The sequence below is a fragment of the Nicotiana sylvestris genome, chromosome 9 (assembly GCF_000393655.2).
Source record: "Nicotiana sylvestris chromosome 9, ASM39365v2, whole genome shotgun sequence".
Lineage (NCBI taxonomy): Eukaryota > Viridiplantae > Streptophyta > Magnoliopsida > Solanales > Solanaceae > Nicotiana > Nicotiana sylvestris.
Genome location: NC_091065.1, coordinates 142,223,043 through 142,294,425, shown reverse-complemented (window position 1 = coordinate 142,294,425; position 71,383 = coordinate 142,223,043). Strand labels below are relative to the sequence as shown.

At 38.8% G+C, this 71,383-nt stretch overlaps 3 protein-coding genes and 3 long non-coding RNA genes across 13 annotated transcripts; 2 read left to right on the top strand and 4 right to left on the bottom strand.

The window, feature by feature from the left end:
• The first annotated feature begins 16,696 nt into the window (after nt 1-16,696).
• On the top strand, nt 16,697-25,112 carry LOC104219642 (ATP-dependent RNA helicase-like protein DB10). 2 transcript variants are annotated; one of them, XM_009770346.2, is made up of 9 exons: nt 16,697-16,867; nt 18,234-18,540; nt 19,432-19,557; nt 21,136-21,204; nt 21,726-21,995; nt 22,545-22,895; nt 23,110-23,387; nt 24,158-24,490; nt 24,576-25,112. In XM_009770346.2, exons 2-9 carry the CDS (start codon nt 18,259-18,261, stop codon nt 24,682-24,684), a joined length of 1,818 nt encoding a protein of 605 aa, XP_009768648.1. In that variant the 5' UTR covers nt 16,697-16,867; nt 18,234-18,258; the 3' UTR covers nt 24,685-25,112.
• A 2,057-nt stretch (nt 25,113-27,169) lies between these two features.
• Nucleotides 27,170-32,895, bottom strand: LOC104219643 (uncharacterized). Of its 2 annotated transcripts, XR_011402256.1 has the most exons (4): nt 32,308-32,895; nt 28,835-29,056; nt 27,627-28,734; nt 27,170-27,542 (listed from the first exon to the last, which is right to left on the bottom strand). It is a non-coding gene; the product is annotated as an uncharacterized lncRNA (long non-coding RNA). The 2 variants fall into 2 exon arrangements; XR_709333.2 differs by lacking the exon at nt 32,308-32,895 and having other exon boundaries at nt 28,835-29,267.
• On the top strand, nt 32,854-42,572 carry LOC104219645 (anthranilate phosphoribosyltransferase, chloroplastic-like). Of its 3 annotated transcripts, XM_070156205.1 has the most exons (11): nt 32,937-33,212; nt 33,400-33,543; nt 33,614-33,775; nt 33,860-33,943; nt 34,356-34,544; nt 34,764-34,854; nt 34,929-34,988; nt 35,977-36,095; nt 37,262-37,396; nt 41,195-41,262; nt 42,290-42,357. In XM_070156205.1, the coding sequence occupies exons 1-10, from the start codon at nt 33,027-33,029 to the stop codon at nt 41,258-41,260; spliced, it is 1,236 nt and encodes a 411-aa protein (XP_070012306.1). In that variant the 5' UTR covers nt 32,937-33,026; the 3' UTR covers nt 41,261-41,262; nt 42,290-42,357. The 3 variants fall into 3 exon arrangements, with proteins under 3 accessions (XP_009768649.1, XP_070012306.1, XP_009768650.1); XM_009770347.2 differs by lacking the exon at nt 41,195-41,262 and having other exon boundaries at nt 32,854-33,212; nt 42,290-42,572; XM_009770348.2 differs by lacking the exons at nt 41,195-41,262; nt 42,290-42,357 and adding an exon at nt 37,512-37,752.
• On the bottom strand, nt 35,387-50,562 carry LOC138876939 (uncharacterized). The gene is made up of 2 exons (XR_011402255.1): nt 50,352-50,562; nt 35,387-35,897 (listed from the first exon to the last, which is right to left on the bottom strand). It is a non-coding gene; the product is annotated as an uncharacterized lncRNA (long non-coding RNA).
• On the bottom strand, nt 36,858-37,571 carry LOC104219644 (uncharacterized). Its single transcript, XR_709334.2, has 2 exons — nt 37,238-37,571; nt 36,858-37,152 (listed from the first exon to the last, which is right to left on the bottom strand). It is a non-coding gene; the product is annotated as an uncharacterized lncRNA (long non-coding RNA).
• Nucleotides 50,563-51,051: 489 nt separating the features above from the next.
• Nucleotides 51,052-56,050, bottom strand: LOC104219646 (uncharacterized). 4 transcript variants are annotated; one of them, XM_009770349.2, is made up of 7 exons: nt 55,770-56,050; nt 54,952-55,086; nt 53,976-54,065; nt 53,597-53,826; nt 53,304-53,351; nt 52,626-52,809; nt 51,052-51,635 (listed from the first exon to the last, which is right to left on the bottom strand). In XM_009770349.2, exons 1-6 carry the CDS (start codon nt 55,849-55,851, stop codon nt 52,627-52,629), a joined length of 768 nt encoding a protein of 255 aa, XP_009768651.1. In that variant the 5' UTR covers nt 55,852-56,050; the 3' UTR covers nt 51,052-51,635; nt 52,626. The 4 variants fall into 4 exon arrangements, with proteins under 4 accessions (XP_009768651.1, XP_009768653.1, XP_070012781.1 ...); XM_009770351.2 differs by having other exon boundaries at nt 54,952-55,135; nt 55,770-56,047; XM_070156680.1 differs by having other exon boundaries at nt 55,765-55,849.
• Nucleotides 56,051-71,383: the final 15,333 nt, after the last annotated feature.

Below are 71,383 nucleotides of genomic sequence, written 5' to 3'. Positions count from 1 at the left end.
CCTGGTCCATGTCTGAGTTTTGTTGTCAATCTTCAAAACTTCACCTGTTCTTGGGCCAAAAACTTCCCCCTTTTTGATGATGACAAACTCTGTGCTTTGTACTTATATGGATCCTGTAAGAACTCAGCTTAACCATCAATACAAAGTTTAGTAAATTCACTTATCATCAAGGACAGGTTAATTAGGTTATAAATATCACTTTTTCAGAATATGTAAAGCACAATAATTCTTCCCTTTTTTGGCATCATCGAAAAGTTGCATACAAAGTGTGAGTTCCAGATTTTAATAAGTACTTATGGCCACTGGGGCAATGGCAAGTGCAATCATGGTTTAATCATCAGTAATCAGGCAAACATATTTAAACTATCAAGGAAAGATTAACATTGAACAAGAGCAAAATAGTAGTTATCATTGATAGAGATATGTTGCCACCACAATCCACAACCAAAAACAAAAAAAAACATTTAAACCATGAGCAAAAGATAGAAAAATCCCTAATCTGGGTCACTGAGGTACTAGACAAGTTCAGAATACAAGAGCTAGGATTCCTAAGGCTTGGAGGAGCTAGAGGGTTGCTTTTGGGCTTGGAGAAGATTCAGCATATTATGAAGAATTCCATCATTCTTCTCCTTTTCTTTGGTAAGTTCAGTTCTGAGAGCATCCCTCTCAGATTCCACCTCTGCCACACGAGCCTTTAGTCTAGCTATCTCAGTATCTTTGGCTTCACATTCCTGGACTAGAGCCCTGACTTGTTGTTGATAGGAGTTTTCTTGGATGAACCAGGTTCATTTGGGATGGCACTGACTAAGTAGTCACAATGAATCAGAGTGATGATGCCAAAATGTTCCTTGCTTGAGGCCATTTCCCATTTCTTCAGAGGCACATTGAACCTATCCAAAACTGTGGTCAGAATAAAGCCGTAAGGAGTAGCATGAGCCTTGGAGCCATTAATAACCCTGTCTAGCAGCTTGATAATGAAGGCAGGCCAATTGATTTGCCTTCCACTTTCCAGACACTCCATAAGAATCAGGTCCATATAATTGGCAATGTGCCGTCTCTCCTGCCTGGTCAGTAAGCATTTGTTGACAAATTCAAACAAGACCTTGTGCTGAGGCCTCATTTCACTTTTCTGTACAGCCATGGCTTCATTCACATTCTTTGCATCACAAAACCTCCTAGTAATCTCAATGGTAGTTGGGAGGGAGTCCAAACAAGGCCACCTTTGCCTTGTATAATCATCAAACCCTTCAGAGGGTATATCAAGGATTTCTCCAAGTTTTTCTGCATCAAAGGACACTTGGACCCCTTTCACCAAGCTGCTAACCTTGCCATCCTGAACCTCTGCATTTGCCATGAACTCAATTATCTTATTCCTGCCTAGCCTACCATCCATCTGAAGGGCCATGTCCTTCCACCCTTGAGCAGCTACGGCATCCACCAATCTCATTATTCCTGGCTCAACCAGGTCCTTCAACAGTCTACCCTTCAAAATCTTTCTTTTGCCAAACATGGCAAGCTTGTCCTTTTCACCGTCAGAATCTTCTACTTCTTCTCCACTCCATTCCTCATCTTCAAAAATTTTCACTTGTTTCCCTTTTACAACAGACCTTGTCCTCTTGACTAATGAAGGTACAATAGCTTCAGACACAGAGGAAGACTTCTTGGAAGCAATCTTGGGCTTTTTGGGCTTGGGGGTCTGAACCTCCACTAGTTGAACTTCCTCCTGATGGACCTTTTCCATCTCCTCAACCTCTATTTCCTCTGAGGACGTTGTAATCTTTCCCTTTCCTTTAGCCAGCCTTTTCTTCTTACTCTTATCTAGTGCTTTCTGGAGATCACTCTCACTCTGCCTCACCCTGCTTCTTGTAGCTCTAACCTTTGGTAATGGAAATTCAGTGGTTAATGGGGGTGAAGCCTTTCTTTTCTTGGAAGGCTTAGGAACAGTGGGGGTTTTTGTTGTGGGAGTTCTACGTTTCTTTGGGTCATAGCTTGCCCCAACCTTTTTCAGCAGGTCTGCTAGGGTCTCTTCAGTAGATGAACTAGGTTCATCTCTCTGTGTGCTCAGATTAACCAACCCCTCAGCAGCTTCCCCAGAACCACTTTCCCCTAACTTCTTTCCACTCTCTTCTACCCTTTCTTTTGCAACCCCACAGATAGCAGGCACTACTCCTATCTCATTTCCCCTCTTTTTACCACATGCACCCTCTCTCTCTTTTTCTTTTTCAGAATTTTTTTTACCTCCACAACTTCTTGACCCTGGTAGTTCTACATCCTTAACATACCCAACCAGAACAAACCTAGTTTCTAGATTTTCAGACACAGAAGAAATTACCTTAGAAGGAGATTCTTGAGTCTTTTCAGAGTCAGAAGACCCAGGTCCTTCCCCCTCAGTAGCGGATTGATATGATTCAGAATCAGAGCTGGAGTCGGAGTTTTGGGCCTGGCTTGCCTTCAACTTCTCATTTAATTTCTTCCTCAGAACCCCAGACGCAACTGTCTTTCGAGCAAGCATTTTCACCTTTTTCAGTCTGGGTTTTGGAAATGTACTAGGTGGAGAAAGTGTGGATGAATTTAAGGGAGTGGATGGTGCAGGAGTTCCAGGATTGTCTTGTGGGTTGATCATGATCGTTGGTTTCTTGAGAAAATTTGTGAATTAGAATTTTGGAGAAAAGGGCAAGTGAAAGTGAAGAAGAAATTTTGACAGTTTGGAATTATAGAGATGGCAGAAGAAATGATGTGTATTTAAAGAGAAATACACATTTAATAGGTAACGACAGCTTTTGGCAGTGGGCAACTAGAGGTCTAATTAACCTGAAATTCCAGGTTTTCAATGATTGGTTTATCTTCCCTAGATTTTAGGCAATTTTTCGGTTTGGAATTCTAGGCAGACAGAACTGGTTCAAAGCAAACAGATAGGATTTTCTAGGAATTAAACAATTATAGGACTTCTGCTCATGAATTAAATATTTATCTTTTTAATTGTGCAGAGTATAGAAAACATACCTCAACTTTCAGATGAACTCATACTGGTGAACCAGGTTCTTCATTTAGAATTCTCTTGAACATGCCTCAAATTACCATAATAGAAATTTTTTTCTAAGAGATCAGTGAGTCATATTAACACATGTCACAGGAGCATACTAATTAAAGTATGAAGCTGAGTAAGAATTAAATTAGATATTTACACAAGTTCAGAGTTCCTAGCCAAAAAAAATTAATTTTTTCGTGTGCATTCTGAGCTGGACCTATTAGGTGATCTTAATCATCCCTAATTCCAACCTGTTCCTCTCAAAGTTTTCTCTACTCAGTGCTTTAGTGAAGATGTCAGCAATTTATCTATCAGTAGCACAGAATTCTATAGATATCAATCATTTCTCATAGTTATCTCTTAAGAAGTGGTGTCTAACATCTATGTGCTTAGTCCTCTTATGATGAACAAGGTTCGTTGTCATACTTATAGCACTAGTGTTATCACAGAATATAGGAATGCAACCAACTTCAATACCAAAATCTACCAGTTGCTGTTTAATCCATAGCAATTGAGCACAACAAGAGGTAGCAACAATATATTCAGCCTCAACAGTGGATAAGGCCACTGAATTTTGCTTTTTAGTGGCCCATGATACAAGATATGAACCAAAAAAGTGAGCCATACCTGAGGTGTTTTTCCTATCCACAAGGAAACCTACATAATTAACATCAGCATATCCTACTAGATTGAAGTTACTACCTTTAGTATACCAAAGGCACAGATCAGTAGTGCCTTTCAAATATCTCAGTATCCTCTTGACAACAGTTAATTGAGACTCTTTTGGATTAGCCTGAAAGCGAGCACAAAGTCCTACACTGAAAACTATGTCAGGTCTGCTGGCAGTGAGATACAAGAGTGAGCCAATCATACCCTGTACAACTTCTGATCAACTGATGAACCAGGTTCATCTATGTCAAATTTTGTGGCAGTTGCAATGGGGGTGTCTATTTCCTTTGATTCATCCATTTTAAACTTTTTGATCAGCTCCTTTGCATATTTCTGCTAATGGATCATGGTTCCATTTGGGCTTTGTTTGACTGTAAGCCTAAGAAAAAGTTAAGCTCACCCATCATACTCATTTCAAACTCACTCCCCATTAATTTGGCAAAGTCCTTACTTAGTTTATCAGTGGTGGCCCCAAAGATTATGTCATCAACATATATCTGTACCACAAGAAGATCCTTACCTTTTTCCCTCAAGAATAGAGTACTATCAATTTTACCTATTTTGTAGCCATGTTCAAGCAGGAATTTGGATAGTCGTTCATACCATGCTCTAGGATCCTACTTGAGTTCATAGAGAGCCTTGTCTAATTTGTACACATGCTCAGGACATTCCTTGCTCTCAAACCTTGGAGGTTGCTTCACAAACACTTCTTCTTTTAGGTAGCCATTCAGGAAGGCACTTTTGACATCCATCTGATGAAGAGTGAATTCATGTGTGCTGCAAAGGCTATGAGGAGTCTTATTGCCTTTAGTTTTTCAACCGGAGCAAAAGTCTCATCGTAATCTATACCCTCCTCTTGGCTGTAACCTTGGACCACCAGTCTTGTTTCTTGTAACTGTTCCATCTTCATCAAGTTTATTTCTGAAGACCCATTTTGTTCCAATAACTTATCTGTCCTTGGGTCTTGGAACTAGATGTCAAACTTGACTTCTCTTGAACTGATTGAGTTCATCTTGCATTGCATTCACCCAATCTGCATCCTTCAAAGCCTCAACAACATTTTTAGGTTCAAAAGGAGATAAGAAAGCATCAAAGCACACAGATTCTTTAATTGTGATCTAGTTTTGACTCCAGAGGTTGGATCAGTGATTATGTTCTCAATAGGATGAGAACTTTGATACTTGTAAGGTTTCACAACCAACTGATTTCTGCTAGATGTTTCTCCCATGTTCTGTTGCTGAGGAACAGGGTTATGAACATGTTCCTTTAGGGGATTGGTTTCAATTCCTCTTTGATCAGTTCCCCCTGTCAGGTTGCCCTGGATTGATGAACCTGTTCCATCACATGTTCCTTCTTTTGGTGCCACTCCAACTTGTGCTGAGACTTCAGTCAAATCCTTCACCAGCCCAATGGCTTCATCTTCATGTTCATGTCTCTCAGAAAGAATGTTAGTTTCATCAAACACTACATGCGCACTTTCTTCTACACACAAAATTCTTTTATTGCACACTTTATATGCTTTGCTATATGAAGAATATCCCAAGAATACTCCCTCATCACTTTTGGGATCAAACTTACCTAGGGAGTCCTTTCCATTATTGTACACAAAGCATTTGCATCCAAATGCCCTAAGATGGGATAGATTTGGTTTTCTCCCTTTGAGTAACTCATAGAGAGTCTTCTCTACAAGAGGTCTAGTCATGCATCTATTGATAATATAACAAGCAGTGTTTATAGCCTCTGCCAAGAAGCTGTGGGGCAGTTTACTACAAAGACGCATAGTCCTAGCCATGTCTTCAAGAGTCCTGTTCTTTCTTTCAACTACTCCATTTTGTTGAGGAGTCCTTCGTTCAGCCCTTTCCTTCTTCCATTCAATTTCCCATTGAGGACAATTCTTGATCATGTGATTAGTCTTACCACATTTGTAGTAACCCTCGTTGGTCTATTTCTCAGGAGCCCTTGGTTTGTTGAAGGTTGTACCTCTTGAAGAACCCTTTCCTCTCATTAGGTACTTTTTGAAATTTCTTGTGATCATGGCCATTTCATCATCCTCCAAATCTGCACCTTCAGCTATTCTGAGAGCCAGACTTCTTTCCTTCTTGGTTGCATCCATTTTCATGGTTTACCTTCTCAGTTTGTAAGCAGTGAGGTTTCCAATCAGTTCATCCAGCTTGAGAGTAGCAATGTTCTTTGATTCCTAAATAGCAGTGATTTTGCTTTCCCAAGTCACTAGTAGGACTCTTGTCAAGATTTTCTCAACCTTATCTTCTTCAAGGATAATTCTCCCAAGAGATTTAAGTTCCTTTGTTAGTGTTGTGAACCTTGTATACATCTCCTGGATAGATTCTCCTTCCTTCATAGTGAAATTCTCATATTGTGAATATAGCAGTGTTCCTCTTGATCTCTTTACTTGAGGAGTTCCTTCATGAGCCACTTGTAAATTGTCCCATATTTCCTTGGCAGTGGTACAACTTTGAATCCTGTTGTACTCGTCTGGACCCAGTCCACACACAAGCCATTTCTTGGCCTTGGCATTCTTCTCCCATTTCTTCAAGTCTTCACCAGTGCAGTCAGCTCTTGTCTTTGGCACATCCACTCCTTTAGCATTCTTCTTTGTAGTTGACAGGGGACCATCAGTGACTATGTCCCAGAGTTCTTAGTCTTCTCCTATGATATGATCTCTCATCCTGTTCTTCCACCAAGAATAATGCTGACCATTAAAGAGTAGAAGCCTAGCAGTGGATTGCCCTTCCCAGTTTTCAGGTGGTGCACTCATTTTGATCTTTTCCTAAGGTGTTAGCCTCTTCAAGGATAACCCGCTCTGATACCAATTGATGTTTTAAACGTCAATACCACACAAGAGGGGAGGTGGGTTATTTGTGTGGTACCCAATTTTCGTTTAACTTAACTATGGAAGGACCTAGTCCTTCTAGGTATTCTAACTACTACTGTTTGCGGAATAAAAATACAGAAAATAAAGAACACAGAGATTTTTACGTGGAAAACACTTGGCTCAAAAGGTGAAAAACCATGACATACTACTCAGTAGGATTTTCCCAAACTTCCACTAAAGTCACTGAGCCAAAACATCATTTACAAAAACACTTTGTAAACCTAAGGATTAACTCTAATCCTGTTGTGGCACACAACTTCAACTGTTGCGATAACTTCAAGTTAACTCTAACTTGAACACTCTAGATACCTAATACAATTGCTTCTATGAAAGTTGAAAGGTACAATGTTAAATCACCTACTACAATTGAACTAAAATAAAAGATAGACACAATGGAACTGGTTCTTCTATCTCGTTTAAGTAACTTCAGGATTGCACACTCAAATTACACATAAATTGCTTGCAAAATCGCATTGCTCTTTCGCTCTCAATTTAAGTTTAACTTCTGCTTATGTGCATTGTCTATAAAAGAGAACAACACTTGCGTTTAATAGGTTAGTAATCAGAGTTTAAGTGGGATTTAATTGCTACTCTTCTATCGTAGAAGAGTTCATAATGATCTCAAACTCTAACACTATCTTTATCCCAAACTGTGTTCTCTTCATGTAAGGAGTCTTTCTCTCCTTATCCAATATACAACCTTTCGATCAGATCAGGAGATATTGCAGCTTGATCCGTTAGACTTATCTCCTTGACGTGCATCTCACATGTACAGGTTGATCATGACTGTGCTTCACAAGATGGACCTGGTCCATGTCTGAGTTCTGTTGTCAATCTTCAAAACTTCACTTGTTCTTGGGCCAACACTCTAGATAATTTACTTCTAATGTTCAAGTGAGTCTCTTGAATTTACTCAATTATTAGTTCAAACGTTTAGTAGAAACTCCTCTCTCGATTAAGTCTCAACCTCATAAGATGAGCTAAGTTAAGCTCGGTGAAGATATGCAAGAATTCATAATGGATTGGTCTTTAGGACAACCTTTCTCGATTATCCTCCTAACAAGGTTTAATCAATAATTCAACTAGCCTCTTTCGATTACTAAGAAGAATTAATGAACTCAACCAATAATATCATGCAAAGATATCACAAGTTATGCCTCTCTCGATTACATGAACAAGTGAATATAGATGCAATGATTAAATCATCCAAAATGCTTCACTACATAACACTAGAGTTAATATCCACAAACAAATATCAATACACCAAATCCATCAAACCCTAAAGGAAACTACTCCATGGATATGGAGCAATTCATCACAAATATGTTTAAAGTATAGAAAAAACATAAAACGATCCAAACTCGTGCCTTGAGTGAGGATTGAATGATGAATTCCTTGTGCTTTTGTTTCTCCAACTCCTCCTTATCCTACTTAGGTCTTAGATTTTTCAAAAGTCCTCAAAATAATATTTTTTTTCATGCATTTATACCAAGTAGGGTCAGGACCAACCTAAAACAGCTTCTCCTACGTGAAATAGGATTGTAGCTCTATAAAACATGCACAGGCGTGCCAAATGGGGCGACGCGCCATGCGGGGTGCTTGGTGGGTTTATCAGGGAGTGCGTAATTTGTCAAAGCAGTAAAAATGGATAGTCGTGGTGCCCCACGTGTCGCGGCTGTGTAGATTTCTCAGAGTCTGCCTTTTTGCATTATTTTTGAAGTCCAGACGTGGTTCTCGACCCCCAAACGTGATCCCGGCTTGATCCTTTGTGCTTTTACTCAGACTTCAAAGCTTCAAATAGCTCGAATTAGCTCAATAACATCTACATCACTCGAAATCACTCATACAAGGCATAAAACACACAATAAGTGCAAAAAACTAGCGATTAAAGTTCAAACACAATTAAAGTGAAGTAAATTAGAGTGCAATAAGCGACTAAAACACATAATTATAGTCCACCATCAACCCTCTCCCTATCTGTAGGGATCAAGATAACTGCATGGCGGGATAAATCCAGGAACCTGGTTTCATACTAAGTAACGGTCATGCTACCTTGCTGGAGGTGCTCAAATTGATTGCGGAAGTTCTCTCTAAGTGAAATGGATGAATTTCTCCAAGAATAGCTATGTGAACTGAGCCCAAGTGAGAGGAGGTGAACCTGTTGGTCTGCCTCGAACATACTCCTGCCACCACCTCTTAGTAGAATCGTGCATCTGAAACACTGCAAAGTCAACTCCGTTGGACTCCACTATACCCATGTTGGGCAATACCTCATGGCAACAGTCCAAGAAATCATGTGGTCCTCAGAAAGTGTACCACCAAAGCGAGTGGGAAACAACTTTGTAAACTTGTCCAACCTCTTCATCCCATTGGACGATATCGCATGTCCCTCCTTAGAATGTGTAGCAATAACAAGCTGAACTACTCAAACTGGTGGAACTATCGACATCTAATATGCGTGAATCATCTGCTCTAGAGTGTGAGTAGCGGGAGTTTGGGCTCCTCCCCACGCCTAAGAGACAATTGGTGCCATAGGGAACACACCGACCTGGGTCACACTCTCCATAAGGCCAACCAGCAAACTAGGGAGTCCTGAAGTACTGGGGTAGCAATAAACCCCTCTAGGACCTGAGGTGTTCCAACTAGCATAACTGGAACAAGGATCTCCTCATCATGCTCGATCTGAGGCTCCGTAGTAGGTGTTGTTGTGCATGCTCGAGGTTGAGCTTTGCCTCTACCTGTGGATCTACCTTAGCCCCGGTCTCTACCCCTAGTAGTGGCTACAGCTTGGGGCTCCGACTCCTGATCAGCTAATGATGTAGTACGTGTCCTCACCATCTATGAGAGAATAAGAATAGAATGATTCAAACTCAATGATAGAATAAACTCGCACGATAGAAAAAGAAAGAAGGTAAAATTTCCTAAAGCCTTATTGCCTCTAGAAGATTAGTACAAACGTCTCCATACCGATCTTCAAGACGCTACAAAGCTTTCTCATGACTCGAGAGACCTAAGTACCCTAGTGCTCTGATACTAACTTGTCACAACCTAAAATCCCAACTAATCAAGGTCGTGATGGCGCCTAACACTGCTCGCTAGGCAAGCCAACATAACAGATAATACGAAAAGAAAAAATAATAAATATCAGACAACAGATCAATAAAGTAATATAAAAATAACTATTTGATAACATAATAAAATTTTAAACCAATAACAAACTTAAACCAAGATTTAGTGTCACAAGTACATGAACATCTAGATCGAGCTAAATACAAGGTTCTGAAAGAAATACAACAATGTCTGAAGTAAAATGGAAACACTGCAAAGAAAATATGAAAGTGACTTCAAGGCCTGCGAATGGGATGCAGCTCTACCTTTAATCACCGTGTGGCATCCGCTAAGTACCTCAGGCCTCCACTGGTACCAATGTCAAAATCTGCACAAGAAGTGCAGAAGTGTAGTATGAGAATTACCGACCCAATACACTCAATAAGTGACGAGCCTAATCCCGACGAGGTAGTGACGAGGCTAAGACAAGATACCTATTAAAAACTTGTGAAGTTTTATACATAAAGCAACGGAATAACAAATAAAGCATAAAAAATAACAACAGAGCTGGGACATGTAGAAAGGGACAATAATCAAGAGTCACCAAGTAAACCTCTTTCAAAATAAGCACCAAAACCATCAAGTCAAGCTCCCATTTCAATTATCTAGTCAATGCAATAAAATTAACAAATCACACGGCATCACCCTTCATGTTTTTACTCTCATCCTCGTCATATATCAGAAATGCAAGTGCACGACATCACCTTTCGTGATTTTACTCTCATCCTCACATGATCATAATGAAAATGTATATGCATGACATCACCCTTCGTGCCTTTAACCTCACAATCACTCAATCTATGATATCAATATGAAAATAAGGCACGACAACACCCGTCATGCTCTTCACTCTTCCTCACCAAGCAATAACAACATAAATATCAAGCAAGATGGGAAGCAAATACACTTTAGCAATAGTATTGAATTCCACTTGCTATACAAGAATCTTTCTACAATTTGAGCCAACAACCAATTACTAGTTCCACGTTTACAACACCCATAAACACAACAATTCAATATAAGAAATAACTCGAAAGCAACTAATCAAAGAATAAGCAATCTATCTAAGGAATGGAAGGCATAGTGAATGAAATAATATGATACAATTAAGGAAAATTCCACCCGCATGCTTAGCCCATGGCCAACGCATATGCACTAGTCGTCTTGCATATATGTCACCCTTAACACATAGTTCACATAGAAAATAAACTCGATTCTATCTTAGTTCCTTCAAATATAAGTTAACCACAATACTTACCTCTTTCCGCAATAAAATCACGATCAACCACTGCTTTTCCTTTCGAACAAGCCTCCAAACCAACCGAATCTAGATAATTATTGTTCAAACAATTCAAAATAAGCTTTAGAAACTAACCACGAGTGAAAAAAGTTCAATTTTGATCATATTTGAAAAAGTCAACAAGAGTAAACCCCGGTTCTGCTTGGTCGAATTATGAAATTTGGACCAAATCCCGATTGTCTATTCATCCTCGACCCCGATTATGTGATTTATTTCGAAATCCGACCTCAATTTGAGTTCTAAATCTTAATTTTACAAAATCCCAAAATTCAACCCAAAACCCCTAGATTCTACCTTGAAATCATAGATTTGATCCTAAAATTCATGGGAGAGTAATGAGAATTGATCGAAAACTAGTTAAAGTTGCTTATAAATAAATTTTGGAAGAAAATGTTCTTCGAAAATTGTCTCTAGAGAGCTTAGGGTTGAAAAGGACTGTAAAATGAGCCAAGTCCCATTTTTTCCAACTTTTACCCAGCTGCAGATATCACAATTGTGAAACATTAATCACAAAAGCGACCAATGCAACAGACCCACGGATGTCGCAAATGCGGATGCCCATTCGCAATTGTGTAGAGCCCCTCCATCGCAAATGCAAACTTGTGAAGCTTCCTGCCCCCAGCTCTAAGTCGCAAATGTGACACCAAGGTCGCAAATGTGCCCACCCGCCTGTCCGCAAATACGACTATTTCTTCGCATTTGCGAAGTCTTCAGTCCTAGCCCCAAATTCGCATTTGTGAGCCTTGACATTGCAAATGTGAGGCTTGCAATTGCGATCATTTCTTCGCAAATGCGAGACCTGCAACTTGAACACACAAGCTGATGTGTATCAGCAGTTCCAAGCTCAAACATAACACATCTGAAACTCACTCGAGCCTCTCGAACTCCAATCCAAGCATTCATATAAGTGTAATAATATCATATAAACTCGCCCGCTTACTCAAATCATCAAAACAACATCAAATATCAGAATCAATCATCAAAACTCAAAATTTCAAGTTTTAAACCAAAATTTTCCAATCTTTCACATAATGCGTCGAAACGCCCTCGAGTCACTCGGGACCCCAACCGAACATGCGTACAAGTCCAAAAATATCATATGAACCTATCGAAATCGTCAAAACACCGATCTGAGGTTGTTTGCCAAAAATGTTTACTATGGTCAATTGTAGCCTCATTTTAAGTTAAAAAATCATGTTGTCTTCAAAATTTCACATAAAAGTTTTCCAAAAAAAGACACAGACCACACACGAAGGTCATATAACATCAAATGAAGCTTTGAGAGGTCTAATGATACAAAAATTAAGGCTAGTACTCAAAACGATCTATTGGGTCGTCACACCCCTGCACAGGATCACGATGCACAACACACTATTGGGTTCCCATTAGTGATCTCTACATGACCGTGATTCACCATTCAGCTCCACTCTACGATTGCGACACCTTTTCCGCGATTGCATAGCACAAAAACATATTGCCTCCATATCCTTCTCTGCGATCGTGCGACTACCTTCAGCGACCGTGATTCAATTCTATGCACCAAAAAATAAAAAATCACAAAATGGCTCAAAATGATCCGAAATCACCTTGAACTACACCTGATCCCCTCTGTACCCCCCGTCCAAACATACTAACTACTATATATATATAATAACCCGGCTGATTGTTTTGAGTATTTGAGCCTCGTTCCTCTATTTTATGTTTACCGTATGTGTGTTTGTTATTTTGTGACTTGCGGAGATGGCTGGTTTGGTTCCGGAAATATTTTGGAGTGAATTCGAACACTTAGTTCCTTTGTTGGAAACTTAAGCATAAGAGTTGACCAAGGTTTGACTTTTGTGTAAACAACCTCGGATTGATGTTTAATAGTTCCAATAGGTTCGTATGATGATTTTTGAATTAGGCATATATTTGGAATTAAATTTGGAGGTTCTTAGGGTGTTTTGGCTATATTTGCCGAAAGTTAGCAATTTGTAGAATTGGAGAGTTCATAGATTTGACAGGGGATTGAATTTGATGATATCAAAGTTGGATTGTTGTTTCGAAACTTGGTATAGGTTTGTTATATCTTTTGAAACTTGTTTGCAAAGTTTGGTTGGAATCCGGATTGGTTAGGCTTAAATCGGACGCTAGGTTGCAAGTTGGAAGTTCTTGATTTTAAGAGAGTGATTTTAATCGTCAATCTTGGTTTTGATGCTACTCATGGTGGTTCGCGTCCTTGTAAAAGTTTGAATAAGGTACTAAGATTTGTTGGCATAATTGGGTGGGGTCCTAGGGGCTCGGATGTGATTCAGGGTGGTTTTAGACTATTTCCCCTTATTTTGGATTGTTGGTTTATGGTGTAGGTGGATTCTGTGGGATCGCAAAGAGAGGCTATCGATCACAGAGTAGAGGAGTTGGCATATAAAGATTACCTTTCGTGTTTGCGGGAGTGGCAATGCGTTCACATAAGGCTGAGGTCTGTTGCTTTGCGTTCACGGAAGCTTGTAGTTAGGCAGGAGGATTACCTTCGTGTTCGTGGGTAAGGGACCGCGTTTGCGCAGGTTTAGCTGGGCAGGGATTGCATTAGCAAGAATATCTTCACGTTCGCGAAGTGGAGTTTATAGTTGGGCAGATATTTAGCCTTCGTGATCGCAGAAGTTGTGTCGCGATTGAGTGAACATCATTGGGTAGAATATTTAAGTTGAGATTTCGGGACTTTTACCCATTTTATCATATTTTGAGCCCTAGACTTCGAGAGTGAGAGATTTTGAAAGCAAATTCACTACATCATTGGAAGAAAGTAGTTTACACTTGGATTTGACTTTTAATCATATTTTCCATGGATTTCTACACCTAAAAGCTTGGATTGTAAAGAGATATTTTTTACTATAATTTTGGAAAGTGAATAATTGAGATTTGGATCCTGATTTGGAGTCGATTTTGAATGAAACTTGTATATTTAAACTCGTATTGGAATGAATAATCGGGTTTTGTGAGTTTTGTCGGATTCCGAGAAGCGGGTCCAGATTGAATTTTTGCTTGACTTTATGTATTTGATTAAAGATTCGAACTTTACTATTTGGAATTGATTCATATGGCTTTATTTGACGTTATTGGGTTGTATTCTAGATTCAAGCCGTTTGGAGTTGATTTTTTGAGGATTTGGCATCTTTGGTGATTTTTAGCTCACGGGGCAGATATTAGTCTCTTGGCTAATCTTGTTAAGAGGAAACATTGACATTTCCGCCTACAGAAGCTATAACTTAAGATAGCCGACAAATATGTATAATACATGTAAAATATGTGTATAATTACATATAATTATTGTACAATTTATATATATTGACTAAAAAAATAAACAGTTAATTTGACCTGCTATCTATACCAAGATCCCTAATGGAATTTTTACATTCTTATTCCATATAGGAAACTATATTACCCTCAATGTTTAAGGTTTGATTTAATTACATTTAGTATACCTAATTACCAATTCTATACCATAATGTATTTTAATTGTACAATTAATGTACCGTATATCACTCTTAATTAACGCTACCGTATATTCCTCCAAATCCCCCCCACGTTTCTCTCTCCCAAACCCACACCCACACCCATGTATCTCCCCATACCCACGTTTCAAACCCATTATTCCCTCTGCTAAAACCAGAGACATATGTAACACCCTTCCATTAATGTCCAAATTCAAGCGTTTTTCTTCTAAAACCAGTTAAAATTGAAGTCAAATCTTAAAAGTTCATACACACATTTACCTTCAGCTTCAAATTTTCTCAATGAAGAAGAATAAACCTTCAAAGAGACAAGAGAGCAGCAATTCCACCATTGACAGCCATTAAAAAGCTTTGAAGCTTTGAATTCAAATTTGGGTTTTCAAAAATCATTATTTGTTTTGATTGGGTGTTGTTGTAAATAATTGGGAATATATTTTGGAGTTTATATCTCAATTTTGAGGGGTTTTGGTGAAGATTTAGACTTGGTTTTGGCTGAATTTCAGATTGAAACTCGAAGAAGAAGAAGAAGAAGAAGAAGAAGAAGAAGAAGAAGAAGAAGAAGACATGACATACATTATATTGCAGTAATTGTAGAAAAAATGTAGATAAATCGTAGACTGTTTTCTGCAGAAGATTTATAGAAGTTTTAGTCGTTTTTTATTTGTGTAAACAGAAAACAAAACATCTACAATCAGAATACAAATAATCCATAATTTATCTACAAAATGGGTACATTGAATTTTAATATCTTAATTCCCATTCAATTGTAGCTTAATTGGTATTTTCGACATAATTACATTTTTTGCAGAAGATTTGTAGAAGTTTTGGTCATTTTTGATTTGTGAAAACAGAAAATAAAGCATCTACAATCAGAATACAAATAATCTACAATTTATCTATAAAATATCTACAAACTGGGTACATTGAATTTTAATATCCCAATTCCTATCGATTGTAGCTTAATTGGTATTTTCGACATAATTGCATTTTTTGCAGAAGATTTTGTAGAAGTTTTAGTCATTTTGGATTTGTGAAAACAGAAAATAATGCATCTATAATCAGAATACAAATAATCTACAATTCATCTACAAAATCTACAAACTGGGTATATTGAATTTTAATATCCCAATTCCTATTCGATTGTAGTTAATTGGGATTTTCGACATAATTACGTTTTTTCTAGAAGATTTGTAGAAGTTTTAGCCGTTTTTATTTGTGAAAACAGAAAATAAAGCATCTACAATCAGAATACAAATAATTTACAATTTATCTACAAAATATCTACAAACTGAGTACATATTTGGAATCGACATGCTTCCCCTGAAATGTATGTGTCACATTTTTTATACATATTTTTGTCCAAAACAGTACTAAATCATTCACTTTAATACAATTTTTATACAATGTTGTTCAACTTTCATACAAATAGGTAAATGAATAAAAGATAAATAAATAAACAACAGTCTACAATTTATCTACAATTTCTGCAATATGTCTTCTTCTTCTTCGAGTTTCAATCTGAAATTCAGTCAAAACCAAATCTAATCTTCACCAAAACCCCTCAAAATTGAGATATAAACTCCAAACCATATTCCCGATTATTTTCAACAACACTCAATCCAAATAAATAATGATTTTTGAAAACCCAAATTTGAATTCAAAGCTTTCAAGCTTTTTAATGCTTTGTATTACTGAAGTTTGCGATTGAGAAATAGAGAGAGATGTAGAGAGAATTTCTGGAAATAGAGTGTATCTCAAAAACAAAGTATGGAAAATCTTGTTCTGCATTGTGGAAGATCAGAGTGAAGCCGACGATAATTATGGAATGTGCGTGATTTGCGTTGGGGAAGATCTGAAAAATATTTAATTCCCCTTTTTTAGCGCGCAAAATAAGAAATCATAAAGTTACAATGATTCCTTATTTAATGCATTGTATATATTAAGTAAAAATACTATTAGCATAAATGATAATAAACAAACTATGAACATATTTGATAATATAGTTCCTATGGTATATATCCGAAAAAGCCTCATCCTAATTTCAACTATCAACCCTATATTTTTCTATTGGCAAGCTGAGCCAGGTGGGCCCCTGGCCCAAAAACATGTGGCCGACACCGATGTAGAATTTTGGGCAAAGAGCAAACGCGTTTTGGGTTTCTCTATCGGTTCTCTATAAATGTCCCATCTATCAGATATTTTCAACTCCTTTTTATCTCCTCACGCTTCTCATTTTTTTGGAAGCGTATTTCTCTCTCTGTCTTGTAACCCTAGAGAAAAAGGGAGAAATCCTTGGAGGTGGAAGTAATTTGTGTCCACTTATTTTTTCTTATTTATTTTAAGGTCTTCAATTTTTGCTGTCAGATCGACATCGTCAGGTATAATTCTCTATCAATTTCTGATTTGTTTAATGTAATACTTCAGATCTGGATTAACTATATGTTTTTTTTTTCATTCAATCGCTGTTATGTGTTATCAAATGATAATCTAGGGTTTCAGATCAGCTTTTCTTTCTTTGTGGTTGATTATTTGTCCTCAAATTTATGCCTTTTGAGCTGTCATTTAGGGTTAATGGTTACTGCTCCAGGTGACTGCAGAGCTTTGAATTAGTTTTCCTGCGCGTGATTCTAGACCTGCATATGTGTTTTTCTCCTTCTGACTGGAAAAGGCTAGCTTGGACCAGCTTAGTTTTATTACTTATACCATGTTTTTTGTTTGTTTTTTAGATGACATGTACACGCAAACAGTGATTGTTGTAGGATTGAGAGATAGTTATTGAATGGTAGTTCATGATTGTTGTAGTTCAGGAGGTTACTGGAGCGGTTTTCCTACTAGCGTAAGAGAAAAGGAAAAAGAAAAAGAAAAAGAAAAAAAGAAGTGATATAGGATGTGTTTGGTGCACCCATGGGTGGCCCAGTGGTCATTGAAGTGGGGTGGAGAACCTGCTTAGCATTAGAACCCCGTACTTCTGCTGATGGGTGGTAGCAAGTACCCGGTAGAATAGTTGAGGTGTACTCAAGCTGGCTGAGACACCGTTGTGATAAAAAGAGGGATGTGTTTGGTGTGGAAGAATTTTCAATTTCCATGTTTGGTTGGTCAAAATATTCTGGTAACACAATTTCTCTAGGAGCACAAGTTCCTTAAAAATTGAAAAAATGACCACTTCCCTAGTGGGAGTAGGGAAAACAAGTTCTATAAGTGGCTTTACACGTGAGTGTCTCCCCCACCCCCAAACACCAAAAAATAAGTAAGAAAATTATTTATTCTCCAAGATAACATTTTGTTACCTTTTTCAAAAAAAAAAAGAAGATAACGTTTTCCTTCATATCAAACACATCCATAAGCCTTATAAGTTTAGGAAGAAACTATTTTGGCTTTTGGTGCATCTTGCTATGATATATAGCTGTCCTTCTGTCCAAGAGTATTTTGTTTAAATTTATACCACGTAGCTGTGATCTGTGTCTACAAATTGAAGTGATTGAGTCATCTACTGTTGGATACTATTTTTTTGAACTAGGCATCTCTTTAATTGACATTTTGTTTGGCTGTAGCATGCTTGCTTTGCCTTGACTTAGATAACTACTACTACTACTACTACCACCTTTTTCTAAGTTGTGGTTGGTCATTGGTGATACAAAATAAAAGGAAGAAGCTTTTTTGTAGTCCTTTTTTTTCAGCATAGTTGCTCATTTCTCTCCAAATTTACTTTTCATAATTTTGCACGCTGATGTTATATGAGTCCAGTGGTCATTGGAGACTGAAGTTTGAGATGGCCGTTGTAACTGCATCTTCCGCTGGTCCAAGTTATGCGCCAGAAGACCCTACCCTCCCCAAACCATGGAAAGGCCTAGTTGATGGTACCACTGGATTCATCTACTTCTGGAATCCAGAGACCAACGATACCCAATATGAGAGGCCTGTTCCCTCTTCCCATGCAGTGTCTGCTCCAGCACATAAGTCATCTGTATTTGTAAGTTCATCTGTTGAAAAGCCTTCTCAAGGTCAACGCTATGATGCAGACGGTGGACACAACAGAGGTAGCAATAACAAGGTATCATGTGAAGGGAGATCAGTTGTCTAGTTTTAATGTATCTCTGTCAGTTTAGTTCCTTCTTTCTCCATCTCTTTCTCTCTCTCCCCCCATATCCCTTTTTCTAAAAGAACAGTTTTTTTTCCTGTATTCAGTTTGGACACAGATACAACAAAGCGAATATGTTTAACTATTTGTTGGTTAAGATTTTTTTTGGGATTTCATATTATCGTGTTCTTAAATCCATTTGACATCATTGTCATTGATTAAAGAGAGATTGTCAATGGATAGGTCATTTCTATTTTTGGGATCCTTTAAAATCTATCATTTATGTTGTCATCAAAAGAACTAAGTATCAAGTATTAATAATGAATTTTGGGGTTGAATTATCTTATTATTATACATATGCTTTTGAGCCTGTATATTTTACAAGGGATTCTAATTTGTGAAAAAGAGAAGGTGGTCTACGGTAACTCAAAAAGAGGTTGAAATATCTTTTAGTTTGCACTTTCCTTGTATCTTTGTGGAGACCAGTTCTCTTTTTTTTTTTTTTTTTTTTTTTTTTTGTAGTTTTAGCTGAGAAATGAGCAAAAAAGTATTAGCATGTGGTTAAAATTAGGTTCAGTTCTTAGTTGAAAGGAAAAGAAAGATCTGTCCCCTTACTTACGCTGATAGGCAATGGGTAATGCAGAATTTCCTAGAGGTTATGAAGGTTTTTATTTAAAAAAAGAATCTGTTCTTAAGTAGTAATTATGGGTAATGGTCAACACTAAATTGCTATAGTAACTTGAACTTTAGTAGTCTAATGTTATTTGAGTTTACCCGTCAGGTTCCCCCCTCCCTGGATTTGTTTCTTTATATTTATCTCTCTGTGTGCAAGTTTCTTTTTCTTATCTTTTTTTTATTTGGTAGATTGCAAGAAGCAGTTCTGATCGTTTTCATGATGGAACATCTGTCCATGAAGGCTATGGTTCTCTAGGTGTAGGAAGTGACATATCTCAAGAATCCTACTGCCGCCGCAATGAAATCTCTGTTACGGTAAGAAACTGTGTCTTCTTGATTTATCTGAAGAGCCATTTCATTTCATTTCACTTTTGGAATTTCACTTTAAAACTCAAATGGGTGTTAACTTGATCTCTCGGAGGATGATTAGTGTTTCCTATGATTTCAATAATTGTGAAATGAGCCATCTCGTTTTTTGCATATTAGCATGTGTCTATTGGACTACCGGGGTTGCAAAATATATTTGGTGGTTTCCTGGAAAGGTAGGATATAATTTAGGCTTTGCACATTTAACAATATGAAGGAAGTCGTGAAGATTTCAAATGTAATCTATTTAACATATAGTAATTGCATTTGATTTTCCTATGCCTTTTGTTTCTTATCATGTTTACGAAAGGCATAGGAATACCCCTCCATTATAAACATCAGATGCAAGTCTTCGACATCATGTAAAGATTTTTAAGAATTTTATACCCTAGCTAAGTCAACACTAAATCATAAAGCACAAAAAAAAACACAAGATTGAATGTGAAGATTTCAGTGAACATTACATCATAGGAAAGGATCATAGATTAGAGTTTATTTTCCACTTGTTGAACTTCATTATCATCATCATTAGTATCTAGCTCAACTACTTTTTGGTAGATAGCTGACAATTCATAGAATATGAATAGCAAAAGGCTCATAATGAAAACAGGTGAATGAATTGTTTCAAATTATTGTTCTTTTCATTACATTTTCAAAAAAAAAGCAGGTGAATGAACTGGAGAAAGATTAGTAATGTGAAAGCAAATAAGGGAGCTAGCAGTATCGTTGTAGAGAATAGCATCCAGATTTCTAATTGAGAATAGCAGTGTCGTCCATATTGCAATATGAAAGAAAAACTTGACAATTTCGCTCGATCAACCAGAAACTTTGGTAAAACAGATGCCCTGCCTATAAGTGCGCGCCCTTTCCCATACTATGCTCTGCTCCACATCCAACACTATAAAATCTTTTTGTTTCAAAAGGTTTTCTTATCCTATTGCATCTGTGAGCTGCCACTATCTTTTGGTGAGAGTTGTATGGGTTTGGACAAAGTAAAAGGTTGTCTTATCGCATTCTAGAGGGCAATTCTCCTCCATTATCATTAGGATGTTGCAGGGTTTGTATGACATGTTTCTGTATATTGAGCTATCTTCACTTGGCTACAGTTGCACCAAGTCTGAATTATTTCATCTTTTTACTACTACAGCTTGGATGATTGAAGGTCTATAGTTTCTTGATTTGGTTTCATTAACTCAGAACACAAGTAAAGCACAAGAAATGCAACTTCGACTACCTTTTATTTTAGGGCCATCATCTTGAAGATGAAATTGTTTAGTCTCTTCTGTCTGGTACTATGTCTTGTGATTTTCCAGTTGTTTATTTGTCTTCTACCTGCTGTAGCATAAATCAGAACTCTAAGTGACTGTGTTCTCTATGTTCAGTTGAAAGTTGTATTAGTCTAGCTTTTCAAAAGAGCTTCATCTTCATCTTTCATGTTAATTGTTCTTCCCTCCCCACCCCCAACCTTGTATAAAAAATTGTCAGTCATACTCATGTTTGCGTCATACTTTCTGTTCCATTTGACAGGGAGGTGATGTTCCTGCACCTTTGACATCATTTGAAGCGACTGGGTTTCCTTCAGAGATTGTGAGGGAGGTATGAATAAACCCATTTCAATTTGTGTTTTAAACGCTCCTTCAGGAGAACCTCTTATCAAAGAATTTACAGTATAATCAAGCGTGTTCTTTCTAAATTTCAATGGTTGCTGGAGGTCCATCTTTGAGCTTCAGTACTCATCCATTTTCCCGTCTGTACTTTCACGCAGGTGCGATATTTGCTCCAAGGAGGAGCTAAATGTCGTACGCTGTTCAACCATCCTTTGGGGGCTTCCATGTATGTGGAGCACCCTTTTTTGGTGGACCAAATCGTCTGAAGGCTTTCCGAATCATCCATGTTCGTGGCTGGGGCTGCTGTCGGTGATGATTCAGTCTGCCACATGGTCCAAACTGAAGAAGAGGCGTCCTCCTGCTCTTGTTTGTATTAGCAAGTGTTGGCTGCCTACTTAAGGGGGATGATGCTTCTTCTTGTGTTGGCCATTCAGATTAGTCAAATAAGTGATCTATGAAAAACAATTCTGAGTTCGTATATATGCTGAATGATGTTGCCAACATTTACAGATGCATCAAGCTGGGTTTTCGGCTCCTACTCCAATACAGGCACAATCCTGGCCCATTGCCCTTCAGGGCCGTGATATAGTGGCTATTGCGAAGACTGGGTCTGGCAAAACTCTGGGTTACTTGATGCCTGCCTTTATTCATCTACAACAGCGTCGCAAGAATCCTCAATTAGGCCCAACTATTTTGGTACTATCACCAACAAGAGAATTAGCCACACAGATACAAGCTGAAGCAGTGAAGTTTGGGAAATCGTCAAGGATATCTTGCACGGTATGATGTTTATGACTTGTGACTGTCATAGTTTTAGTTCTATTACTCCCTCATAGTTTTCTGAAGTCTCACAAAAAGTTAGGCAGTCTGACCCTTGTCTTCCGAATCATGTCACATAAGGTGGAGTGAAGGGAGTACTAGAACTTAATTATCATTTTGAAGTAGTAGTGCTTAGTCTGGCATCTATTTTATAATTAGAACATTTGCTATATGACTTTCGTTCTTGCAACACTCAAAAGCAACAATGCTTTTCAGAAGGCTTTGGTTCTGGAATATCCCCACCCTATAGAATGCTACGTCTGGCTAGAAATCTAAAACTCACAGGTTAAATATTGCATTCTCCGTATTGAGCTGTGAATCATGCATTTTCTAAATTTTTTTGCAGCTTATTCCAGCTGCATACTCACCTGCATATAGAATAGTTGAATAGTTGCTATTCAACGAATGCAGAGATGTCAATGTCAATTACGTACGTTTGTTGATGAGCTTGAAAAATTATGATCTTAATTTTGTTTGAAAACTAACTATGATTTATGTTCTGATGGTTAGTGTCTGTATGGAGGTGCACCAAAAGGTCCTCAACTACGGGAGCTTAGTAGGGGTGTAGATATTGTTGTCGCCACTCCTGGTCGTTTGAACGACATCTTGGAGATGAGAAGAGTTAGCCTTGGTCAAGTTTCTTACTTGGTGTTAGATGAAGCGGATCGTATGTTGGACATGGGATTTGAACCTCAGATAAGGAAGATTGTGAAGGAGGTGCCTGTGCAGAGGCAAACATTGATGTATACAGCTACATGGCCGAAGGGGGTTCGTAAGATTGCTGCTGATCTATTGGTTAATTCAGTTCAAGTTAATATTGGAAATGTTGACGAGCTTGTTGCAAACAAGTCTATCACGCAGGTGTGTTTCTTTATTATTTTCCTGGACAGTTTTCATTATTTAAGATCTTTAAGTACTTGGCTTCTCCTTATTGGGGAAGATGGCTGGGAGGTATGATAGTAGAATCTAACTGATCAAAAAAAAGGTATTGTAGTAGAATCTGTATTATATATGCCTAAGCATAAAAGCTAAACCTGGTGTGGTTACAATTAATTCAAGTAGTTGTCGCTTGCAGCACATTGAAGTCGTGCTGCCGATGGAGAAACAACGGCGAGTAGAACAAATCTTGAGATCCAAAGAACCAGGGTCAAAAATCATTATTTTCTGTTCAACAAAGAAAATGTGCGACCAACTATCTCGCAATCTTACTCGCAATTTTGGAGCAGCTGCAATTCATGGGGATAAATCTCAGGGTGAGAGGGATTATGTATTAAGCCAGTTTCGTGCAGGCAGGTCTCCTGTGCTTGTGGCTACTGATGTTGCTGCCCGGGGTTTGGACATCAAAGATATCAGGTTGGTGCCATTAAACATAATGTTTGATTATGCATTGCTCACGTGCTCCTCAATTCTGATGTCTAATTGGATAAGAAAGTGTTGGTTACGGTATTAGACGTTGGATTGACATATGCTGTCCATTTCTTTATGTAGTGGTGTTTTGACTGGCTGCGTTGTTCAGAGGAAAACAAGTACTTTTTCATGCATAAGCTAAATTTGTATAACATACCAAAGTACCCTTAATATCTAGTAGTATTCAATGTGCCATGTTAATTTCTATAAGAGTATGTTAAGGAAAAATTACAAATGTTAAAATGACTTTCCTTATAGAAAGGTGGCTGTCTTTTAGGGATCGACAAAAACAGTAATAGGTCCCTTTGGTGTGTCTTGGTGGTTTTTTTTTTCCCAAGATGGATGTGCTTGATAACGAAGTTGGTGGTGAATGCATTGCCATGATTTGGATGATTAAGTAGACAGATTAGAAGTTGGCATTTACATTCTGTCCTAGAAATTGAACTTGAGCCAAGTAGTCAAGTTTCTCTCTACAGTTCTGCCTCTTAGTGTGGGATGTGAATAATCAATAACTACTTTGGCCTTCCATAAGTACATACAGCTCCAACTTGGACCATGGTCTTGGACCAAGACCTAATAGTATATTGTGATGTAACCTACTCATTTGATGCGCAATAAGCATAATATGTTTATGCATCCATATGCATATTCGTTTTTTGAAAAGAACAAATGAGGGTTTTGGAGTAATGGCAGTTAATGAGATCATATTGTCACAGGGTGGTGATAAACTATGACTTCCCAACTGGAATAGAAGATTATGTTCACAGAATTGGTAGAACAGGCCGGGCAGGAGCATCTGGTCTGGCCTACACATTTTTCTCCGACCAGGATTCTAAGCATGCTTTAGATCTTGTTAAAGTTTTAGAAGGTGCAAATCAATGTGTGCCAACTGAGCTACGTGATATGGCTTCTCGCGGTGGTGGTATGGGAAGGGCTAGGAATCACTGGGGTTCTGGCCCAGGTGGACGTGGAGGACGTGGTGGACCCTATAATTCCAGCTATGTTGGACGGAATGGAGGACATGGTTATGACCGGGGATCACGTGACAGGTATTCAGCCATTCATAAGTTCCTCTGGATTTTCTTTTTCCCTTTTTTACTTGGTTTTGACTAGTTTCTAATCATGTAGTGACAGATATGGTCATGGTACCTACAATGCGGATGCTCCACGGAAGCGCAGTCGTAGCAGAAGCCCCAATATAGGTTCAGGATGGAGTGGTAAAAAGAGCCGATTTACTGATTGATTTGATCAGGTTCTTCTGTGTAATAGTGAGCCATTTGCTAATGGATCTCATTTGGTTAGAAGAGTAACAAGGCATGATCCGTTAGTAAGTATACTGGGCTTCAGAGTGAACTGTAGGTGTATTGTTTTTTATTATATCCATGATATTTGTCCAGTTGGCTCTAGTGCCTGCTGGCCGCCTCATTTGCTTTTCGGGATTAACTGAAAGAAAGAGGACCCTGTCTTCTGGTTAAACCATCAATAGTAGTACTTCATTCTGGCAATTTTTTCTGAGCTTGTTAGACTGTGTTCTTGAAAGAATCATGGTACCTCAAGTGTAGAAAAATGAAAATGTTACATGAGCGCACACAACAGTGGAAAAGTTTCAATGTATGTAAACGTAAACAGTGTTAATGTTGGTTTATAATTCTTATCGTGCATTCATGTGTAGAGGAGATTTTTGCAGGCAATTGTGTGGTTTCTCCTAGTTAAATTCTGTGTTTGGCACTTAATGCTGTTGTAGTTGTGAAGTTTGTTCTTTTCATGCATAGGCCATTGCTATGGTTATTAAAGTTTCTCAGGGTATGGGAAGTAAGAGGGGGTTATCTTTCCCATATGTGCTAAAATTGAGGTGAATGAAACTTCACCCTTTTCTGTAGGAGAATTTGAGCATCTTATCTGTGACGCAAGACATCTTAAACAAAATTTTGAGCCGGCTCTTGGGAGATCACAACTGCCTATACAAATATGACTTCCTTTAGGGATGTTGGTGTTTTCTTTGACGGGCAGAAGATAGTGACATGTCGTTGCTTATCCATGCATTTTTTTATGAGGTTTCAAGAATTATATATCTATTCATTTGGCGTGTAAAGTCCTATAACTCGTATCAATCACTTCTAAATGATTATATGCATTCAAATGTGTGATTTAACATTCAATAAAGTGTGATAATCATGAAAGATTAAAGTTTAAATTCGCAAAAGTGATAAAAATCAAGTGCACATTTGCTAATCGAAGATAGTAATTACTCGATGGAATAGTGCAGTTGCGCAACAGTTGGCATGGACACTACCTTTATAGAAGCCAAAAAAGGTGGTGGCCATGTATTACTCATAATCAGTGACTCTTGTAAATGCTTACGTAAGCTAAATCTACTCCTAACAGTCCCACTTTCCAACATAAGAAAAAGTATTCTACCACATTAATTTAAGAGAAAATACACAAGATACGTCCCGTACTTGTCTCGATAAATTAGTTTCCTACTTAATCTCTACGGATGTTCCAGTACCACCCTATACTTGATTAAACTGATTTTTTTAAAACTTTTTTAGTCCCTCACCCAGGCGCGTTAAATGTTTTTATGTAATCATAAAATTTTTAAAAAAGAAAAAAATTAATTATCCGCTTTAATTACCCCCCCCCCCCCCACAACTATAATATTTCCCTTTGCATCCAATTAAATACCCCACCCACATCATATTTCTTCTTTTATCATATCTACCTCAAAAACCCTAATTTTCTTTTCTACCAAATTAGCTTTAACTGTTGTTCAAAATTGAATTTTTGAAGGTAAGTAATTTATTTTGATTTAGGTAATTTTTCAGTCTGTTTCTACTCAAACTCTCTTCCTCCCCCCCCCCCCCCCCGGCCCCCAATTTTTTGTTTCTTTTGTTTGAAACCTACAAGGACAACCTTCAAATACCTTCGAAAAGATTGACTAGGCTTTGTAATCGTGTATCTACTGAAGAGGTGCAATGTAATCATGGATATTTGCTGCCACTATTAACCTCTTGAACCCCTAGGAATCCTAGTAGAAGGTATTAGGCTTGTCCATAATACGGGGAAGTTGAACTGAGTAAGATTACTAAGTTAATAATTGAACAACTGAACACTGAAATATAATTTTTATGCTTGTTTATGATAGGGTGCTCAAGCATGTGATTTTTGGTGTTGGAGGGATGATGAAATTGACCCTAGATCAAAGTTTGTTATTCCTACATTGAAGAAAGAGATCAGAAAACTTGAGAGATCCAAGTTGAAGCTTTTGGAAAACTTGACAATCTGATGGAAACAAAGAAGGATGACATGAGATTGATAAGATTAGCATTCAACTAGATTAATTGAAAAATAGAGTGAGAAGATGAAAGAAAGGGAGAAGAAATGGAGGAGCAAAACTGCTCGATCAATGTTCTTTGGTTTATCATGTATGTTGTGTTATTATCGACATTAGTACTAGGTTTCAAGTGTTGTATTTGAGGGATGATGGAATGTAGTTGCCATAGGCTCTTTGTTTTATACATTTGGTGTAATTGTTGAACATGGTTAGTGTAGGATTAGTTGTATTTAATGTTGGTGAATACCTTTTGTAAACAATTTTGCTTTATGGAATGAAGTTGGTGCTTGTTTGATTCTCATTTTTTTTTCTGTTTATGCATCTTGAATCAATAGAATTGCAGGCAACAAGCAGTCTAGAATTATATATTGAAAGAACATAGTAAACACAAATCTGTCCCAATTGCAGTCATTGCTGCTCATTCATTAGTTACCATGATAACAGTAGTAATTGTTTTCAAACATAGCAGTCACGACTGCCAACACAAAAAGAGTACTTAAATATAGTCTAAGCTACATAACCATACAATATAAAAGTTTCAGACCAATCTGCTAAGTACACATGACATTTCTAAAGTATTCAGGTATGCGTTGTGGAGCTTCCTTGACTCAACTGTGCAGCCTTGGATCTTGTCTGGATGACCTTCTTTCCTCTCATCTGCTGGAGTTGTCTCTGTGTCATAGATGCTTTTCCTTTCTGCTTCACTCCAGTTGATGATGTGTGTGCAATATCTCCAGTGACCTCTTCTAAAGATATAACATTTCAGGCTGTTAAAGAAAGATAAAAATTGGTTAGTGTTAATAGAATGTACCACTTAGCTTAGCCGTTATATAAAATATGGTAAAACTTACATTATGGCTAGTGAAGCCACTTTCTGTTTGCAGCACCCTATTTCAAAATTATTTTGGGTCTTTTGTAGGGTCTTGCCACATTAGTGGAACTTTTTGGTTTATCCCTTTCTCTTCTAGTTTTTGGTGTTGCACTTGGTACAAAACTGCCACTTGGTGCTCCAATTGATGCTGCATTGGAAGTTGCACTCTTGGTCTTATGACACCCCCTTTTGTTATGTTCCCTTTCGTTATATGTTCTACATATCATCTCCAGTCCTCTCCTAGTCAGTTTACCTATTTTTTTTTTTCAGTTTGCTCCTTTTTTCGAACTTTGTTGGACCTCCCTGGCATCTTTCTGTCTTGTGGTGGAATAATAGACATATTTTGGGAGTCTGGCCACATTGACATATCAAAGGCAGACTAAATGAAATGACTGTAGACTTTCATGTAAGTCTCTTTGGTATACCAGTGAGCAACATAATTAATTAGCTCCAGCTTATTGATATGAAGGGCAACCATAACATGAGCACTTGTGTATGCCTTTTAGCATCCAAGTTCTGCAGCTGTATGTCATGATTTCTAAAAAAAACCAAGTGTTTCAAATACTCAGTTTCCTTCGCTTCATATTATGTGTCTCCATTCCATATAATATTATACTTCATTGACTTGGCAATATTTTCTTGTAAAACCTTCAATGCCATGGGTGAGATATTGCAGATCCAGCTATTGGCAAATTCCCTCAATTTCCCAATTCTTTTCATCATTTTCACTTGTGTTTCATCAAGCATTGTTTAATTGTCTTGTACCTTGGCTTTAATATCCATGAGTTGAAACTTTCTGCCATATTGTTATTCGCACTGTCACAATTGCTAAAGAACTGGAAGTATACCTTAGACCACTTTTCTTTGTTATACTATAACAAGTCATCAATAATTCTTTTACCACCTAATCTTTTCATGAAGTCAAGATTCTTTTTCAACTCTGCCTAATAAGTACTTCTGGCACATCTCCAGAAACAATTTATTCTTTTAATGCCTCTCAAATTCTTGGATCAATTGACTAGGATGTGTCTGGCACACATCTTATGTTCATAGTTTGGCAGCACATTATTCATTGCTTGAGTCAGTCCCTGCACATTAAGTAAATATCAGTAAGATTTATGAAAAAACAGAAGTATAATATACACAAAGATAGAACTATAAAGAAGATAAATAATATAGGATACTAACCTTCAACATGTCTGTTATAAATGTGAAATTTGTCCCATCTCCAAGTTCAAGATCATCCCTCAACAGCCTCATAAACCAGGTCCAAGTAAAATTGTTCTCAACTTCTACCACTGCCCAAGCTAGTGGCAGCATCTGGTTGTTGCCATCCTTACACACAGCAACAAGCAACTGCCCCTTACAAACACCCTTTGGGTTCGTTTTGTAGGGTGCACAAGAATAATGCTGAATAGGGTGTATTAGTAATGCTAGTATTAGTTATGCTGGTATTAGTTATGCTGACATATTTCTTATCCATTGTTTGGTTTGATGTATTAAAGTATTGCACAATTTCTAAAAGAATTGTTTGTTTACAAAAATGCCTTCAAAACTAGTCCACACTCTAACTTTTTAAAAGAAACATATGTTGAGAAATGTTTTTATATGAAAAAGTTTAAAAAAAAATATTTTATTTGTCTACCTATATTGTAAAATAAAATAAAATATTTATTTATAAAAAAGAAAATATGCTAAGTATTTATTTATTTACTAGGGATATAATTTTATTTCTCACTATTTGGATTATTTTGAACTTGCATTAATATACTAACTAGCATATTTTAATCAAGCATAAATTTTGAAGGACAATTTTGTTTTTAACTAAGCTAATGCATGCATTAAAACCCATTGCATTGCTAATACCATTGTTTTCTATGCATTAGTTATGCATAGGATAATACCAAATATGATGTATAACTAATGCCTGCATAACTAATGCATATGTTCAAAATGTCTACCAAACAATGTATTATTACTACACAAAGCCAATGCATACTATCTAATGCATCCTACCAAACGATCCCTTTAAGAAGCAGCCATCCAAACCATACAAGGCCTATACCCAGCCTTGAAAGCCTTCTTCAATGCAGCAAAACAGATGTAGAAGGCAACAAAGATTTTCTTGCTACCATCAAATGTCTTTTACTTAGTTTGACAACACATATACTACCGGGATTGGATCTAACCATTTCATTTCTATAGTCCAAAATTCTTCTAAACTCCAGCACATGGTCACCCATTATTTCATTCAAATCCTTGTTACTTGCTTTCCTACAAACCAACCTCCCAACATACAAGCCTAATTCTTTTCTTACAAGTTCTTGAAAATTTAAAATTCTAATGTTAGGTTGCTCTCTTATTCTATCTTTGAATTTTTCAGCCAGGTATTTGCTGTTGCATAGCTTGTTCTTGTTTGTAGGTTCTCATGTGGTTATTGGAATGTACTTCTTCACCACAAAATCTTTAGTCCTTAAGTCATAACTAGCAAAAAGATGCCATGGACAACCATCCTGGTTTAAAACCTCACCCTATTTGGCTGATTAATATATTTTTCATCAATCACTTTTTCTGAAACTGCAAAACTAGTAAAAGCTTCTCTAAACTTGTCAACACTCTCAAATGTAAGACCAAGCTCCCATGCAATAGTCTTACAATTTGGATCAAATATCACTCTTTTTTTTACCCTTCTTCTTTTTCTTCTTCTTCTTCTTGTTTTGGGTTTCATCATCATCATCATCATCATCATCATCATCATCATCATCATCATCATCATCATCATCATCATCATCACCATCACCATCACCATCACCATCTTCATCATCATCATCATCATCATCATCATCATCATCATCATCATCATCATCATCATCATCATCATCATCACCATCACCATCACCATCACCATCACCATCATCATCATCATCATCATCATCATCATCACCATCACCATCACCATCACCATCACCATCACCATCACCATCACCATCACCATCACCATCACCATCACCATCACCATCACCATCACCATCACCATCACCATCACCATCACCATCACCATCACCATCACCATCACCATCACCATCACCATCACCATCACCATCACCATCACCATCACCATCACCATCACCATCACCATCACCATCACCATCACCATCACCATCACCATCACCATCACCATCACCATCACCATCACCATCACCATCACCATCACCATCACCATCACCATCACCATCACCATCACCATCACCATCACCATCACCATCACCATCACCATCACCATCACCATCACCATCACCATCACCATCACCATCACCATCACCATCACCATCACCATCACCATCACCATCACCATCACCATCACCATCACCATCACCATCACCATCACCATCACCATCACCATCACCATCACCATCACCATCACCATCACCATCACCATCACCATCACCATCACCATCACCATCACCATCACCATCACCATCACCATCACCATCACCATCACCATCACCATCACCATCACCATCACCATCACCATCACCATCACCATCACCATCACCATCACCATCACCATCACCATCACCATCACCATCACCATCACCATCACCATCACCATCACCATCACCATCACCATCATCATCATCATCATCACCATCACCATCACCATCATCATCATCAAAGTTGGCAGCTTCATCTGAAGGATAATATGGTTCATCACCTCCTATTTTACCCTCCAAAGAATTCCTTTGCCTCGACTCAGTCTTAGCCGCATACTCATCATACCTCACATCTACCGTTTTCTTACCCAATTTAACACTCTTAGCTGCAGGAACTCTAACTTTTCTCTTTCTTCTTTGCTCAGTTTTTCTTTCCTCCCTAAAGGACCTATATTCCTAATGTATATCACTACCATAATCCTCTTCTCCTTCTTCAAATAGCTCTAAATTATCTGAATTAGAACTATCCTCAGTGCTAAAGCCATCTTTAGATTCAGCAGGGGCAGTAGGTTTGGGGGGGGGGCAGTTGGTTCAGGAGGGGTAGTAGATTTAGGGGGCAGTAAGTTCAATAGGGGTTCTAGCTGCATTATATGCCCTTTCATAAGTGCCCAAACCTTCACAATCCCCAAGTTTTGACCAAATTCTTCCTCAACAACAGGGAATTCTAAGAGGGGGGGGGGGTCCATTATTGGTTCATCAACCATGTCCTCTACAAATACATCCAACATGTCTCCATGTTTTAACACATGATAACTGCCCATAATATCCATGTCCACTTTAATTTCTACTAAACCAAGACAGTTAGGTGGTCTTACAAATACGAGCAGAAGAATGATTGTAGCCATACTCTTTAACATAACCTAAAAACTCCAAGTACGAGAACCTATCTACATCAACATCAAGTGCAGAGATACTAATTTTACCTATATAATCATCCTCCGTAAATGAGTTTAGCTTATCCATGGAGATTTTTCTCCATGGAAGAATCTTACTGTAACGAGTTCAAATGACATTTCAAAACCTATGCAAAGCAGATAACAAACAATATAAGACTAGGGCCTAGCAAATTAAAGCACATGCAACAAAAACTTCTGTATTTTTACAGTAGCAGCAACAAAAAATCCTAGAAATCGAAACCACATAAAGAAGAAAAACAAAAAGTCTAACCTTTACGAGGTACTTTTTCTGTCCAAATAGAAAAAAAATATCGTGGAATCGACGACTGCTAACAGCGACTGAACTCAGTTCCTTGCAACTCGAAGAACTCTAACAACTGGTCAAAACGTAAATTCAATGAAGAAATGCGCTTCAAACTAGGTTTTAATCGAAGGAACATTCATCTTGACCCTTCGATTTTAGATAGGATGGATTTGGATGAAGGTTTTTTCCATCTGAAATTGGAATTTTTTTACGGAGGGGGTGAAATGAAATGAAATGAAAGGAAAAGGGAAAAGGGTTTTGGTAAATATTTAATTGTGTATAATTAGGTAAAATATGATTAAGTTAATTAATTAAATTAACAGACTAATAATCGTTTAATACTTCATTTAACTACGTGGCATCATACGAGGGCGCGTGTTTGCAACACAGTATATAATTCTTGGGAGAGGGCTTAAAAGGGCGTAGAAAAATTTAGTCTGAACAAGTATAGAGTGGTATTGGAACACCTATAATATAAAGGTTAAGATGGAAACTCATTTATCGGGACCGGTATAGAGTGGTATTCAAACCTTTGAGCAACCATTAGCAGCAGTAAATAGTTTTACCTTTTCGGTAGTTGGTAGTGAATTGAATTAGTATATTTTTCTCCAACTGCATTTAGGGCTTAGACCAGTGTCGGCACCTAATAAACTGACTCTCATTTCCAAACAAACAATGTGGTTGCAATGGCGGTGTTTGCACTCACTCCCATCACATTCACTCACTGCAGGGGCCAAATTTCCCATTTCGAAACTCAAAAGTATCTGTTTAATGGGCCTCGCTTTCAGAGTTCAGCAAGGAGGAAATTGAATTCTCTAGCTACTGATTTGCCTCCTCCTCCGCTGCAGCTTCCCATTTCATCATCTAAGGAGGTTAGCAAAACACCATTACTGTAATACTTAATTTTATCCACTGTAACAGTAAAGTTACAGACATTAAGATAACAAAATTTTACAGTTGTTTGATTTTCCATCAGTACTAATTTTTAATGCTTCATAGGAGTTGGTGAATGCTCAATTAAATTGTTCATTTCTACGTTTTTTGGTTTTACTTTTGCAGTTGATTGAGTGCTTGTTGAATCGAAAGGACTTGAATGAAGCAGAAGCTGAGGCGTCGCTTGATTTCTTTCTAAAAGATGGCAGTGAAGCTCTTATTAGCGCATTCCTTGTTCTCTTAAGAGCCAAAGGCGAAACCTTTCAAGAAGTATGGCTTTTCAACGTTATGAGTATATTTTCTTTTCAACTTTTGGATGCGTAAATTTGCACAAATGTAGGTTGTAGGACTGGCAAGATCGATGATCAAATGTTGTAGAAAGGTTGAAGGATTAAATGATGCGGTTGACATAGTTGGAACCGGAGGAGATGGCGCCAACACGGTGAATATCTCAACTGGAGCAGCTATCCTTGCTGCAGCTTGTGGTGCTAAAGTTGCTAAGGTTGGACTAACCTTACTTGGGAGTTAAAATTATATCTTGGATTTTACTTGTAATGAGCCCTTAAGGCTGTTCTATATTATGCAGCAAGGAAATAGGTCAAGTTCTTCTGCTTGTGGAAGTGCTGATGTTTTGGAAGCCCTTGGAGTGACCATTGAGTTGAAGCCTGACGTGAGTGCATGAAAATACTTTTTCACGCCTACTCTTTACACCAACCAAACAATTTAAACTTACAAGTTACAAATTAAAGTGAGAATACACAATACTTAACCGTTAAAAGTTTATATACACGACTTACGTCATGTATTAATTGGTTTGATGTGAACACAATTTATTCCTACGAGTGCAAGGTGATTCACTTTATTGAATACGTAGTACACGTTAAATGTGGGTATTCATTACCACTATGCTTTCAGACTATGTATGTGTTGCCTGGTTTATGTGACACTTTTGAGTTTTAAGGATATTTGAGGACTTCAAGCTGAGCAGCTTTATGATAGTTTCATGTGCTATCCTAATTAGAAAGAAAAGTTTGACTTGGTTTTGTCAAGGGCTTAATAGTTATATCTGGTTATGGAAATAGGGGGTCAAGAAATGCGTGGAAGAAGTTGGGATAGGTTTCATGATGTCCCCATACTACCATCCAGCAATGAAGATTGTCACACCTGTGAGGAGGAAGCTTCGAGTGAAGACGATATTTAATATCCTAGGTCCTCTTCTGAACCCTGCTTGGGTACCTTTTGCTGTTGTTGGAGTTTACAAAGAAGATATTGTAAGCTTTCGTCCTTGAACTAAAGAAAAAACTGACTGACTGTGTTTATGCTTTCTGTGGTATGATTTTATACGGTAATAATATATATGTGAGAAGTCACTGAAATTTCAACAAATATTATATGCTGGAGCCTATGGTGTCAAAAGTGTGATGGTTCCGGTAGCAAAAACCTTAAAGGTTGAACCTTTCAAGTTTAAGTAAATTGTCTGTTTTCTGTAGGTCAGCAAAATGGCCAAAGCACTACAAAGTTATGGCATGAAGAGAGCGTTAGTTGTCCATTCTGAAGGTTTAGATGAAATGAGTCCTCTTGGTAAGATTTTCTCTGTTGTATTATATATATAAGTTTTCAGTTGGATTTATCAATCACGCAATGGGAATGGACAGGACCTGGAGTAGTCCTTGATGTTACACCTGAAAAGATAGAGAAATTCTCTTTTGACCCACGTAAGAGTCTTTCTTCTCGGCTTCTAGTGTAATTATTCGTGCAGTTCTTATTCAAAGTAATGTTTGCTAGAGATCTGGTTGCAAATTCTCAAATTCTTCGTACTAATTTGTTTTGTTTGTTCGGAGACTGTATACTGTGTGCACACCTGCTAATTCAAGTTTCAGAACGAACATAATTTGCAGAATCATTGTTTAACAAGATGGTAATTCATTACCACAAGTTATGCAAGATAATATAGAGCTAAGTTGTTCCCACACAACAGTTTAGGTGCCGCACCCGTGTCGACACGACACTAGTATGGGTGTGGGTATGGGATCCTTACCGGATTTGGTCAAAAAATTTGGGTATTTTGACCAAGATGGACGAAAAAATTCGGGACGAGATACAATTTGATTCCGAAATCAGAACCAAAACTAGGATAAATTTGAAGAAAATAGCATACCTTATCTAGGAAATCAATCCTTTACTTATCTACAACTTGAGAATGAAAAAGAAATCCACACGTTACAAGCTATACGTAAGTATTCCACAAAATTTCTCATAATTTATTTTTATATTTTTATTTTCTTGAATTATTTTTTGCGGATCCCCGCAACTGTATCTGTACTAGGATCTGTATCCCCAAATCTTAGAATTTACATCTCGAAGAATCCGGCTTGTAGATCCGCACCCGTGTTGGACACCCGCACCCGTGTCCGAGCAACTTAGATATAGTGCATTTCTTTATTACACCATCCAGACTTCAATCCACACCAAAATTAGTCGGAGTAGACTTGATTAATGCAAAGATATGATCCATTGAAGTAGCACTCTCTGTGGCTTTTGCACACATGGCCGTTTGATTGCTTGTGCTGTTAGTACTGATTGCAGTGCAAAAGAAAATGAGGGTTCACAGGTACACGAGCAATCTGCATCAGTTGTGGCATGTTGACTCTAGATTACTCAGTGTCAAATTCAATAGCTAAACATTCACGTATGTTAATGCAGTCGATTTTGGTATACCTCGCTGCACATTAGGGGACCTCCGTGGAGGAGGGCCACGGCATAATGCTGAGGTACTAAGGCGCGTGCTTTCAGGTGAAACGGGGCCAATGGCAGATGCATTGGTAAGTCATTGTTCTCGGATCGATTCATGCTCTAAGTCTGTTTTCCTTGGTCGTCATTTGTGTCACTATGAATTATATCTCTTATTGTCATATGCTATATCTGGTGCGCAGTCTTAGGACGTAGCAACATTAGTCAAGACTTATGATATATGTCATCACTCATCATCGGCTGGTAGATGGCACAAGAATATACTTCTTGGATTATGATGAAGTTACTGAAAAAAAATTCTGTTGATGTACTGTACTCTAGATGATATTCATTGATTGTTTAATTGTTAAGCAGCCTCCTGCATAGTTTTGGCTGTATCCTAGCCAACAAAGATTTAGTGCAGAATATCCTTTACAGTCGTAGCGATGGTTAGTGCCTTGAATTTAGGACGTCAAAGTTAATGGACAGACTCTTATGTTTGTTTACTCTGAATTACGACATATCCTTTCGAGATGCTCTCCATTACTACAAGCATATGCCTCTAATGGTACAGGTGCTTCTTGTTTGAAATTACCATGATTAGCTGTTATCTCTTTTTGGTATGGATTTAAGTTACGTAAATTGACGCCGTGAAGAATTTTTATGGTATCATTGCAATTCAACTGGATATAGCAGTTATTCATTTTCCAGGTTATCGTATCAGACGGGTCAACTTAACCTTATTTTTCCTTCCCATTGATTCCCCAGACAATCAAGTCGTACTTCCTTTTAACAAGTGGCTGAGTGTTGAAGCAACCTTGGCCTCTTGGCAGGAGGTTATTCTATTCCGCCTCTTAGAAAGAAAAGAACTTAAATAAAAATACTTAATAGCATGACGATACATTTATACAAAACTTCTACCCCGAGCACACACAATGGAACCATAGAGAGTCAAGTGAAATCCAATCCATGAACTAACTTGTTCTATGGACAGCATCATTGTGATAAAGGTCGTAACGCTAGATGTAGAAACTCGAAACAATGCCAGTATACAAAATTAAAACTCTTTTGGTATTGTGCACCGACCACATCAAGCCTCAAAAGTCCAAGTTCTGCTTTGACCATTCTTACTTCCATATTTCTTATGTCCTATATCCAAGGATAAATATGAGAAAAATGTTTTATTCTCCATTCTTGAATCATGTTTAGAGATCATTATTTACACTATGCCAACCTCTGTGTGTAAATGTATATGCAGATACTCAATGCCGCAGCAGCATTATTGGTCAGTCGACGAGTTGGTAACTTAGCTGAAGGAGTAGCAGTGGCCCGTATCGCACATCAATCAGGAAAGGCTCTCGATACTCTTAATCATTGGATTGATGTTTTAAGTGTAAGTTAAAAATCACTTCTCTTTCCAAGTTCAAACCAGAATATGTTTCACAACTTAAATCCTAATGGTTATTCAACTCATCATTCTTTACCCATCTGATGCTATTGGAATACAGAGGGTAAAAGAATCTCAGCTAGAGTTTGTAAGGATCAGCATTCAGATAACAAAGAGATGATGTCTTCCTGAAAATTTGAAAATTTCAGTATTTAAGATTCTTGTTCAGCATGGTCAACTCAATTTGATTCATTTCACCACAGTGGAGTTGCATGTATTGCCATTTGCTGAATCCTATATCCTTATGCATCCACTTAGTTTTTTTTATATTGCAAATAAAAAATACTACAATTCTCCCTAAATGATGAATACTAGATTGGAGTTTTACAAGCCCCTTATCAAACTTGAACCGATGACTTATGCCTTACCATGGCATTACTCTACCACTAGTTAAAAGGGCCTTTTCACCATACAGAAACAAGATTCATAAGTTTAGGGACTTGAGAATTGAACAAAAATAGGGAGCCTCAACCACCTCCCAAAAAGAAATGTAGCTATGTTAAAAAGACAAGTATCTCCCTTGCAAACATATCTAGCTGGGTCCCGCTATTCGGAGGTTCGGATCCTTACGTCCCAAAACATGTATATATTCTATGAGAATATAGATTGATTTCTTAACAATGTTATGTTTGAAATCGAAATATTAGCTAGGATTGTTTTTGAAATCCTTTCTGGCATCATCCCATTCCGAGGACTCATAAAAATACCCACGCCAGGGACACAATCCGTTCGGCGTTAGGGCTGCTTATCGGGCGGATTGACGGTTATTTATTCTTAACGGTTATCGGCTTTTAAATGTATTAATCCGTTAGCCACCCGATAAGATATCGGGCGGATTGGTATCGATTTAGCTCTTATCGGGCGGTTTATCGGCCTAACATATTCACTAAATTGTGTTTTCCCTGTTGGACATGAAATAACTGAACTGATTATAGAGCATGAATCGGAAGCAATGCAGAGGTAAGTTTAACACCATAAAAGCAATTGAGAACACTGTTTCTTATTCTCCTTTAACATTTGTTAATGTCGATGAAACACCTTCAAAAGCGGAACAAGACAAAAGAAAGCTAAGTAGCAGTTGGCCTTTCATTACAAAAGCAAAACCAACTAGAACTAGGTACTGTCGTACTGATTACTAAAGTCATTCAAATCTCAAATTCAAATGTTTATCCAGCATAAAAGGTTCATTACCACTAGAAGAGAAAAAGGGAAACAAATCCAGCATAGTAAATTAGTAAGTATAGCTTCATCTCATATCATAGCAGCCCTTAGAACCCCTGATCAATCAAAACACTAACTATTTGCAAAGATAGCACTGAGAGAGACGGGTTTGTTTTTGTTATTCAAGTTCAAGGGTTTTAGTTTTTTTATATTTAATATATATAAATAAAAATAAATTATATATATTTATATTTATATTCTTAATATATATATATATATATTTATATTCTTAACGGGCTAACGGATTATCCGTTAAGAAAATTGAATAATCCGCTCCCAAACCGATAAGCCATTAATAAAAAAAATTCAATCTGTTCCCCATCCGTTAAGCCGTTACCAGTAAGCCATTAAGCTTTGGTTCGGTTCGGTTTTCGGTTTCGGATCGGTTTTGAACACCCCTATTCGACGTACAACAATGTGTTAAACTATTTCAACACATATATTAGATTTTCTCTTTAGGCATTATCCTTTTTATAATATTGGTCTAAGATGTGCTTTAGATTTTTTGTTTTGGGATTATATTTTATTCATTTTTATTTATTTCGTGTATCATCGGCTTGAGATGAGCTTAAATGCACTACATGCATAGCCCATAGGTAAGCATAGGGAGGATTCATATAGAATTATGAACGGTCTGAACTTGTTCAGGATTAAGGCATAATTGTCCTTTTTATATATTTTATAATTATGCTAATGGTGATCTCCTTCACCTTCTATTTTGTGGATTCCAAAACCAAAGAAAAACGAAAAAGGTTACAACTTAGACAATTGTCCATCGCCTCCATGCATGACGTCATCTGTCAAATATCTTTTGAAATATTGCCAACAGAAAGTGTAGATGGACCTATTTTAACTAATACGAAAAGTTGAAAGAAATTTTAGAATTTACAACGATAATTACTAACTTGATAAGGATACTATTCACGCACGCTTTTATATGACCAAATGGTGAATACGCCTTTATCACACACAAGGAGGAACATTATCACCACAGTAGGTGAAGTATAACAAGAATAAATGTAATGACCCCGCCGGTCGTTTCATGAGTTATCGCTGCGTTTCACCCATTTCTGCTTCTTATTGTCTTGTTCATTTGTATTATGTGATATCGGGCTGGTTGGTTCGGATTCAGAGAGGTTTTGGAAAGGAACGAGACACTTAGTCTCTTTTGAGTAAGCTTAGGTTGGAAAAGTCAACGGGATGTTGAATTATGTGAAAAGGGATCGGATGTGAATTCCAATGCTTTGGATAGCTTCGGGAGGTGATTTGGGACTTAGGAGCGTGATTGGAATGTGTTTTGGAGGTCCGGAGTAGATTTAGGCTTGAATTGGCGAAATTGGAATTTTGGCGTTTTCCGGTTGATAGGGGAGATTTTGATATAGGGGTCAGAATGGAATTCCGGAAGTTGGAGTAGGTTCATTGTGTCATTTGTGACGTGTGTGCAAAATTTCAGGTCATTCGGACGAGGTTTGATAGACTTTTTGATCGAAAGCGGAATTTGAAAGGTTTTGGAATTCTTAAGCTTGAATCTGATGATGATTTCGTGTTTTGATATTGTTTTGGGTGGTCCGAAGGTTGGAACAAGTTTGAATGATGTTATGGGATATGTTGGCATGTTTGGTTGAGGTCCCGAGGGCCTCGGGTGAGTTTCAGGTGGTTGAACGGATCAAATCTTGTTGCGGGAAGTTGCAGAAAATCTGTTGTTGGTGTTGCAGACATTTGGCCTTCGCGTTCGCGAAGGGATGTGGTGTGAGGTAGGAAGTTTAGCCTTCGCATTCACGATGTGGGTCCCGCGTTTGTGAAGGGTTAGGTTCAGTGTTCATCGCGAACGCGATGAGTTTCCCGCGTTCGCGTAGAGTAAATGGGAGTAGCTGGGGTCCAGGTTCATTTGTGCTTCGCGTTCGTGAGCTAGGGGTCGCGTTCGCGATGGGTTGAGGAGCTGAAGCTTCGCGTTCAAGATGTCGCTTTGCGATGAAAGATTAAGTGGTCAACGGATTTTGTGCTTCGCGAACGCGAGACGTTGACCGCGTTCGCGAAGAAGGAAAGGGTCACGTGGGTAGAATGTTTAAATAGCCAATGTCCACGATTTTGGGTCTAACTTTCACCATTTTTGAGCGATTTTGGAGCTTTTTGGAGGTTTTTGAGAAGGATTGAAGAGGGAATCAAAGGAAAACACTTGGATGTAAGATTTATGGACTTAATACTCGATCCTATTGTGATTTCTACATAATTAAACATGAAATTTGTGGAATTTAAAGTCTAAAATTGGAGAGTTAGTGCTTGGAATTTGAGACTTTGATTTGAGGATTTGAGGGGTCGTTTGTGGTCGGATTTTGATGTATTTGATATGTATAAACTCGTGGGAGTGTAAGGATTTTAGTTTTGTGATTTTTATTGGAATTCAAGTCGTGGGCCCAGGGGTCGGGTTTGGCCAATTTCAGGATTTTTGATGTAAATTGATTATTTTCGAGTGGGCTTTGTTCCCTTAGCATATTTTGATGGTATAAATCTGTTTTTTGTTAGATTTGGAGCATCCGGAGGCCGAGTCAAGAGGCAAAGGCATCACGGGCTAGAGTTTGGACCGGATAGAGGTAAGTAATGACTGTAAATGCTGTTTTGAGAGTATGAAACCCCAGATTTCACATCATTGTGCTATTTTGAGGTGACGCACGCGTTAGATGACGAGCGTGGGTTCGTGCATCGTTGGGGATTGTAACTTAGTCCGTCTCGTATGACTGTTAAATCGCGTATTTGATTGAAAACTGTTTGATATCATCGTGTTTTGGAAAGTATTATCCTGTTTTGGACTGAATGCCATATTTGGGCCTCGTGCCAACTGTTTTGGACCCTTAGAGGGAATTTTACTACTATTCCTCACTGTTTTGACTTCATATTTGTACTCAGTCATGCTATATTTTATGGTTTTCATAACTCAGCCATATTTACTCCGTTTTGATATTTTAAATGATATTTTGGGCTGGGCATCATGTTTTAATGTTGCCCGAGTGGCTTGAGAGATTTCTGACTGAGTAAGGCCGATGACCTGTGTTGTGAGGATATTATGGGATCGGGCTACGCGCCACATCAATGTTGTACTGAGTCATGATTATGAGGCCGAGGGCCTGATTTGTTACGCCATGAGGTGGCTTGTTATAGCGCTTGGGTGGTAGGAGCCCCTCCGGAGTCTACACATCCCCAGTGAGCGCGGGCACCCAGTTTGAGATGTGATATTGCCCGAGGGGCTATTGTTATTTCATGTTATTGCCCGAGGGGCTGATACAAGTGATTGTGAGGTAGCCCGAGGGGCTGGTTCTGTTGATATTTTGCCCGAGGGACTGTTATGGTACTTGTTTTTGTCCAAGGGGTTGATTTATGTTACTATCCTTTTCTCACTGTTTTTATCACTCGTTTGAACTACTGAAAGATGTTTTAAAAAGGCTTTTTACTAAACTGAGACGTTTTTACGAGTTTTACTGCTTTACTGCATTGTTCTGGATTTATACTGTTTTGTTGTTGCATTATGCTGTGGTTTACGTGTTTTCTTACTGCTCAGCTGCCTTTACTTTTATTACTTACTGAGTTGGCGTACTCACATTACTCCCTACACCCTGTGTGCAGATCCAGGAGCCTCGGGTCACGCTAGCGAGTGCTGATTGTCTTCCAACAGGCTTTTTCGGAGTTGACTAGGCAGCTGCTTGGTGTTCGCAGCCTAGTGATTCTCCTTCCTATATTTATTTCGCTTTGTACTAGCTTTGTATCAGACTATGTTGTCTTTTGATATTCCTAGACGAGTTGTAGATGCTCATGACTGGTGACACTTCGATGTCGGGCTGTGTTTTGGTTTCCGCACTTTTTTATCCTACTTTATTCTATGAGATTTTAGCTTATTAATGTTTTTAAATGACTTATTATACTTGCTTGGTTGGTATTGGGGGTTTGTGTCGGCTGACCTAGTTTCACGATAGGTGCCATCACAAACTGGTCCGTTTATGATCGTGACAAGTTGGTATCAGAGCCTAGGTAACATAGGTCTCACAAGTTATGAGCATGTTTAGTAGAGTCTCGCGGATCGGTACAGAGACGTCTGTATTTATCCTCGGGAGGCTGTAGAACCTTTAGGAAAACTTCATATTCTTGAATTCTTGTCGTGCGAATCTGTTGATCCGAGTACTAAACTCCTGTTATTCTATTCTCTCACAGATGGTGAGGACACATGCTACCGGTCAGGATGGACGACCACTAGTACCACCAGCTGGGGCCACTAGAGGCCGAGGACGCGGAGGCCATGGTAGGGGGCAGGGGTGTAGCCTGCAAAACAACTAGGGCAGCACCTGCAGATCCACCAGCCACCCCAATTCATGATCAGGTCCCAGTTGTAGACACTCCAGTAACACCAGTTCAGGCACCAGCTGTGCCTATTGTGATTCCAAGCCTTTAGGAGGCTCTGGCCCAAATTCTACCAGTATGCACTGGCCTAGCTCAGGTGGTCTTAGTTACTACAACCGCAACTACTTCTCAGGCTGGGGAGGCACTCAGACTCCCGCCGCTCGCACACCTGAACAGGTCATGCAGGGACTTCAAACACCGGGGGCACCTCTAGCCCAGCCGGTTGTAGCTGCTCAGGACTATGTAGCTCTTGTTATGCCAGAGGACGAGCACAACAGATTGGAGAGGTTTGGTAGACTTCAGCCTCCGACTTTCAGTGGTATAGAGGGCGAGGATGCCCAGGGTTTTTTGGACAAGTGTTAGAGGATTCTTCGTACATTGGGTATTCGGGAGACCAGCGGGGTAGCATTTACTACTTTTCAGTTTTCTGGAGCTACCTTCACTTGGTGGGGGCTTATGAGAGGCGTAGGCCTGTTGGTGCAGCGCCCCTTACCTGGCAGCAGTTCTCCGTTCTCTTTTTGGAGAAGTATGTGCCACAGTCTCGCAGAGAGGAGCTGCGCAGGCAGTTCGTGCAGTTGCATCAGGGAGATATGACTGTGACACAATATGAGATGAGGTTCTCAAAGTTAGCTCGTCATGCTGTTTGGTTGGTTCCTACGGATAGAGAGAGCATTATGAGGTTCGTTGATGGCCTCACGTGTTCAGATTCTCATGACCAAGGAGAGGGTGTCTGGTGCTACTTTTGAGGAGGTTATTGACATTGCTCGCGAGATTGAGTCAGTTCGTCGCTAGGAGCGCGATGAGAGGGAGGCCAAGAGGCCTCGGGGATCTGGTAGTTTTGGTGGTGCTCCTTCGAGGGGTCAGTTTCAGTACGACAAAGGCCATCCATTCAGGCATGCTCAGTCAGCTCGCCCAGGTTATCGGGGGGCATCATTGGGTCATGGTTCTCATAGTTCTCATCAGGGCCATTCAACACTCAGTGCCCTTCCAACCTAGAGTTCGTCCCGTGCTCCATCAGTTCAGAGCTCCTCTATGCCTGGTGCATCTGCTAGTCATTTCGGTGCTAGGGGTTCCCTTTAGTCCCCGTCTCTAACACCAGGGAGTTGTTATGAGTGTGGAGAGTTGGGTCACATATGGAGGTGGTGTCCTCGTCATCTTGGGGGTTCGTCTCAGCAGAGGAGTCAGCCATCGGCTTCAGCGCCAATTACTTCACCACCACCCACCTAGCCAGCTAGGGGTGGAGGTCAGTCAGCTAGGGGTCACCCCAGAGGGGGAGGTCGATCAGGTGGTGGTCAAGCCCGTTTCTATGCACTCCCAGCTAGACCCGATGCTATTGCTTCAGATGCTGTGATTACAGGTATTGTCTTAGTCTGCCACAGAGATGCCTCTGTGTTATTTGATCCCGGTTCCACTTTTTCATATGTGCCATCATATTTTGCTCGTTATTTAGATACACCTCGTGGGTCTCTTGTTTCATCTGTTCGTGTATCTACTCCGGTGGGCGATACTATTGTTGTGGACCGTGTGTACCGGTCGTGTGTGGTGACTATTGGGGGTATGGAGACCCGAGTGGACCTGTTATTGCTTTGTATGGTGGACTTTAATGTGATATTGGGCATGGATTGGCTATCTCCGTGTTGTGCTATTTTGGACTGTCATGCTAAGACAGTGACGCTGGCTATGCCGGGTGTGCCACGGATTGAGTGGCAAGGTTCGACTGATTTTGTCCCCAGTAGGGTGATTTCATTCTTGAAGGCCCAGCGGATGGTTGGGAAGGGTTGTCTTTCATACTTAGCCTTATTGAGGGATGTCGGTGTAGAGACTCCTAGTATTGATTCTGTTCTTGTTGTGAGGGATTTTTCCGATGTGTTTCCTGCAGACTTGTCGGGCATGCCACCGGACAGGGATATTAATTTTGGTATTGATCTGGTGCTGGGCACTCAGCCCATTTCTATTCCACCGTATTGTATGGCACCAGCGGAGTTGAAGGAGCAGCTTCAGGAACTCCTTGATAAGGGGTTTATTTGCCTAGTGTGTCGCCTTGAGGTGCGCCTGTTCTATTTGTGAAGAATAAGGATGGCACGATGAGGATGTGCATTGATTACAGATAGTTGAACAAAGTAACAATCAAGAACAAGTATCATTTGCCTCGTATCGATGATTTGTTTGACCAGCTTCAGGGAGCGAGAGTGTTCTCCAAGATTGATCTTCGTTCAGGGTATCACCAGCTAAAGATCAAGGACTCAGATATTCTTAAGACAACTTTCAAGACCCAATATATGGTCATTATGAGTTCCTGGTGATGTCTTTTGGGTTGACCAATGCCCCAGCAACATTCATGCATTTGATGAACAGCGTGTTTCGTCCTTATCTCGACTCGTTTGTCATAGTTTTCATTGATGATATTCTGGTGTACTCACATAGTTAGGAGGAGCACGCGAAACATTTGAGAGTTGTGTTGCAGAGATTGAGGGAGAAGAAGCTTTATGCAAAGTTCTCCACGTGTGAGTTTTGGCTCAGTTCAGTGGCATTCTTGGTGCACGTGGTGTCCAGTGAGGGTATTCAGGTTGATCCGAAGAAGATAGAGGCGGTTCAAAGTTGGCCCAGATCGTCCTCAGCCACGGAGATTTGCAGCTTTCTTGGTTTGGTGGGTTTTTACCGTAGGTTTGTGCATGGATTTTATCTATAGCATCACCCTTGACCAAGTTGACTCAAAAGGGTGCTCCATTCAGATGGTCGGAAGAGTGTGAGGAGAGCTTTCAGAAGCTCAAGACTGCCTTGACCACATCTAGTGTTAGTTTTGCCATCAGCTTCAAGTTCATATACCGTGTATTGTGATGCTTCGAGAGTTGGTATTGGGTGTGTGTTGATGTAGGAGGGTAGAGTTATTGCTTATGCTTCTCGTCAGTTGAAGCCCCGTGAGAAGAACTACCCTGTTCATGATTTGGAGTTGGCTGTCATTGTCCACGCGTTGGAGATCTGGAGACATTATTTGTATGGTGTGTCTTGTGAGGTGTTTACTAATCATCGTAGCCTCTAGCACTTGTTCAAGTAGAAGGACCTCAATTTGTGGTAGCGGAGATGGTTGGAGCTGCTAAAGGACTATGATATCACTATTTTGTACCATCCGGGGAAGGCCAATGTGGTGGCCAATGCCTTCAGTAGGAAGGCGGTGAGTATGGGCAATTCGGCGTATATTCCTGTTGGGGAGAGACCTCTTGCAGTTGATGTCCAGGCCTTGGCCAATCAGTTCGTGAGGTTAGATATTTCGGAGCCCAGTCAGGTATTAGCTTGTGTGATTTCTCGGTCTTCCTTATTTGATCGCATCAGAGAGCGCCAGTATGATGATCCTTATTTGCTTGTCCTTAAGGATAGAGTTCAGCACGACGATGCCAGAGATGTGACTATTGGTAATGATGGGGTATTGATGATCCAGGGCCGGATATGCGTGCCCAATGTAGATGGGCTTCGGGAGTTGATTCTAGAGGAGGCTCATAGCTCACGATATTCTATTCATCCGGGTGCCGCAGAGATGTATCAGGATCTGAGACAACATTATTGGTGGAGGAGAATGAAGAATGACATTGTAGGATTTGTAGCTCGGTGTCTCAATTATCAGCAGGTGAAATATGAGCATCAAAGATCGGGTGACTTGCTTCAGCAGATGGATATTCCAGAGTGGAAGTGGGAGCGGATCACCATGGACTTTGTAGTTGGGCTCCCACGGACTTTGGAGAAGTTCGATGCTATTTGGGTGATTGTGGATCGGCTGACCAAGTTCGAGCACTTCATTCTTGTGTGTACTACCTACTCTTCAGAGCGGTTGGTAGAGATATATATATCCGGGAGATTGTTCGTTTGCATGGTGTCCTAGTTTCCATCATTTCAGATCGGGGTACTCAGTTTACTTCACAGTTTTGGAGGTCTGTACAGCGAGAGTTGGGTACTCAGGTTGAGTTGATCACATCTTTTCACCCTTAGACAGACGGGCAGTCCGAGCACACTATTCAGATATTGGAGGACATGTTGCGCGCTTGTGCCATTGATTTTGGAGGGTCATGGGATCAGTTTCTACCGCTCGCAGAGTTTGCTTATAACAACAATTATCAGTCGAGTATTCAGATGACTCCAATATTTAATGTTTCTATGCTCCGGAAGTATATTGGCAATCCGTCTCATGTTTTGGATTTTAGCACAATTTAGTTAGATGATGATTTGACTTATGATGTGGAGCCAGTAGCTATTTTGGAGCGTCAGGTTCGAAAGTTGAGGTCAAAGGATATAGCTTCAGTGAAAGTGCAGCGGAGAGGTCGGCCCGTGGAGGAGGCTACCTAGGAGACTGAGCGGGAGATGCGAAGCAGATATCCTCACCTATTTGAGACTTCAGGTATGTTTTTTGACCCGTTTGAGGACGAACGTTTGTTTAAGAGGGGGAGGATGTAACGACCTGATCGGTCGTTTCATGAGTTACCGCTCTGTTTTTCCCATTTCTGCTTCTTATTGTCTTGTTTAGCTGTATTATGTGATATCGGGTTGGTTGGTTCGGATTCGGAGAGGTTTTGGAAAGGAATGACACTTAGTCTCTTCTGAGTAAGCTTAGGTTGAAAAAGTCAATCGGATGTTGACTTATGTGAAAAAGGGCTCGGATGTGAATTCCGATGGTTCAGATAGCTCCGGGAGGTGATTTGGGATTTAGGAGCATAATCGGAATGTGTTTTGGAGGTCCGGAGTAGATTTAGGCTCGAATTGGCAAAATTGAAATTTTGGCGTTTTCCGGTTGATAGGGGAGATTTTGATATAGGGGTCGGAATGGAATTTCAGAAATTGGAGTAGGTCCGTTGTATCATTTGTGACGTGTGCAAAATTTCAGGTCATTCAGACGAGGTTTGATAGACTTTTTGATCGAAAGCAGAATTTGGAAGTTTTTGAAATTCTTAGGCTTGAATCCGATGATGATTTGGTGTTTTGATGTTGTTTTGAGTGGTCCGAAGGTTGGAACAAGTTTGAATGATGTTATGGGATATGTTGACAAGTTTGGTTGAGGTCCCGAGGGTCTCGGGTGAGTTTCGGGTGGTTGAACGGATCAAATCTTGTTGTGGGAAGTTGCAGAAAATCTGCTATTGGTGTTGCACAAATTTGGCCTTCGCGTTCGTGAGTGGGCTCTTGTGTTCGCGAAGGGATGTGGTGTGAGGCAGGAAGTTTGGCCTTCGCGTTCGCGATGTGGGTCCTGTGTTTGCGAAGGGTTAGGTTCAGTGTTCATCGCATTCGCGATGAGTTTCCCGCGTTCGCGTAGAGTAAATAGGAGCAGCTGGACAGCAAGGGACTTACAAGAGGATGAGCATAGTTTTCTACTGGCCTAACATGAAGGATGCTTATAAATGGGTTTCAGAATGTGATATTTGTCAAAGGGTGAAGACTTAGAATATACATACACCTGGCTTACTACAGCCTCTACCTATTCCTGAGTTACCATGGCAAGATATAGCTATGGATTTTGTGGAAGGGTTGCCATCTTCAGGCCATAGAAATGCCATACTAGTAGTGGTTGACAGGCTGACCAAGTATGACCATTTCTTAACTCTCAAACACCCCTTCACAGCACACGATGTGGCTGATTTGTTCTTGACAGAAATCTACTGACGGCATGGGTTACCTAACACTATTGTTTCTGACAGAGATAGTGTATTTACTAGCCAATTTTGGCAAAGGCTTTTCAAATCTATGGGGGTCAAGTTACATATGTCCACCTCTTACCACCCCAAACAGATGGCCAGACAGAAAGATTAAACAGATGCTTGGAGTCATATCTAAGAGCTATGGTGTTTTCCAAACCTAAACAATGGGTTCAATGGTTACCCTTGGCTGAGTGGTGGTACAACACTAACCACCACAGTTCATTAAAAACCACCCGTTTCCAAGCCTTGTATGGGTTTGCACCACCACAGATCCCTTTGGGATCCCTTCCCCAACCAGCACAGTCCCAAGTGGGTGCATGCATAGCCTAGAGGCAACAAATGTTACAACATTTAAATGATAACCTCACATAAGCACAAGCAAGAATGAAGTTTTATGCGGACAGAAACAGATCTGATAGAGTTCTAAGTGTAGGGGACTGGGTTTATCTGAAGCTTCAACCATATCGGCAAGCTTCAGTTGCTGTTCGAAAGAATCTTAAACTAAGTGCTAGATTCTATGGCCCCTATAAAGTTCTACAAAGAATAGGTTCAGTGGCTTAGCGGCTGGAGCTTCCTCCAGGTTCTCAGATCCATCCGGTGTTTCACATTTCCCAGCTGAAGAAGAGAGTAGGTCCAAACATCAATCCATATCAGCAAACACCGATTTGTGATGCAGATGGTGGTGTCTTGGTCCAACCAGTGGCCATTTTGCGAAGGAAAATGGTAAAAGTAAACAATGGGGTGGGAGTCAAGGTGCTAGTTCAATAGGCTAACTTGAGTGAAGAGGAGGCAACTTGGGAAGATTGGGGCTACATCAGAAGTAGATTTCCAGATTTTGTGGCCAACCTCTGACTTTGAGGACAAGGTCATTTTTTCATCGGAGGGTTATTGTAATATGTCGCATAAGAAGAAGAATGAATTAGGAAAGTAAAATGGAAGAATAGGGTTTAGTAATAAAGCACGTGAGCTGCACATGTTGATCGGATGGCTGGAATAAAAGATTAAATGAAGGGTGGAGATTCAATATCAACCCAAGGTCGGTTTGGGCCAGTATGAGCTTATAACTAACTTGGGCCTAACAATCTAAGGCAGTTATGACCGGTAATCTGATACTCCCCCTCAATTCTTTCCTTCCTTCTACCTTCTTCCTCTTCAACTTCATCTCTAACCAATTCTCTCATTCTCAGGTTTAATGGCGGATTATCATGGAGCTTAGGAACCATTTGGTGTACTGTTAATCATTCTGTTACGAGATTGCTTGTAATTTGGTTAGAATTAATAAAAATCCTCATTTCTGCCTTAATTTCCCTTTTTAGTTTACAAGTTTATTACATAGTATAGGACCCACGACGAATTCTATTAAAATCGAAGTGAATCGCTTATTCCGTATTCACTTCCAATTTTTTTTTTTTTTAATCCAAATAAATCATCGACTTTATCGCAGACCAATTTCTATTGCTTCCTTTCTCGCATATATTGTAGACAAACATATCCAGACCCAAATAAAAAGGCAACGACTTCAACGCAGCAAAACATCAAAACAAACTGTAGAAAATACAAGTATTAAAGAGAAAACCATGCAAAGAGAAGAAAAAAAAAGGATTCAGAAAGAAACATACCTCCGGTGAATCGGTGACGGACAAAAACCAGCGAGAATTGAGCAGACGGAATTGGAAGAGGTATCAAAACTAGGTAGTATTCTCCTTTCTAGAAGCTACTGTTAGGGGAAAGATTTCGTGCGACGTGTCACACACTATTTAATCTGGTCCGCATGAGAGTTAAAGAATCACTTGAGAGATTAGCATATCGCAATTGCTCGTATTTACTAGTGAGTTGCACTTCGGAATTTTCTGGTAGTGCTGATGTATCTTGCCACCCCGAAATGAACGGGTTTTATGACACGTCAGCATGGATTTGTTTTTTCTTTCTTTCCTTTTTAGACCGGACGTTTTGTTTTTGAGTGAATTAGGAGGACTAGGGTCTAGGGGTGAGAAATATCGCTTCAAAATGACTTAAGAAATTAATATGTATCTTCTTTGAATAAGAAAAATCAAATTTAATCGATGTACAGAATAATTTATTTTCATCGAAAATTGTTATAATTTTTTTTTCTTAAGTTAACCTAGACATATTTGTGATCCTTATCTGAAAACATAATTTCATTCAATTTGAATATCATAGATATCACTTTGTTTTATAAATACCTCAATCTCTTTGTTCTTTTATTTTTGCAAGTCAAAACTTATTTAACTCGTCTGTACTTTTTGAATTAGATTGAGATATTGTTTTATCAACACTGCTTAAAAGTAAACGAAACAATTCAACGAAACAATTCAATGTTTAAGTTTCATATTGAGATTTGCATATAGTTCCATGAGACATATTGCGAAAAGTAAGAAGGGAAGTGTACAATTTATGAACATTAGAAAGTAGCAAATATATAAGAATTTAGTAAATTGCAATAAACATAACTAACATCAGCCTCCCAAAAACAATATTAGTCCAATTTAATCGCTTCACCAATGAAGTAATAAACTCTCGTTTTGGATCGATTCATTGCTTTAAGCGACGAAGTCAAAGCTTCTAATAACAACTCCGTGCACAGTAAGCAGAGCTAACACTTCAGATAGCCAAACTCTCCTCCTCTATTTACCCAAAACAACGAAATGACAATAGAAGAACCAATTTACGCCAAAGGCTGAGGTAAGGCACATGTTTGAAAATTTTGAAGGCGTCACCGTCACATGTCTAGAAAGATATAAACCGATCGTTGAGCTCAGTTCAGGGGAAATTAAAGAGCTAGCTTATTGCTCCATCAATTGGAGTAATATAAGCTCGATTACTCCCACAGATTTTGGCTTTCCGTTAGAACACATATAGATGAATCCAGAAATAATAGAAATCTGCATGAAAATTTATGCCATGTCAAAACATCTTTCCGTTTAAGTAGAGCCAAAAAAAAAACGACACTCATGCGAATATTTTCTATTTGGCTACACAATAAAGGTGGAATGGTTTCCATCTTTTAACTTTAAGAATATTTGTGTATCAAAATACATACATGCATCAATACGTACGTGTGCCCAGACATACATACATTTGAGTAAAATTGTGAAAGGAATACACACATACACATATATTTCATACGTAAAGACAAAATGTTTATTTTTGTTTAGAGGCTTTGCCATATATTTTATTTAAACGGATAAGAGATAGCAATTTAAAAGAAAGGGATAAGTAAGTGAAATCAACATGGACAGAGACTATGGAACACATTTTAAGAAAAGGCCAACATCATGGTCTTGAAGGAGGATGTCTATGCAGTGAAAGGTTTTATCTCTATTTCTTAAGTCAAAACCACTTGAATTTTCCCCTGAATTTGAGTTAGGAAGCAAATCCAACAATAAAGAAGTAGAAGACTAAAAAGAAGGATCGACATGTTCACTCCAGTTCACTCAAAGAAAAATATACAACAACATACCCAGTGTAGTCCCACTAGTGGGGTCTGGAGAGGGTAGAGTAGCAGTCCTTACCCCTACCTTTAGCAGAGAGGTTGTTTCCGGTAGACCCTCGGCTCAGAAAAGATAAATGGAGCCAAAGAAAAATATCTCCTTCTATTAATATTGAAGATAATAAGACTACCTTCTATTAGAGGGATGTTCTACAATCATTATCAATTGGTTATAGCTCTTTTTGGACCCAAATGAACTAGTTCTGAAGATACAAGTGAAGTATAATTCAAAAGCAAAAATCACGAACAAATCATCTAATTCTGGTGCACTCCAAGTATGAACATAGATTGCCTTCCATGTTTTCTATCGAATCTACAGAGAAAATATAATTACCTACAACAAAGATAAATTTAACTCAATCTGATCTAATTAGCAGCTGACCTTAGCTTAAATTCTTCAAAATTTTGCTCTTAAGCAGAGACGACGCCTCTTGCCATGAAGATAGGGGCAAAAGCCACCAACTCCCCAGAATTCCAACAAGAGTAAACTCCTGATCTTTTAGTTCGACCTTAGCCACAGAGAGAAACAGATAATCTGCAACTTCAACTTTCTTTGCATATAATGACTGCAGGAAAAAGTTTAAGAGGACAGCTACAAGTATCAGTAAGTAGTGCCGAAGCAAGATTTCCGCTAAGGGGATCAAAAAAAGAAAAAGTTAAAAAGGTTGTAGCTAATGGGAATATAACCAATGACCTTACAAAGGTTTTGAACTCCCTTGACCACTAAGCTATGCTTTTGGGTTATGTCGAGGGAATTCAAAACATAATGTATAGAGGTAAAAAACAGATTTTGCCTTATATACACAGTGTAATTTTTCAGCGAAGGGGGTTCGGGTGAACACCCTTCCGTCCCCCTAAATCCACCTCTGTCAGTAAGTCACATTAAAACAATGAGCATATGTTTTCTAATTGAAAGGTGCCACATCCTATTTCACGATGTGCTATAGTATCAACTGCATGAGTGCAATTAATTTGGCTATTTTGACTACTTGAACTTGAATTAAAATGCCAGCAGCATCCATCCTCATACTACACCGAGGAGCTAGATCATGAAACTAACCTTGAACTTATAGATGAATGGTTGTTGGCGAACTGCTTGATGTCGCAACTGAAATATTTCACATCAAGTGTGAGCAAAACATGTCAGATATCTACCTCTTGATTGAGATGATGCTATATGCACGCTAAAATACAAACTCCATTCACAATTTCTATGGAATAGACAGAGAAGATATATAAAAGGAAACATGTTAATTAATCCACCAGAAAATGACGATGAATCCAGCTATTCTGCCCCTGCTCTAGCGCAGATGAGGGACTTGGACAGAATGTATAGAAAGAATGGTCCTTTACCTGTTCGACAAGGACATAAACTGATAAAGGGCTTGGCTTTGTCGTAAGAAGAATAATAGTGACTTTAGCTGCAATAATTATTGGATGACCCCAGTTCATCAACACAGTAATCACAAACAAGAGAGGAACCAACAGCTTCCTTAAAGTCATTAAGAGAGATCGACGACCTTCTTCAGTATCTGAATCACCGAACAAGCCCAAATGATGTTCATCCAATAGACCATCAAGACCTAGAATGTCATTAGAAAAGAGCAAATATTCACATAAAATTAATTAGACCACACTTTCCAAGGCAAGAATAACATGCTGCATTTAGAAAAGAGCGCTGGTACACATATAGAATGTTTAATTCAAATTATCATAACCATAAACTTCTCACCATCAGAAGAATATGCAATGCGAGGAGAAAGCTTAATAGATCCAAGCAAAGCCGATAAACCAAATGCACTCCATAAAGTGTAACTGCGCCCTACAAGTATACCAACAATGAAACAAAGATCTTCAATACAAATCAGGAATCACAAGTGGTCGTAAAGGCTAACTAAAATATAGAACAAAAAGTACCAGCGATATTTTATATCTTTTTGTTGCACAACTTAATAAGAAAAAAGGGGAATTATACTCGATAACTATCCATCGCAACGTACTCAAAGATGCAAAAGATAAAGATAAGCTCATTAAGTTATACCCTCAATTCAAAACCAACTAAACCTTTTATAAATAGGATGGATGCAACTAAAACAACACATTTTAATTAGCGACTAAACATTAGTAAACACTTGATTTACATAATATACCAATTCAACTTTTGCATTTGAAAAAAAAAGGAAATTAACATGTGCAGATAAAGACACAGATCTTCCGCGATAGATGAAGATAAGCATTTCCAGTATTTTCCAGCTGATAAACTAGGAAAGAACCATGACACATACCACTAGTTCTAAGTTGAGTCTGCTTAACTTAATCTTACAATATATTTGGCTAGAACAGAAGGAGAATGGAAAGTAAAAGTGGAAAGGTAGATATCCTACAAGTTAACGTTTCCATTACATTTCAAAGTACCATGGAAAAAACAGTATTCCATTTCTCTTCTATTTTCCTTTATACTATACCAATCTACCTATGCATTGAATACTACATCTTAGGGACGGAAGTGATCCTAAAAGAGAAGTCTTTCTTTAAAGTTATGAAACTGTAAGCTGCTCTCTCCTCTCCTTCTTGGACCAAACAAACGTATTACAACGCCATACAAAAACACCACTTGGGGGCAGCTCCGACTCCCTAATAAGCTTCATAAACAAAAACATCACAACTCTAACAAGGTACACATACAGAGACTATACTCCAAAACTTACCTGAATTTTGCACTTTTCTAAAGTAATGGTGGAATGTCTCAAAATTAGATCCCCCAGCGGACTTTGACACCCGACTGTACACCTGAGGCTTTAGGCATCTCATGAAGGTCTTCAAAGGTGCAAATTTTCCATCAACTGCAACAAATTATGAAGAAAAAGAAACAGGTATCTGAATTTGCTACACCTATAAAAGAGAAAAAAGAATGATTCATCAAACTACAAATAGCAGGATGACAGTGATTTTAATAATACTCCCTCTACCCCATTTTATGTGGTAGAATTTTAGTCTAGAATGACATCTTTTTTTTTTTATTTAGAAACAATTGAACTTTAAACTTTCCATTTAGCTAATGAGATGATTTAGCTGCATAAATGTCTATTGCTTATTTTAAACTACAAGTTTCAACAGATTTTCTTTCTTAACCGCTATATCCGGTCAAACACCTCACATAAATTGGGATGTGGGTCCGATACCAAATACTTAGCTACTGTACTTTCCGTTGGAACTGAATGCAATATTGGTATGTTCCATAAGTTTTACTCCCTCTATCCCAATTTATGCTATATTTTTCTTTTTAGTCTATCACAAAAAAAATGACACATTTTTTTAAATATTTTTAGATTAACTTTAAACTTCTTAATGAGATGATTTATAGCCACATAAATATCTATGACTCGTTTGAGACCGCAAATTTTAAAAGTAATTTTTTTTTTAAAACTTTGTTCAATCAAACACCATTGAATAAATTAGGACAGAGGGAGTAATAATTAATTTTCATGTAAAAGTAGCGCAGGCGTTTAAGAGAATAGGACCTTACATGGGATTGTGGAACGAGAGAGATGGAAGTAAGGAGAGGCCAGAGAAGTCCCAAATGGCTGTAAATATCTTACTGCAGACATTATTGAAAATGAATGTAAAGAGTAATTTATCAGTATTTCAAGTTTGAAGCTTCATAGGCGTCTGCCGACGGTCGGAATTGTCAACTCCGAGAAGAAATTGAACAGAGTAGCTGGATTTGCCAGCCGTAACCAAACGTGTGCACTATTACGACGGAAATCTCGCCGTTTCACCTACAGGAAAGCCACGCAATTGATTAATATTGAATAATGATAAAAATGGCTCTTTATATTTGGGAGTTAGGTTCAAAATGGTCCCTTAAATATATCTTAAATAATTTTGATCCTTTAAATTTTCTAAAATTAAACACTTTTGGTTATTAAACTTTTCGAAATCGTTTTTTTTTTTACATGAATTCACATTTGGAGGTACATTTTTTTCTAGTTTCAGCTATATGTGGTATTTTCTAGAGCCTAATTCAGCTTTTAGGTGTAATTTCTACAATTTTATTTATTTATTTTTATGTCAAATGTAATCTTTTAGTATTATAATTTTTAGATTTAACAGAATTTTTTGTATTTTGGATTAATGTTTTTTCAAAATTTTACATAAAATCTGACCGTCAAAGTTTATTAATTATTTAACAGAGTCTAAAAGTGCTCACTTTTAACAACCTTAGATGATCAAAGTTATAAAAGTATATTTTAGGGATCAATTTGACCCTATCCCAAACATAAGGGATCATTTTGTCATTTTATCAATATAATATGTGTAGGCATGCAAATTTAATTCAAAGGGAAAATTTAGACTATATTTTAAATATACTAGTCCAAATAAATATTATGGGCTAATATAATTAAATTAATTATTTAAGTCCAATAAATATTGACTGGGCTGGCCCATTTAATTGGGCTACAAATGATGAGCCCATATCATTAGGCCCAAGAAGTCATCTTCCTAGAGGCCCAATGCCATGACGTGGCACGCCAAGTCAAACAAAAGAGCCAATATGATCGTGTCATGTGTCAAAATGACAAAGCATGTCCAGTCACACTAAAAGACCAATGAAATCACGCCACGTGTGCAAGTGACATGTTCTGGCCAATCAAATGCGGTCATGTCGCATTTCAATTTGATTGGTCGGAAAGAGTTTGTTCTTATCACAACTCCTTCTTTCCACAACTATAAATAGGGGTTTTCATAACTCAGAAAAGACACCAAAAGTTATAACAAGAAGCAAGAAAGAGCTCGTGGATCAAACGCTGCAAATTCCTCCACAAGTTTCAGGCTTCAAGTTCAAGTTCAAGAAATCAAGTGCAAGTCCAAGAACGAAGAACAAATCAAGGTCAAGTTCAAGCAATCAAGTTCAAGCTCAAGAACAAGATTATCGTTCGAGGCAACAAATACATATTCAAGATCAAGCTCAAAGGCCCTTGAAATTTATTTACTATTGAAAAGAAGAATCAGAGGATTCATAGAGATTGTAACACTCAAATATTCGAAATAAAATACTACGATTGTTGCGATATTTTTCGGTCTTGATTTTATTTTCTCGACGCAAATTATTGTCTACAAATTCTGGCACGCCCAGTGGGACAATCTCTACCTTTCATCTCAACTTTTCAATCACCAAAGTTCAAGAACATTGAAATGGCTTCGAAGAAAATCAACTCCAAATCAACATCCACCAAGGCTGCTAACTCCAGGTTCTATGCTGATGTGAAAGCATCCTCGATGTCACCTTTGGAAGCTTCGGACCAGTTACGAGGAGCAAAGCAAGCTCTTTAGGACAACAAGCACCCCAAGTGTTGTCCGCATCAACCCCTGTTTTCGGATCTTCATCCTCAAAAGGAGCAAGATCTTCCACAAATGCATCTGAAGGAGGAAGCGAAGTTGCTGAAAAGATCAAGAAAACTCTTGCTCTGCTTGACCTCTCTGGCTCCAAGCACTCTGCTGTGAAGGAAGATGATGATGCTTCAAGCGATGGATCCTCCCCACTTACACCACATAGCGTGACCCAGTCAAGGATCAATCTGTGTGAAAATCCATGCTATTCTCCGTCATCGATGACAATCATGCAAGCCATGGTGACAAACACTTCATCTATGGAGGAGCAGTTGGCAAACTTGATGGAAGCAATCACTAGCTTGACCAAATGCATGCAAAATCAAGAGGCTAGAATTGACAAGCTAACAGACAGGGTGGGAATCTTGATGGAAGAAGAATCTACCCATGCACCCGGCAAGCTCCCAGAAGTTCTAGAGAGTGACTCTCCCCCAAGACAAGCAGCATCCACTAAGGCTATCCCTGTCTCATCTGAAGGGATGATTCCAATCGATCAACTGAAGGAGTTCATCGAAGGAACCATTAAGAACAAATATGAAGTTGCTGCCAAATCCTCCCTTACATATGCAAAGTCGTACACTGCAAGGGTCGATATGTTGAAGATGCCTGCTGGCTATCAACCTCCGAAGTTTCAACAGTTTGATGGTAAAGGTAACCCAAAGCAACATATTGCGCACTTCGTTGAGACGTGCAACAATGCTGGGACTTATGGAGATTACCTCATCAAGCAGTTTGTTCGCTCGCTAAAAGGAAATGCTTTTGACTGGTACATGGACCTCGAGGCTGGATCTATCGACAGTTGGGATCAACTAGAGCAAGAGTTCCTCAATTGCTTTTATAGCACAAGACGCACGGTAAGTATGATAGAGCTCACAAATACTCGTTAATGAAAGGGGGAACCAGTTATCGACTTTATCAATCGTTGGAGGAATGCAAGCCTCAACTGCAAAGACAAGCTTAGTGAAGCTTCAGGCATAGAGATGTGCATCCAAGGCATGCATTGGGGATTGCTCTACATCTTGAAAGGTATCAAGCCTAGCACATTTGAAGAACTTGTAACTCGTGCCCATGACATGGAATTGAGCATGGCTTCCGCTGGAAAAGAAAGGCCACCCATCTATGAACCTCGCAAAGTGAATGACAAGCAAGAAGTCAGGAAGTGGGGCAAGTTCGTACCCAAGTCTGAAAGCAAAGAAGCTATGAATGTCAATACATCACTTGTGAAGTTCACGACGAAGGAGAGCAAGAAGCAGAGTATGAAATCCACTTCGTTTCAAGATAAGCTAAGTGGGAAGTTGACTCTAAAAGAAATGCAGGAAAAAGAGTACCCATTCCTGGATTCTCATGTGCCAGCCATTTTCGAAGAACTCCTCGAGTTAAATCTCATTGAGCTTCCGGAGATGAAGCGACCAAATGAAGCTGGGAAAACAAATGACCTGAACTACTGCAAATATCACCGACTTGTAAGCCACCCTCTGGAGAAGTGCTTTGTCTTCAAGGATAAAGTCATGGACTTAGCTCGTGAAAAGAAGATCGTGCTTGAAGATGAGAAATCAAGCGCAAACCAAGTCTCCATCACCTTTGGCTCACTCAGTCCGGATGACTTGTGTGGTTTTAAAGAAAGTAAAGATGAAGAATTACTGGAGAGCGACAAAGCTGAAGTCAATCAACCTGATGGCGATGAAGGTTGTACATTGGTGACTCGTCGTAGGAACCACAAAAAGAGCCCTAAAAAAGAATCAATAGAACAACCAACAAGGAAGATGATGGTAAAAAGACCAACGAAAAAGAATCCAGTTAGGCATTTGAAGAAGGCAAAAGTGGAGATGCACCATCCTCAAAAGCCACGAAATCTAGTGACCTTGGAGGAGTTTTTACCAAGTTGGTTCCGCACGAAGATTTCCCATGAAGGCATTGATGCCTCTTGTTGCCATGCTGACAAAGGGGAAGAAAAGATTGATGACCTACCATTGGCACCACCTTCGGAAAAGCCCATTGAGTCTTTTCCTCAAGAAGTTAATGCTTGTGAGGAAAAGGTCACGTTCACAAATGACTATCTTTTGCTAGGTGACACTCCTCATAACCGCCCATTGTACCTGTGAGCACGTAATTTTTGCCTTACGAAAAACTACTCCAAAATAAATCAAAAAATAAAATAAATTTCTTTTACTGTGTAATTTCTGAATTTTGCGTGGTGTTAAATATTTGTTTATGTCCGTAAAATGTTTGTTTTGTTATAATTAAACAAAATAAAAATAAAAATACATGTTTCATGTATATCTAGGATTTAAGTACGCATTTAATTAAGTTAATTTAAATAAAATCACAAAAATATGTATTAATTCTATTTCAAATGTTTCATTGTTTGATTGATGTTTTGTCTATGTGTTAAAAAATTATTATAGATTGATTAATATATTTTTGAGAAGTTAAAATTATATTATAGTTAATATTATTGTAATTTTGTTTTTTTTTATTTAGGATTTTTATTGATTAAAATCCAGGCCCAAGTGAATTAATTCCCTTCACAAGCCCAATCCCAACAGCCCCATGTCCGGTCCAATTCAAGCAGAATCAAACGACGTCGTTTGGTCACCCCTTATCAAGGGCCGTTGGATTAAATACAACCAACGGCCAAGATCTCATCACCCTAACCCAAGACCCTTACCCGACCCACTGCCCCGGTTCAACCCGTCCCCCTAACTTAAACCAAACGACACCGTTTGGTTAAGTGTGTAGATCTCAACCCTCCATTCTACCTGATCCAACGGATAACATCAGTCCACCCCACCCCTATATAAATCCCAAACCCTTACCCCGGCCCCTAACTAAACACCCCCCCATCCTCTCCTGTTCATCGTCTTCCCAAACCCCCAATCCTAACCCTAGCCGCCCTAGGATTCCTTTGCCTGAAACCCGGCGGCATCAACGCCGCCGGTCACCACCTTAACACCCTATGACCCCCTGAACACCCTCTATCCGAATATGTTACCAGCTTGGTTCGAATCTCCCTGGAGGTTCTCGAATCTTCATTTGAAGATTCGAGCCAAGTTCAGATCTAGACCTAACAGTCCCAAATCGACACCACAGCTTCCCCTAGTCACCCTGAATATGGATCTATCGTTTGTTTGGTTCGAATCAGTGCGGAACTTCTCGAATCTTCTTTTGAAGATTCGGACCAAACAAGAACAGACTCAGATCCGTTTCAAACTAACACCAATTACCCTCCTGGCCTCCCTCGTGCCTAGAATATCTTTGGTTCTTCTCGAATCTGACCAGAAATGGTTAAATCCCAAATCGAGTTTTTAAGAACCCTAAAAAATACCAAACTTCCGGATTCGGTTCAGATTATGATGAAGATTGAGGTTTAATCGACCTTAGTCGAAGTATTTTCAGTGGAAAATACTTCGACTAAGGTCAGTTTGATTTCAAACAAAAAATCCGAAATCCAAGTTGAGTTCGAGTCAGAATAAAATTAAAGTTCAGAGGTATTTTTATATTTATTTTTGTGTATTCTACGTGTATTGTTGTCCGTATTAATAGCTTGTTAATTTTTCATAGTTGTTTTGATCAATTCTGTCATTTCTGTCTATTTAATCCGAATGTGAATTGTTTCTGTTGGTTGTGTTTATTTACAATGTGTGTAATCGACTCGATTAAGTTCGTCGATTAGTTATATTACGAATTTTTCATTTTCTGAAAATGTTGACTGAAACAGTCTGATTCTATTGTTTGGACTAATTATTGACAAATGTTGTAAATAGTCAATTGATTAGTATTCGTCAATTAAATCATGTTTGTTTATGAATTAGTGAATTCAAATGTATGCTGTATTGTTGTTTTCTAAACGGGACATTGTCAGTATATTGACAATGCTCCTGTATTTGTTTGCTTTTAATTCAGTTTTGAATTCCAGTTGAAAGAATCCTGCATGTTCTGTATAATGTTAAGTTTGTTTTTATTCAATTGATAATTCCCTGTTTTAATTCAGTTTTTGTCAGTCAGCTATTAGAGATGTAATACTGTTTCAAAATCATAGGATTGGTTATAGCTGTAAATCAGGAGATAATTAAGTTTGTACAGATTTTAGAAACTGTTTTGCTATAGGTTCTGATTTTTCAGTAATAACATCAAGATTTCAGGGGCACTTCTGGGAATGAAACAGTAAAAAACAGGGTGTTAGTACTAGTATATTATAATGTAAGGTTAGTGGCTATTAGTTAATGATACTAATGGGGAACAAGGGATAATGGGCTGCTGAAAATCAGGGAAAAGGTTTTACATAATGGGATTTTCTGTTTTTTTTTTAAAAAGAAGAAGGGGGTCCAAGAAGCACTCAAATTGCCTAGGACCAGCCCTGTATAAATACAGGAGCTGGACAGACAGTGAGGAAGAGAATTTTGAGTGAGAAAGAGAGAATTTTAAGAGAGAAAAAACAGAATTCTGAAGAAAAAAAAACAGAATTTTCAGAAGAGAATTTCTAAGGGCAGAAATTTTCAGAGGGAAGATTTTAATAAAGAAAAAGAAAGGCAGAGAGAATTTTTAAGAGAGAATCTTTAAGAGATTTTGAGGGCTGAGATTTTAAGGAAAGGAAACAGAAAATAGAACACTCACATATACACTCACACACAGATACAGCAGCAGAAACAGAAAATCAGAAACAAACTGAATTTGTAACTGAAGAAAGGCTGAAATCTGAAATATTGTTCTTGTGTTGAATATGTTCAATTTTGTGTGATTCCACTGTTCAGTTAAAATCTGAAGTGTCTTTCAAAGTATCTTACTGTGCATCTGGGCTCTTCGAATCCTATTCTTGATCAGATTTACTGTGTTATCAGTATATTCTACTGAATTTGTTACTGCTGTAACTGCTGAAACTTACTTCTTCTACCTCCATTTTCAGGTATATGTCTTTTAAATTTTAAGTTGGAAAGAGATTCAACATGACTTGTCGATAAAGCTTGAACTGAAAGTCTATTTTTATTTGTCCAAGTTCATCAATTTAAATTTCATTTTTGTTTCCTGTTAGTTAATTAGTAGTAAATTCAATTTGATAGCTATGGGCTATTTGTCTTACTTTAAAAGTTTGTATAAAGGTTTGTAATAATATTAGTTCATTATCTCATTAGTTTAATAAATTGTCAAGACAGGGAGTAAGGCATAAAAATGGACCATTGATTGCATCCCTTAATACTATTAACTAAATGCAAAGATAAAGAAGTTACATTAGTAGAATATCTTGTAATGAGTATGATTTTGTTTAGATTGGTATAAGTTATTATATGGTATGATGACATGTATAATCATATGAGTAAAGTAAGTTGGTATAGCTCGTCATGATGACAGAACGTTATGAATGCTTACGCCAAATAGTCGGGTTGCATGTAATGTAACTTTGTTAAATTAACTTGCATAATAATTCCCTTTCTACAAATTCGATGCTTATCTACTTTCATAAAACAAAGTGACCAAGTAATTAGGCCTATTAGATTAAAAGCAAGTGTATGAGAATGAAAAGAGATGTACAAGCATAGATGGCCACATTTTACATCATTGATAATTAGAAATAGAATTTGCATTAAGTAAACAATGAAAATTCTCGGAAAATATTTCCTTCCCCTTATGAATCATTTATTTTCAGTTTCATATGCCATTTATTCTTTGGCATGTATATATATATATATATATATATATGTCATATGTTTTTTTTTTTGAAAGATAGTATTAATCATATTTTTATTATGTCCTTTGAATTTGAACAGTTGGAATAAATTATTTATATTCGGAAAATATAATCAACGGTCAACATTTAATATTGTAAATTCTTTGAAACCTTAAATGGGAATTTATCATGATTTTCACATAAAAATGTATGGATATAATGAATAATTTGCGGGAAAATCCTTAATATCATTGCAAATATTTTTGCGCAATTAGGGATACGTTCGCGCACCTTGATTATATTTTTTAAAAAAGCAAAAAAATTCGGATTATGCGTACGCGCAATTTCGAGCGAATATTTAATAAAAGGATTTTTCTAAAGGCGTTAAATCAATTTCATAAAAAACCCGAGATGTACGGTTCACTATTCAAGAAAAATAAATATTCTTGATTCAAAACAATCTCGGAGAAATGATTGCTTAATATATTATAAAAAATTATTGTGTACACGTACGCGTGACACAATTCCGCATTTTTTAATTTATAACACGAATATACGTACGCGTAATTCGATTCAAAGAAGGTTTCTCAATCGTAATAAGTATAAGCAGTAGTAAAATCAGATAACATCAATATTTAATAAAATCAAGTTGATTAAGCCAATAATAAAAACAGTTAAGCGACCGTTGCTAGAACCACGGAATTCGGAAATGCCTAACACCTTCTTCCGGATTAACAGAATTCCTTACTCAGGATTTCTGGTTCGCAGAAAAATAAACAGAGTCATATTCTCCTCGATTCAGGGATTATAATTGGTGACTTGGGACGCCTCAAAATTCCCAGGTGGCGACTCTGAAACAAATAAACAAATCCCGTTTCGACTGTCCTTTAATTGGAGAAAACTCCCCATGCGCCCCGCGGGCGCGGGAAAGAGGAGGTGCGACAGCTCTGGCGACTCTGCTGGGGATAAAAGTGTTATAACCCAGAACCATTGGTTCAGGGTTTAAAGAATTCGAGCTTAAAATATCTGTTTTATTGGCTTTACTTACTATATAATTTTCAACTGTTTATATGCTAATATGCTAAATGTTTTTTTTTACCGCTTTAATATTATTTGAATTGTGAATATATACAACTGCTACGAAACCCCCTTCTTTCTGAGTCTTCTGAATTTATGGTGTACACGTGCGCGTGACCCACCTTTCTGTTAAAGTCATACCAAATAAGACGGAGTTGGGACAAGTAACTAGGCCGGGCAGACTTTCGTGCTCCCGGTACGTTACCCCCACTTCGGCTCAAACTGTCCGTTTGGGTAAGCCAGGTTTAGAACAATCAACCTAAGGTTTTACACTTAGAATAACTCAGCCATGTACCGGATCCCTAGTAGGAACGAATATTTGCATCATATGCATTTGCCCTTGGAGACTCAACACAGGGGTTGGGTCTGTCTAGGACAGGTGAACCCAAAATTAAAAGACCATCATGATGCATCCTACTTGCTACTTGTGCATTCATTTGCCTCGAACATGCTTGTTGACCAGCTTAAATAAAATCATGGTAAGAAGCAAGGAATAAAATGGGTTGTTTTAAAATTTTCGAAAAAAAAATAGTTTTAAATTTTGAAATAAAAATATTTTTAAAAAAAAATTTCGAAAATAATTTTTAGTATAAATTTTCCCAAAATAAATTTTGACTTTATTAAAATTAAATTTCAGATACAAAATGAGCACCACACAAAGCCCCTCATCCACAAGTACGGAGGAATTTCTATGTCAGCTTCAAATGTGGTGGTATGATTTGGGCGAAGACGGTCAAAAATGGGTCGTCAAGCATTTGGGAAATCTCACGGACATTATGAAAGTTGAGCCTCGGGATGATCTGATTACGGCATTAGTAACTTTCTGGGACCCTGTTCACAATGTTTTCCGTTTCTCTGACTTCGAGCTTACTCCTACATTAGAGGAGGTAGCTGGCTATGTTGGTTTTGACGGAAGTTTAAGAAATCAAAGCTTGATATTCACAAAGGCTCCTTCAATACATCGATTCTTCGGTCTTCTGAACATCAGCAGTCAAATCAGGAAAAGCAATGTCATCAATGGATGTTGTTCCTTCAACTTTTTGTATTCCAGATTTGGAAAGTCAGATGGGTTCGAAATTCATGAGAAAGGCCTTACTAATAAGCAAAACAAAGACACTTGGCAGATACACCGACGATTTGCTTTCATGGTGGCTTTTCTAGGAGTCATGGTCTTCCCAAATAAAGAGCGAACAATTGATATTCGCACCGCAAAAATTGTGCAAATCCTCACCACTAAAGAAAATCACACCCTTGTCCCCATCATTCTGTCAGATATTTATCGGGCTTTGACTTTATGCAAATCAGGGGCGAAGGTTTTCGAAGGATGCAAAATTTTGTTGCAAATGTGGGTGATTGAACATCTCCAACAACAACCCAAGATCATACAGTATGGGTCGAACAGAGCTAATTGCATCGAGAGCTATGAGGAAAGAACAAAAAATTACCAAGCTCCAGAAGGGATAGAAGCATGGGTATCTCATCTAAAGGCTTTAACGGCAAATCAAATTGAATGGACTCTGGGATGGCTCCCGATGAGAGAAGTAATACATATGTCAACCTCAAATAGTTATCTACTACTATTGGGATTGAGAAGCATTCAGCCATATGCACCACTAAGAGTCCTAAGGCAACTAGGGAGATATCAAATAGTTCCTGATGAGGAAGATTTGAGTATGCAAGTAATCGAATTACACCCAGAAGCCACTATTCCCGAAGCTCTACTTCAGCAGATGTGGAATGGGTGCCGATACTTGAAAAGTGATACTCAAGTCCTAGACGCTACCAAGGGTGAGATAAATCCTGGATATGCAAGGTGGTTCGAAAAGCGGTCCCGCGTGGATGATGTACCGGAACCTGAGCTAAAAAGGCCAACAAAAAGACCCCATGTTCAAAATTTCAATGATAAAATCCAAGAGCGGTTAATCTGGGGAGAAAAAGAAAAAGGGTACAAAGCCACTATCCATGCCCTAAAAGAAAATCTAAGAAGCCTCAGTTTGGAGAAAGATTTGCAAGAACAAGAAGCCAAAGGCGAGAAAAAGAGTCTAGCTTGTGAGAATGAAAATCTTCATGCTCGATTCCAAAAAATGAAAAGAGTCTCTGAAACGCCAAAGAGAAGCTGGAAAGATCAAAAAACCATCGCCAATCTCTTCGAAAAAATGCAAGATTATGATTCCATTCTTGCAGAAAACGAAAGGGCATTGAGCAAAGCAAAAGAAAGGATCCAACAATTAAACGAAGAAGCCAGATCTAACAAGGAACGCCAAGATAGGCAATCCGAAAAAGACAAGGCTCAATTCAAGATAGAAAAAGACTATTGGATGCAATCAGAAGACCAGCTTCGTGCACAACTAGAAGAGGCAAGAAGATGCAACAGAGAATACCAACAAGCAGACCTCGACAGGGAAAGATCGCAAGCAAGATTAGAGCAGGCCAGACTCCGAGCTCTATTAGAATCAGCTTTAGATCGTGAAAACCGTGTCAGAGACATAGCCACCACTCGTCAGCAGCAATTGCAAGACCAAGACCAACGTCTCCAAGGTTTCAGGGCACAAATCCACGACTTGGCAGTCTTCACATCTCAAAGTTATGTAAACTGCCAAGGAATGGATTATGAAAGGTTTACAGAGCATGCGCCCACTTTTGCTCGTCATCTAGCAATAGAGTTGGAAAGGATGTATCGTACGCTGGGAGGCCATCCAGGTCAAGCCCCACATTGAGCAGATAATCCAATATTAGAGAACAAAAGTGGAAAGTGGGGCATTTTGTGAGATGTTATGAATTGTATCTTTTATTCTGATTTAAGTGTGTGTGTTTCAAGCTATTTTCTTAAAGTTTTCGAATGTAATTCCATCTTTGTGTAATAAATAAACATGATTGACTTTGGTCCGAACTACGCAAGGTCTGATTCATGTTTGACATAATACATAGGCAATCTCTAAGAGTCGACCACCACGATAAAGATATCTATAGTAAATAAAAGCGAATGACAATTTTTCAATTTCAATAAAGCTGGGACGATACAAGCAACCGAGCGAATGCATAATAGAAAGGGATTATTTGTCTAGGAGCATTGCATCTCAACGTGTGATTATATATGTGTTAAACTCTCAAAACTAACAAGTTTGTCCATTTTCAGAATTCAACCAGTTAGTTTCTCTAAAGAGTATACTGGCATATTATCACTATCACACAAGATCAAAAGGACCAATACCCGAAAGTATGTCTATCCCAGATGTTGACACAAGTATGGAGATAGAAGAGATGGATGTCGGGAAAATGAAAGAAGAAATGCTTAAGCTCAAGCAGCAAATGGCAGAAATGTACCAAGCTTGGTCTACAGGACAGTTGCCCCCATCTTACCCAAATAACCCTGCTCCATCAATAATCCAAACTCAGGATAATATCACCACTGAATTATCCCCAAGTTTCCCCATTTATCAGCACTACCGAGGCACCACCTCTCAGACACCACAGTCTCCACCTCCAAAACCAGTTCCGTACCTTCCTCCACCTATGACTCCTGTTTTTGTAGCACCTCCCCCTGCTACATTTCACAAATCTCCTAGTGAGCCTACATTTCAGGCCCAAGACAACCAATATTACCCCCCGGAGCCCACCTTCAAAGCCTCCGAAATCAATTCACCTGCTCCTCGGTTTGATCTCCCAACCGAAATTGACAAGCCAGCCAAAAATGCTGAACAAGAAGAGATGTTCAGGAAGGTCAAAAGTCTAGAACAGTCGTTCCGAGACATGCGAGGATTAGGTGGGCAAGTCAGTGTAGCCTACAAAGATTTATGCTTATTCCCTAATGTACAATTGCCATTTGGCTTCAAGATGCCCAAATTTGACCTATACAGCGGGCACGGCGACCCAGTAGCCCACTTAAGGGGTTTCTGTAGCAAGATGCGAGGAGCTGGGGGAAAGGATGAATTATTGATGGCTTACTTCAGTCAAAGTCTAAGCGGATCAGCTTTGGAGTGGTATACACGCCAAGACCATGGAAGATGGTACACCTGGGATGACCTGGCACAGGCATTCGCATACCATTTCCAATACAATCTGGAAATCATCCCAGATCGATTATCTTTGACCAAATTTGAGAAGAAACACAATGAAAGTTTCAGAGAGTATGGTTTTCGGTGGAGAGAACAGGCAGCAAGAGTGGATCCTCCTATGAAGGAGAGCGAAATGGTAGACTACTTCCTCCAAGCCTTGGAACCAACTTACTACGCCCACTTGGTTTCAGCGGTTGGAAAATCATTCAACGAGGTAGTGAAGATGGGAGGTATGGTAGAAGAAGGCCTCAAGACAAACAAAATCATGAGCTATTCAGCAATTAAGGCAACTACTCAAGCTATTCAAGGCGGGGTAGGAGGAATCGGAAGAAAGAAGAGGGAGGAAGCAACCGTAGTTGATTCAGGAATTTGGCCGGGACCCAGAGGTTCACCGCTTTACTATAATCAACAACGACCTCGCCAATCAGCTTACCACCATGATTCATCCCAACACTACTATCACTCTTCAGAGCCTCATTTTGCCATTAACCATGCTCAAGCATACAATCAGCCACCTGTTCACACCAATTGGCGTGCTCCTGTCACACCAAATACTTACCCACGAGCTTATCCCGGACCAGGTTTCAGGCCTAGACCAGCATTCAGGGGAGAAAGGGAACAGAAAAAGAAAACTTACACTCCATTGGGAGAGTCTTACACTAGTCTGTTCCACAGGCTGAGACAGTTAGACATGTTGAGACCAATACAATCCAAGCTACCCAATCCTCCACCAAAGAATCTGGATTACACCATTAGCTGTGAATATTGCTCCGGTACACCAGGCCATGATACGGAGAAATGTTGGCATTTGAAAAATGCAATACAAGAGCTGATTGATACTAATAAAATCGAGGTTCAAACCCCCGAAGCTCCAAATATCAATAGAAATCCAATGCCAGCCCATCAAGAGGCTAATATGATAGAAATCATACAAGCTGATGGGGAGACAAAGAAGCCGTCACAAACTGTCATGATGATCAAGTCTCATGAAACCAAGCCAGATAAGCAGTTAATAGAGGAGAAGCTGGTGTCTAAGCATAACAAGAATGGTGGCGAACCGTCTATGATAGTCGATGAGGGATCATCGAACAAAGTTGCCGCGAAACAAGAGAGGACAAAGGTGATAGTACCAGGGGTTGCTAACAAACCCGTCGTAATTGTGGAAGGAGCACGTACAGATCGGGTTATTATTGCACCTGTAATCCAGCTGCCAATCATCAACAACAAAGCCATCCCATGGAACTATGAACGGGTGACCGTAATGTACAAGGGCAAAGAAATCAAGGAAGAAGTGTGTGAGGTGCAAGGCTTGACTCGTTCGGGAAGATGTTTTACTCCCGAAGAGCTGAGAAAAACTAAAAACAATCCAATGCCAACAAAGAAAGCTGTGACGGAAGAAGAGGCGGAGGAGTTTTTAAGAAAAATGAAGCTCCATGATTATTCTGTTGTGGATCAATTAAAGAAGACCCCCGCTCAAATTTCATTGTTGTCATTACTGATCCATTCAGAGGAACACCGTCTGGCATTGATGAAAATCCTGAATGAAGCTCATGTTCCTGAAAAGATCTCTGTAAATCATTTGGGCAAAATAGCCAACAGAATCTTTGAGACAAACAGGATTACATTTGCTGATGATGAATTACCTGTGGAAGGTACCGAGCACAACAGAGCTCTTTACCTCACCGTGAAATGTGAAAACTCCGTAGTAACCCGGGTATTGGTCGACAATGGGTCCAGTGCAAACATATGCCCTCTCTCCACTTTAAACAAATTAAAAATTAAAGAGGAGAGGATCCAAAAGAATAGTATCTGCGTACGAGGATTTGACGGGGGAAGCAGAGATTTATTTGGCGACATAGTGTTGGAGCTAACTATAGGGCCAGTTGAATTCACAATGGAATTCCAAGTGTTGGACATATCTGTTTCTTACAACTTGTTATTGGGTCGACCATGGATCCATGCTGCTAAAGCAGTCCCGTCAACACTACATCAGGCTGTCAAGTTTGAATGGGACCATCAAGAAATAGTCGTGCATGGAGAAGAAAATTTAAATGCTCACAACAGCACCATTGTACCAGTCGAGGGAGCAGAAATTGACCAAGGACCATGGGTATACCAAGTGTCCGACACGGTGACGGTAGAGAAAATTCCAGAAGGAAAATACCTTGCAAATCCAAAGGTATCCTCTGCATCAGTCATGGTAGCTTACGAAATGCTGAAGAATGGCTTTATACCCGGCAAAGGTCTGGGCTTATCTTTGCAAGGAATTGTACAACCAGTATCTCTCCCCGAGAACTGGGGAACATTCGGTTTAGGGTTCACACCTACCACCAATGACGTGATAAAGGCCAGGAAGTTGAAACACCAAGCATGGGTTCTTCCAAAACCAGTACCACAGCTGTCGAAGTCTTTTGTCAATACCGGCGCTAAAAATCGCCCGGTAACAACAATTCCTAAATCCCGGATCAATCCTGAGGAGGAATTAATTGAAAGGTTCGAGAAATTGTTTGGTGATGTGAATATGTTGGAAAGCAGAGAAGAGTGTAGCAATGCAGAAGTTCAATTCGTTGGACCGAAAACAAAGCTCAATAATTGGAAAGCCACTCCTCTCCCAATTCGAAAGGAGTCTTGGTAGTTTATTTTGATTTTCTTTCAGTTTGTTTGGGTTATTTCAAGGTTGTAATCCCAAAGTTTATCTTACAGTCGGTTTGAAGTGTGCAAAACCTTGTTATCTTTCATCATCCAATAAAAAGCAGTTTCCTTTTTATTATCATTCCTAATAGCTTTCTTTTCTTTTTCTTCTTTTTTGTACAGTTCTTTTTATGCTGGCTCTAGTGATATGGCATGCATGAGGAATCTTCAGCCCAGTCTTAAAAATCAATCTGATTCCGAAATATTAATTCAAGAAACATATTGTGATTATGAATCAGAATATGATGAAGATGAGGTTTTTGA

Bases quoted from the DNA above. Each gene is read 5' to 3' on its own strand.
- LOC104219642 (XM_009770346.2), top strand. From the start codon at position 18,259: ATGGCCGTTGTAACTGCATCTTCCGCTGGTCCAAGTTATGCGCCAGAA. The intron at 21,996-22,544 runs GTATGATGTTTA...TCTGATGGTTAG, and splicing joins CGTCAAGGATATCTTGCACG to TGTCTGTATGGAGGTGCACC. The intron at 24,491-24,575 runs GTATTCAGCCAT...ATGTAGTGACAG, and splicing joins GACCGGGGATCACGTGACAG to ATATGGTCATGGTACCTACA.
- LOC104219645 (XM_009770347.2), top strand. From the start codon at position 33,027: ATGGCGGTGTTTGCACTCACTCCCATCACATTCACTCACTGCAGGGGC. The intron at 33,213-33,399 runs GTTAGCAAAACA...TTACTTTTGCAG, and splicing joins CCATTTCATCATCTAAGGAG to TTGATTGAGTGCTTGTTGAA. The intron at 33,776-33,859 runs GTTGGACTAACC...TATATTATGCAG, and splicing joins GTGGTGCTAAAGTTGCTAAG to CAAGGAAATAGGTCAAGTTC.
- LOC104219646 (XM_009770349.2), bottom strand. From the start codon at position 55,851: ATGTCTGCAGTAAGATATTTACAGCCATTTGGGACTTCTCTGGCCTCT. The intron at 55,087-55,769 runs GTAAGGTCCTAT...AATTTGTTGCAG, and splicing joins CTCTCGTTCCACAATCCCAT to TTGATGGAAAATTTGCACCT. The intron at 53,352-53,596 runs GTAAAGGACCAT...GAAATATTTCAG, and splicing joins TTTATGTCCTTGTCGAACAG to TTGCGACATCAAGCAGTTCG.